This window comes from Ovis aries, chromosome 24, assembly GCF_016772045.2.
Source record: "Ovis aries strain OAR_USU_Benz2616 breed Rambouillet chromosome 24, ARS-UI_Ramb_v3.0, whole genome shotgun sequence".
Taxonomy (NCBI): Eukaryota; Metazoa; Chordata; class Mammalia; order Artiodactyla; family Bovidae; genus Ovis; species Ovis aries.
The window spans coordinates 21,947,840-22,007,544 of record NC_056077.1 but is presented as its reverse complement, the minus strand read 5'-3'; the positions used below and the strand labels follow the sequence as shown (position 1 = coordinate 22,007,544).

At 45.8% G+C, this 59,705-nt stretch overlaps 1 protein-coding gene, 1 long non-coding RNA gene and 2 other non-coding genes across 5 annotated transcripts; 1 reads left to right on the top strand and 3 right to left on the bottom strand.

The window, feature by feature from the left end:
• Positions 1-10,310: 10,310 nt before the first annotated feature.
• Positions 10,311-10,383, top strand: TRNAE-CUC (transfer RNA glutamic acid (anticodon CUC)). Its single transcript has one exon. It is a non-coding gene; the product is annotated as a tRNA-Glu (tRNA).
• Positions 10,384-11,188: 805 nt separating this feature from the next.
• Positions 11,189-11,295, bottom strand: LOC114110684 (U6 spliceosomal RNA). Its single transcript, XR_003586927.1, has one exon. It is a non-coding gene; the product is annotated as a U6 spliceosomal RNA (small nuclear RNA).
• Positions 11,296-22,510: 11,215 nt separating this feature from the next.
• On the bottom strand, positions 22,511-44,780 carry LOC121817823 (uncharacterized). The gene is made up of 3 exons (XR_006057874.2): positions 44,651-44,780; positions 44,022-44,249; positions 22,511-27,059 (listed from the first exon to the last, which is right to left on the bottom strand). It is a non-coding gene; the product is annotated as an uncharacterized LOC121817823 (long non-coding RNA).
• Positions 44,781-51,974: 7,194 nt separating this feature from the next.
• CHP2 (calcineurin like EF-hand protein 2) lies at positions 51,975-56,204 on the bottom strand. 2 transcript variants are annotated; one of them, XM_015104128.4, is made up of 7 exons: positions 55,924-56,204; positions 55,440-55,512; positions 55,268-55,348; positions 55,010-55,140; positions 54,773-54,834; positions 53,681-53,803; positions 51,975-53,459 (listed from the first exon to the last, which is right to left on the bottom strand). In XM_015104128.4, exons 1-7 carry the CDS (start codon positions 56,198-56,200, stop codon positions 53,406-53,408), a joined length of 801 nt encoding a protein of 266 aa, XP_014959614.3. In that variant the 5' UTR covers positions 56,201-56,204; the 3' UTR covers positions 51,975-53,405. The 2 variants fall into 2 exon arrangements, with proteins under 2 accessions (XP_014959614.3, XP_060262293.1); XM_060406310.1 differs by lacking the exons at positions 51,975-53,459; positions 54,773-54,834.
• Between the last annotated feature and the right edge of the window lie 3,501 nt (positions 56,205-59,705).

Sequence of the window (59,705 nt, the reverse complement as noted above, 5' to 3'; positions counted from 1 at the left end):
ATGATCTCTCAAGTTGCTAGGTCTTTCCCAACATTTCCTTCTTCCCACTAGTTCCACTGGCCCGATTTAGACTTTTAAATTTTCCTTTCCAAATGTTCCAGAGTCTCTCCTGTCTTTCTTTGACCCAGAAACCCTTGCACTGAGTGAATATGAGAAAAAGAGGCTGCATGCTCAGTTTTCCACCTTGACTCCTGGCAGCTGGTCAAGCAACCTTGATGGCTGCTTCTCTAAACAGACCCAAAGCTGTCTACTTCTGTAATTCTTATCTGAGGTCTTAAATGTCCTTCTGGTTCAGTGCCGAGGGAAACCGCGTGATCTTCTCTAGTGGTTTTCCCTATCCTACAAGTTTACGCCCTGCCTGAGCCCCCTGTTTCTTTCTTCCGTCTTCGTGGCTGCTGCCTAGAGATGGTTCTGCAGAAGTAATTTTGTTCTCGGGTCACCTCAGCTTGCAGCAGCTTAAAGCATGGTTTTGGTTCCCAGCCAGAGATTAAGGCTGGGCCACAACAGTGAGAGAACCAGATCCTAGCCACTACACAAGTGCTCAGTGACAAGACCCTGGGCTCTTTGGCTTTGCAGAGAAAGAATCCCCAAAAGATGGAAAGTAGTGAAACAAGTAAAGTGTTTATTATTAATAGGAGGAAAAAAGAGTTCAGTATGTATGGATAGACACACACACATGGACTCAGAGAGTCATGCCCTGTGGAAGTTTAAATCACTTGTATGGGGTATTTCTTCCTGATTTTCTTTGGTCAATCATTTTAATTTCCCTGGTTCAAAGTGCATATTTGGTATATGTCAGGATCCTCCCATATATGCCTGTGCATCTCTTCAGTTCAGTTCAGTTCAGTTCAGTTGCTCAGTTGTGTCCGAATCTTTGCGACCCCATGAATCGCAGCACGCCAGGCCTCCCTGTCCATCACCAAGTCCCGGAGTTCACTCAGACTCACGTCCATCGAGTCCGTGATGCCATCCAGCCATCTCATTCTCGGTCGTCCCCTTCTCCTCCTGCCCCCAATCCCTCCCAGCATCAGAGTCTTTTCCAATGAGTCAACTCTTCACATCAGGTGGCCAAAGTACTGGAGCTTCAGCTTTAGCATCATTCCTTCCAAAGAAATCCCAGGGTTGATCTCCTTCAGAATGGACTGGTTGGATCTCCTTGCAGTCCAAGGGACTCTCAAGAGTCTTCTCCAACACCACACTTCAAAAGCATCAATTCTTCAGCGCTCAGCCTTCTTCACAGTCCAACTCTCACATCCATACATGACCATAGGAAAAACCATAGCCTTGACTAGATGGACCTTAGTTGGCAAAGTAATGCATCTCTTAGCCAAGATGAATTCTACCAAAGAGGCCTATAGGTAGTATCACTGAGCATCACTCGCCTTTTGACCTCCAAGGAGCATTTCTGCCCCTGTGTGGTCCAGGAGATCTCCTGATTTCATGAATGATAACTATTTGGTCTCTTATTTTCTATCTGGGCAGGGCCCAGACTCCCTTCTCAATTGTCCCATTCTTGTCTTGGAGTATCTACCCTGGGGGGAATCTCATCTACCTCTTGCCTCAGTTTCTCTTAATTCTCTCAAATGGGAGCTTTCACTAAGGATAATCCCAGTTCTGGGTCACGAGGGCCAGGGTGGGGTGGGTCATGAGGGTCATAAATGTCTTCTTTCATTCCACTTTCCCTTTCTACCCGTGTTCCTAGCTCACATTTATTATTATGAAAACATATCATTCATTAAGTGCTAATTAATACCTTATCTAATTAACTAATTAATGCTTATCTGATACCTAAGCTATCTAAGCTCCTGCTTCCTTGCTTCTCCTTCAAAAATTCTCTGCCTCTGAAAATATTTGAGTAAGATTTTAAGACTTTGATAAGAGGATGAAAAGACAGATTATAGACATGAGAAAATGTTTGCAAACACATATCCACCGAATATGAGCATCTGAAATACGTAAAGAGCTCTCAGGCTTCCCTGGTGGCTTACGGGTAAAGAATCTGCCTGCCGACGCAGGAGTCATGGGTTTGATCCCTGATCCTGGAAGACCCCACATGCCGTGGAGCAACTAAGCCCATGCACCTCAACTACTTAGCTTGTGCTCCAGAGCCCGGAAAGCCACAGCTACTGAGCCCACGAGCCACAACTACTGAAGCCCCCCGCTCTAGACCCTATGCCCCGCAACAAGAGAAGCCACTGCGTGAGAAGCCCGCACCCCACAGCTAGAGAAAAGCCCCTGCGTCAGCGAAGACCCAGGACAACCATAAGTAAGTAAATAAATATTAAAACACATAAAGAACTCTTAAAACTCAGCAACAACAAAACCCACAAACAATCCAGTTAGAAAATGGTCAAAAGATATGCAGAGACATTTTACTGAAGAGGAGATACAGATGGCAAATAAGAACATGGAAAGACGGAAATGCAAATTAAAACCATAGTAAGATATCACCTCACACTTAACAAAATAACTAAAATGAAAAATAATGACAACACCAAATGTTGGCAAAGATGAAATATACATCTCTAGTGAGAATGTAAAATGTTACAGCCACTCTGGAAAACAATTTGGCAGTTACTTTTAAAAACTAAAAATGCAACTGTCATGCGACCCCAGCAATTGTGGTCCTGGGCGTTCATCCCAGAGAAATGAAAATTTATGTTCACACAAATATCTCTACATGAACATTTACAGCAACTTTATTCATAATAGCCCCAAACTGGAAATAACTCAAATGTCTTTCACTAGATAAATGGCTAAAAAAACCATGGAATACCCACATCATGGAATACCATTCAGCTGTAAAAAGGAACAGACTCTTGATACATTCAACAACCTGTATGAATCTTCAGAGAACAATGTTAAGTGAAAAAAAGCCAAACCCCAAAGTCCACATACTGAAAGTGGTAGTTGCTCGGTTGTGTCCAACTCGTTGCAACCCCATGGACTGTAGCCTCCCAGGCTTCTCCATCCATTGTATTTTCCAGGCAAGAATACTGGAGTGGGTTGCCACTTCCTTCTCCAGGGGATCTTCCCGAACCAGAGATCGAACCAGAGAGGTCTCCTGCATTGCAGGCAAGCTGTTTACCTTCTGAGCCACCAGGGAAATTAAAGTCTACCTATTAAATGATTCCATTTATATGGCATTCTTAAAATCACAAAATCTTAGAAATGAAGAACAGGTTAGTGGTTGTTAGCACCCCACTCCAGTACTCTTGCCTGGAAAATCCCATGGACGGGGGAACCTGGTAGGCTGCAGTCCATGGGGTCACTGAGAGTTGGGCGCGACTCAGTGACTTCACTTTCACTTTTCACTTTCATGCATTGGAGAAGGAAATGGCAACCCACTCCAGTGTTCTTGCTTGGAGAATCCCAGGGCCGTCTATGGGGTCGCACAGAGTCGGACACGACTGAAGCCACTTAGCAGCAGCAGAGATTAAGAAGGGGGTGGAGGTAAGGAGAAAGTAGATGTGGTTATAAAAGGGTAACAAGAGAAATCTTTGTGGTGGTGGGAATGTCTATTTCCTCACTGTAGCTATGGCAGTATTCTGACTGTGACATTCTACAAGACTGTTGCAAAAGGTTACCATCAGGAGAAACAGGGTACATAGTGCATGGGATCTCTCTATATTTTGACTTACAATTGCATATCGATCTATAATTATCTCAAAATAAAAAGTTTATTTTTTTTACAAAGGTAAATTATAACATAAAAGGAAAAAACAAAGGTGATTGTTAAATATTCCTCACCTGATAGGTAATCCTTGTGTAGTACTTACCATGGACTAGTACTTCAGATTACCAATTTAAGCTTTTTAAATCCTATTATGTAGTACTATTATGATCCTGTTTAACAGATGAGGAAACTGAGGTTAAGCAACCTACCCAAGGTGACATAGTTCAGTGGTGGACCTGGAGTTTGAACCCAGGCACTCTGATTCCATTTTAGCCCCTACACTGTGGTATAAAGGTCACACCACTGTAGAGATACAGTCCAGATCCTAGACTTGCTGTCTTGGCCTCAGGGTCTCCTTCTCCCAGAACTTCCTTTCTCAGGCCTCCAGAGTGTACATCTCCATCTCTTTTTTATATGAAAATTTCAGCAGCAAGAAACCTACCAACAGATCTGTCTTTAAACTTTGAGGGAGTGTAATTATCTCACATAATAAAATGATGGCTGCAAAGCTGATGGACTCAGCGGTTCTGCAACATCCATAAAGTCCACCTTCTTTCTGCTGCTCCATTCTACCATCCTTTCCTAGGAGCTTCCTCATGACCTCAAAACGGCTGCCCAAGCTCCAGGCAGCATTTTCTCACAACAGTATCCACAGTCAGGACAGGGATTGTTTCTTCCCTCTTTGTCTCCTCTTGATCAACAAGGAAAACCTCTGCCAGGAGCCCCAGCACGGTCGCCATTCATGTCTCATTGGCCAGAAATGCCTCATGTCTCCACCTCTAAGCCCATCACTGAGTAGAGGGAACAGGAAAACGTGGTTTGTTTAGACCAATTATGCCACTTCCTGGGAGCAGAGGCCACCACCCCTGAAGAATGAGATCTCATGGAGTACAGATGGTAGGTGAAAGATGAAAAATTTTAAAAGCAAGTTCTATTACAAAAGAAAAACAATGCTTGCTGTCTAGGGAAAATTAAATTTTCATTACACTTTGCTTACAGGAGTGGCCCTCACCTTGGGAGTCACCCTCTTTAAGTACAAGCGCCTGGGGTTGAGCATGAACTGTCAAAAACAGTACAGGCCAGCTCAGCAGCTCTCAAACTTTAATGTGCCCAAGAAGCACCATAGGAGACTGGTGGAAAGGCTGGAACTTGAACCAAAGTTCATGTAATTCTAACATCTGGGTTTATAGCCACTGTCTCATTGAGCTCCTATGTGCTTGCTATTGCCCTAGGAGGTCCCTTAATGCCTAGAGGCTAAGAAATTTCCCTTAGTTAAGTAAGCCCCTGAGACCTGGTTAATCTCTCAAGTCTGTTACCCAATGAGGTCTGGCTGTTTGCTGCTTGAAAATCAGTGTGAAAGAAAGAGGGAGAGAGAGAGTGGTGTTGGGAGAAATTAAAGATGCTTTCAATCAGAATGCCAGCAATCCTGGGAGATGGTAGACTCAGAGTCCCCAAAAACCATCTCCAAAGATTCTGCTCAGAGATAAAAGATTTTAAGGGGGAAAAGGGAAGTAGTCTCACTTAATCACTGAGATGGGGTGGGGGGGCTTAGAGTCATCCCTACTTTGTGTGGGCTTGTGTGCAGGTTTGGCAACTTGTGATTTTTCTTTAGATGCCATCTTGTTCACAGTTTGTCCCCACGATTACTGAAGGGGGAGCTAGGGGAGAGATCTGCTTATCTGTGAAGAACTTATTCTTCATTTCTACTTCTTTGATCTACAGAAAGGACCAACAGGTTAGGCAAGGTAGTATGTGGTCAAGAGATTTGAGAGCTGTGCTAGGACCAGAGATGAGTAGAGCGTGGGGCTGCCTCGTTTCAGGTTAGTGACAAGACAAGAGGGTCTCCTGCAGAGAGCTCTTTCTTGCCAAGAACTGCTTACTTTTCTTGCAGGCCAAAGTTGTGCCTGCCCAATTCTCCAGCCCTTCAGGCAGAGAGGTCTGCTCTCTTTTGAAAGTCTCATCCAGGATCCTCCACAAAGTGGTGGCCCCACTGTATGTATCCTTTCCACCCTCAGCCCATTAAGAGTCCTTCTTTTCAATGAAGAAAGGGAGTGTGTGTGATAAACAGATTCTCTCCTGACTTCTCATCTTTTTCATAAGTAATGTCCTAACCAAGAAATGCCTGCTGCTGCTTCTAAGTCGCTTCAGTCTTGTCGACTCTGTGTGACCCTATGGACAGCAGCCCACCAGGCTCCTCTGTCCACGGGACTCTCTAGGCCTCAGTCCTTCAAAGTCTTGACATCCTATCGCCCTAGAAGCACAGGGAAGTCTGGGGCGTGTGTGAGTGAAAAGCAGGAAGAGGAGACTGCAGTTATCCCTGCTGAACATTGCCTTTCCCTGGGGAGAAACGGTGGGAAATGATTGTGGCCTCTGGATCTCATCAGACACCAAGCATCCCTTAGAATACTTACTGGAATCTACAAAACTAATGAGCGATTGCCAGAGCTACCTTCCTGCTAATGGTGCGGCATTGTATTTCCGCTAATGAGCACTGATGGGCACCACATTCAAATGCAAATCTAGGTCTTTGTTTCTTACAAATAACTTTTTTTTTTCCGTTTGATTCTTACAAATAACAAGCCCTGGGGGACTGAGAATTTCAGCTTGATTGCAAATCTAATACGGAGTTTGGAGATATTTTATTCTTCCAATCCTTACCGCAAACCTGCCTGCTCACCCCATTTTCCCGGAGTCATTAAAAAAAAAAAAAAAGTCCTTTTGGAGTAGACCTTAAATTTAAAAAGAGATGGTGGGCTCAAATATGCATAGAAGTTGGAACTGATCTGGGGTGGAAAAAAGAGTACATGTGGATGGATGCCTGGGTGGTTCAGAGAGTCACACCCTCATGGTAGTTTGAGTCACTTTTATGGGGCATTTCTTCTGGGTTTCCTTTGGCCAATCATCTCTCTTTTCCTGGATCTGATTTTGTATTAGGTTTATTTCAAGGTCCTCCCCTGTGTGTGCACACATCTCTTAGCCAAGATGGTATCCAGCGAAGAGGCTTATGGATGGTTTTGTTAGGGGAAGCACACTGATTGAAACCACCCACCCTGGCCAGGCACCATAGTAACCATTTGCATAAGCTGTTTTATGACAGGAGATTCTGATAAGGAATACGGAACTAATAAGCCACCACCAACCAAAAGAATTCAGGAAAGGTCGAAAGGAGACCCCGACTGTCCGTCCACTTCCCAGAATCCCTCTAGCTAGCATCCATCTTGGCTGAGCGATGCGTGCGCCACCAGGAAAGACTCTGAATTAGAATGATTGGCCAAAGACCACCCGGAAACTAATCCCATCACCATAAAACCCAAGACTTCGAGCCACGCGACAGAGATATTTTCCTGGTTTCCCTTACCCTACTGCTCTCCACCCGGGTGCCCTTTCCCAAAAAAATCTCTTGCTTTGTCAGCACATGTGTCTCCTGGGACAATTCATGTCCAAGTGTTAGACAAGAGCCCAATTTCGGGCCCTGGAAGGGGTCTCCCTTCCTGCAACAGTTTGACATCACTTACTATGAGGTGATGATCGCCAAAGAGCCTTTCTGGGCATGTGTAGTTGGTAAGGTCTCCTTGACTTTGAGAATAAGGTGTAAGTGGTCTTTTATCTCTTATCTGGGCAGGGCTCAGCTCCTCTCTTCTGCTACTATGGAGTATATGTCCACCAGGGAGAAACTCCAGCTGCTCAGCCTGGGACCCATCTATCTCTGGCCTGAGTATAGGTTCTGACAATCTAACAAGAGGCTGTCTGCACTGGCAGTGTTATGAAAAGATGTCCTGCTTCTCCCACCTCTCTTGAATCTTAAGATCTTACTATCTTGTAGCTTCCAGGTCTAAGGGTCTTTCATCTTAGTCTTGATATCCATTGTTAAAAAATAAAATTCAACTCAACAAATCACGAATCAAGCAGTATTCAATCTAGCAGATAGAAAGGAGTTCCAAAGACTAGACAAGTCAGGAGATTTTGTGGGCAGAAGGGAGCAGGAACAAGCAAGCTGCACTAGATAGAAACTGGATCAAGGTTATTATCCTCAGAGCGGATGTCAGGGGTCTGCAGGGCCACCTAATTAATGCTGATCAGGCAATTTCTGACTGACTGGGGTAAGATTCCATTTCTGGGAGAGTTGACTCTGTAATTAAGTCTTGGTTTGATTGATATGGGGCTTGGTATTGGAGAAGGAAATGGCAATCCACTCCAGTGTTCTTGCCTTGAGAATCCCATGGACAGAGGAACCTAGTGGGCTACGGTCCATAGGGTCGCACAAGTGACTTCATTTGGGGACTCTTGTCTTTAACACTGTCAGGTGTGTGTGCTCCTTTCCCTTGGTTCCATCTCATCACAGCAAAGCTTTGAAATGATGTACCAGTGTTACAGCTCAGTTACAGCCCAAGAGTTTATTAAGCAGACAGCAGATCCGTACACCCGAGAAGTGAGGGCACGCAGCCCCAAAGGAGTGGCCTCAACCTGTTTTGGCTTCCCTTTTTTATACTTCTTGTCTCCTCCCCATTGGAACCTGATTGGTTCTTGAATACATAAAATAAGGCTCATATATGTAAGGCGAGTGCCGAGAAAAAGAGAGTGAGCTGGGCAGTCACGCAAGAAAAGGGAAATTTATTAGAGGGAAAAGAGAGGGTGACTGGCCCATAAGAAGAACCAGCATCCTCCCTTTCCGACAGAGTCCTTCTTACACCCCACCAATGAAAAATCCTCTGGAGGCATGGTTACGTAGCCGGGGGTCTGGAATCTGGTGGTCTCACAGCTTTGAGAAGATAGGCGCCAGTGAGATAATAGGATGCCATTTGGACAATTTGGTCAGTCTCAAGGGTCACTGTGATTTATTCTTTGTTTGCGAGGTCGGCATAACAAGCCATCTTAACAATGAGACCCCATGTGGGCCCCATCAATATCCACCATTGATCAGGAAGGGGGCATTTTTTTCCCACCGGAGGTTCCCACTCCAGTCCTCGGACTTTTCCTTTGTTCTCCTTTTCATCTGCTTTCTAACCGCCATTTTGGACTCCCCTTTTTTTCCGCTCTGACTGCCTAACAGTACCATCAGGTCAACACGTTACCTTAACACACACTGTTGAAAACAGCACTCTAGAGAATAACTGTTCCCCTGTCTGCACTTCTCCTGAGCAATCAGGATCTAGCTCAGACACAGCGGGTGTTTAATGGTTGCCCATTGAGCTAATACATTCATGTGCGGCGTAATGGCCCGTTTCTTCTGCCATCTTTTATTCTTCCCGTTTATTTCCTACGTTCTATAGAATGTGATCACCCCAGCCTAATTCAAGGGAGAGAATCCAGTGCAATAGCTGGATTCATGAGGATTTCTTCTCCAGAGGTGCAAGGGTGCTAAGCCCTGCTGGCTGCAAAGGCAACTGCCAGGTTCTATGGCTGAGTGGCCCTTTGGGGAAGGCTGGTTAAGTGAGTTCATAGCTCCTCTCTGGAGCTGGTGCACTGGGACACAAGTGTTCAGGTCTGAGGAAAGAGGCAATATAAATAGAACTTGAGGTACCAACTTAACCACCGGATAGACCTGGATTTGAAGCTGAGCTCTTCCCAATAGGAGCTGTGTGAGCTGGGGTGGGTTCCTTAACTTCTCTAAGCATCAGTTTCCTCATCAGTAAAATGGGGGTGATAAGAGTCTATAGTGAATTGATTGCCATACCTTGAGGAGGTTTCTTCCATAATCTAATTTTAACTGTGTGACTTGCTTTGACCCATGGGACCGCAGCAAAGGCAATGCAAGCAGAAGCTGGAGATGTGCTTGCACTCTCTCTTGCTGTTAAGTACCTTTCCGCCATCATGTGAACAAGTGTGGGCTGATGGATGAGAGGCATGTGACTGTCACCCAAGCTGACATCAGGCCAACTGCCAGACAGACATGTGAGGGAGGCTTTCCTGGACCATCCAGCTCCAGCCAAGCCAGCCCAAGTCAGAATAAACCACCAACAAACCCATAGTAATGTGAGAAATGTTTGTTAAGACATTACCTTTGAGGGAGGAGGAATTGTTACACAGCAAAAGCTGACCAATACACATTTCCTTACCAGAGTGATGCTTGAGATGTAAATGTGCATGCATAAAAGTACCTCCACCAGTGCCTGACACATAAGCATTTAATCAGCTTGGATCACATAACTGGATCTATGAAACCAGGATACTGGGAGCTTCTGGAAGATGATCTTCATTGAAACAGAGAGAGGCAAGAGAAGAAAGTCTGCTTCATTTACACAATGCATGGGGCCAGACCTGTTTCTCTCACACAGGGCAGCTCTTCCAGACCCTGCAAGATCACCACCAGTCATTGCTGATCTGCACAGATGTGTTTCATTCCAGTGTCATCTTGATGATCTGTGTCAGCTGCAGGATTAGTCAGTGGGAAGGGGGCAGGCCCTTCTATTCCTGTGCCACCGACAAAAACCCATCGGAGACCCAGCAAGTAACACACTCACACACCGAAGTGGTCTGACAAGAGCCCCTTCCCCACTAGTCAACAGGTGTGGCAGAACTAGGCTACAGTGGATTCACTATATGGACATTTACACTTAAAACCAAATTACAATCCCTCTCAGCCTATCACCTGCACCCCATCCCTATCTCCAAAGAGAAACCTCATCTACAAAATTCCCTGGCAGTCCAGTGGTTAGGACTCTGTACTCTCACTGCAGAGGGTCCAGGTTCAATACTTGGTCAGGGAACTAAGATCCCACAAGTCACACAGCTTGGCAGGAAAAATAAAAAGCCACTTCATCTGCACTCACACATCAGTTTTTCACTGGAGTCTGAAAAACACAAAAGTTGCCAAGTTCTTTCTCTCTGCTTCAGACTGAGATGCAAGAAGCCACATCAAGGAACCACCAGCTGACAGTGTCCCTTGTGAGAATGCGCTGGCGTTGACGTGCCACTTCCCAATGCTCACAATGCAGAGAGGTCTCAGGGCCCCACAGAGAGTGGATACTGCACACGAGCGGCCCTTCCCATGGCTGCATCACTGCAACTGCTTGCTTCCCCAACAGTCACAAAGGCTCTCATAGAAAACAGTCCTACAGACAGCATCTTTGTAAAAGCCAAGCATTGGAAACAATCCTGTTGTCCTTCAACAGTAGAATGAGCTTCTTTTTAAAAAGTGTGGTTAATTTACACAGTGGACGGGAGGCTAAAGAACAGTGAGAATGCACTCCACACAATAGCATGCATGCAGTTCACAAACATGAAGTTAAGTGAAAGAAAATACTCACACAAAAAAATATTTTCAATAAATCTACATAAAGCTCAAAAACAAGCAAAATCAGATGACATGATTCAGAGATTCATTCTAAGGTGATAAAATTGCAAAGAAAAGCAAAGGGGGTGATTACCAAAAACTCAGGAACATGGTTTCCTTTTGGAGGGTGGAAAGGAAAAGGTTTCAAAAGTAAAGAAGTATGTGGGGGTTGGCTCTTAGAGGGCGGATTGTTCAAGTTCTTGATCTCTGTGGTGGTTATTTTTTTTTCTTTTTTTTTTTTTAATATGGAATGCTTCACGAATTTGCGTGTCATCCTTGCGCAGGGGCCATGCTAATCTTCTCTGTATCGTTCCAATTTTAGTATATGTGCTGCCAAAGCGAGCACTATGGTGGTTGTTTATACAAGTGTTTGCATGCATGGATGCTCAGTTGCTAGTCATGTCCGACTCTTTGCAACACTATGAACCATAGCCTTCCAGGCTCCTCTGTCCATGGGATTTTCCCGGCAAGAATACAGGAATGGGTAGACATTTCCTTCTCCAGAGGATCTTCCCAAGCCAGAGCTCAAACCCGCATCTCCTGCCATCTCCTGCGTTGCAAGCAGATTCTTTGCCATTGAGCCACCAGGGAAGCCCCATATGAGTGTTTGCTTTATAGCAATTCTTCTTGCTGTCCACTTACGTTTTATGAATTTTTCTTTTTTTCTTTTTTGCTGCATTGGGTCTTTGTTTGTTGCGGCATGCAGACTCAGTAGTTGTGGTACCTTCGTTGCTCCGCAGCACAAGGGATCTTAGTTTGTGAACCAGGGATCAAACTCATGTACCCTGAATTGGAAAGCAGATTCTTCACCACTGGACCACTAGGGAAATCATGAATTTTTCTTTATGTGTGTTATATATGCCACCCACCTCCTAAGAAAAGATTTTTGAAAAGCAATTCTATAGACATGTTCTTCACACTTCTAATGATGGGGGCAAAAACCCATTCTGTGGAGTCCAGCAGATACAGATACCATGACATCCTCTCATCACTCTTGTTGTTCCTGCCTCCCCTCATGGCCTCAGACCCGAGTCTTCACACTTCCCTCCTGAGCTGGTCGTATAATAACTCCCATGACCATTGTGGATGCAAAGGGATATTGGTAATGGTGGGGATGGGAGTGAAAGCTGTCTACTTCTACAGTAAGGTCTGAGTTCCTCTTCAGCCAACCAAAATACCAGGAGTCGCAGCAGCAGGGTAGTCAAACAAGACCCTTATAGAGCCTTTCCAGGACAGACTCCCTTCCCCACACCTTTGCTTTAAGCTCCTCTCTGAAATCCCTAGAAAACAGTATCTGATGCACACTTCCTGAGCTTTTTACAGAAGCTAAAACCCCCTCCAAATGGAAGAAATTAACTACCTGATGACCATGAGCACAACCCTGAGACCTACTGGCACCTAGAGACTGATAATGTTAGCCCCTGTGACACTGCCCTGTTACCTCTGCATCAACCAATCTGAGAATTGTCCATGAGCCGATCATATGCCCTGGGACGCCTCTCCTTCACCTGCCCTTTAAAACTGCCTTGCTGAAACCCACTGGGAACTCGGCTCAGGCTTTCTGAGCACTAGCTGTCCCAGACTCCTTGTACGGTGCCCTGAAATAAGCAATGCACTTTCCTTCACCACAACCCGGTGTCAGTAGCTTGGCTTTACTGCCAATAGGTGAGCAGATTCACGTTTCATTCAATAACAGCCGCAGTAGCAGTAACAGTAGCAATCTTCCACATGGATACGGACCCTGGTTGGAACAAGGTTAGAACTCGCTTGTACATCCCAGGTTGGACACACAGCCACACTTGGTCTCCACTCAACTTTTTTTTAAATATTTATTTTTATTTATTTCTTTGGCTGTGCTGGGTCTTAGGTGCAGCACACAGGATCTTCCATCCTTGTCAAGGCATGCAGAATCTTTAGCAGTGGCAAGCGAACTCTCAGTTGCACTATGTCAGGTCTAGCTCCCCAATCAGGGGTCAAACCCTGGCCCTCTGCATTGGGAGCATGGAGTCTTAGCCACTGGACCACAAAAAAATCCCTCCCCGCACTCAGCTTTAGCTCAGCACATGTTTCAACAGTGGGTATGTGGTTGCACGTCTGAAGAAGAGGGTTGATGTTCTGTGCCCAGTCAACTGAGAGAGAGGAGGATAGAGCCTAGAAGAACACTGACCTCTAGAGGAGGGCAGATGAGAGAAGACCTCAGAGGAAGCGAGGAGGAGCAGCCAGTGTGTGGTGGCCAGGAAGCCCAGGAGGGGCCAACTCTTAAAACGTGTTGTTGCGGTCAAATGCTGCACGTCATAGAAGATACATGGAATCAGCCCAGTTTCCAGGGCTGTGATCCCCTTTGCTCTCAGGTGGCCTCAGCCTGCAGTGGCTTTGAGCAGGATTTCAATTCTCTGGCCAGGGAGTGAAATCCAGAGATTGAGGTCAGGCCGTGGCAGTGAAAGCTTGAATCCTCGCCACTAGACCATGAGAGCAGGTGGCCAGTGACAAGACCTGTTAGTTGTGTAGAAATGCATTTCCACAAACAGATGGAAAGTAGTGAAACAAGTAAATTGTTTATTAGGAGGAAAAAGAGTATGTGAATAGACTCACAGGGCTGGCTCAGAGAGAAAGCCGTGCCCTCATGGTACTTTGAATCACTTAGTTGGGTCATTTCTTCCGTGTTTCCTCTTGGCCAGTCATCTTTCTTTGCTTGGCTCTGAGTCGTATTTGCTTTAACTCACAATCCTCCCTGTGTGTGAACATCTCTTAAGCCAAGACGGAGTCTAGTAAAGAGGCCTGTGGGTAGGTTGACATCACCCACTATAGGGTGGTGCCCCTTTTGACCTTCAAAGATCCTTTCTGTGCACGTGTAGCCAGGAAGTTCTCCTTGATCTCAAGAATGAGACATACGTAGTCTCTGTATCTCTTAACTGAATGAGAGGGCTCAGTTCCTCTCTGCCCCTGCCATTACTGTTATCATAAAGTGTCCACCAGAGATAAGGTCCTGGAGGAGGAAATGGCAACCCACTCCAGTATCTTTGCCTGGAGAGTCCTACGGACAGAGGAGCCTGGCAGGTCAGAAAGAGTCAGACACAACTGAAGTAACAGCACCAGAGACAAAAGTCCAGCTATTTACTATCCTTCTGTTGTTATTCCTATCTGGAAGTGTAGACAGGAGGCTGGCTGTAAATGTCTAACCTGGAGCCAATCTATCTCTGGCCTCAAATCCCCCTGGAAAGACCTGAGCCCCAAGAAATCTTTATTGGGAGGATGAAGGTTGAAGATCTGTCTCCTGAAGCTTCTTCAGGCTAGCATGAGGCTCATAGACCTTACCTAGCCAGGGTCACAGAGTTCTTGTTCTGTCTCCTTAAGTGGCCCAGGGTGTCTTCTGTTGTTATTCCAGCAGAATCTGTCCTAAGGAATGGCTGGAATCTTTGCAGTACCATCATCTTGTCCAGGAAAACACTGTGTCCTTAAAAAAAAACAAACTAGACACATAGATTAAGTAGACAGGATCCAAAGACCAGTAAAAGAATTATTATAACCAGGGGTCCAAGCAGGTGTAAGAACTAGGTTACATTTGGTAGCAGTTCTGATCTTGGTTCAGATAGAGTCAGCTCTTGGGTTATTCTGTCCAAAGAAATGGAACCATTTGGAGTGATATAGAGTAGATGTCTACTTCTATTATCCCACTGTGATTGGTATCAGGGTAGTAGATCCAGTTAGAAGTAGTTGGGTGAGTGACCACCTGAATGTTAATAACAAAATAGATCTCATTTCTTTTCAGGAGAATAAGCATGACACCCAGTCTGGACTTGACACTTTGAGGAGACTTGTAGCTGGTTGCCTAGTTTTATCTAAGTCAATTTTAACCTTTGATGTGGCATTAACACATAAGTAACAGGAGCTATTGGTCACTACACATGTCTTTTCTCTTTTTGTAATGTATGATCTAAAGCAATTTTATCATGTAAAAAGTGTCATAGTTACAAGAGGACACTTGAAAATGTAAGGTTACAGCCACTGGCTACCAGCTAGTGTTGTGTCAAGAATGGCTAGGGACGTCAAGTCTGACAGAGCTCATAAAACAAGTTCTCAAGAAGTACAAGAACTTGTCTGAAACACACCCATAGCGTCACCTAGTATCATCTTGGATGTCTGAACCATAGCATTTTTAATTGGAATTTTCTCCTTAATAGCTAAAGCAGATGTCATCATTAATGATTTTAGTGTTTCTCTAGGTATGAAAAGATGCAAGAATTTTGGCTCATAAAGTCTTCTCCTGAAAGCATCTAACTATCTGAAGGCCTGTTCTTCTAGTTTTTCTCAGAGCAGAGAGCACTTCATTCCTCATCTCCACCCTGAACCCCTTCCAAGATGCTGCAGGTCTGCAGTCGCAGTGGCTCATGCTTTAATCCTTGTAGAGGCAGATGGTAAGTGCTGCTGACAAGTGCTAATTTGTAGGTGACAAGGCCTCCTCGTTGTCGAAAATTTGACCATGTATTTGGAAGCATTTCATGATCATTTCCTTCCATGCTAAGGATGCTCATTTCCAGGTGCGGTAAAGATTTTGCTGATAGGCTATTCAATGTGCTCTTACAGGACTAGGCCTTATTAAAAGCAGCCAAAAGTCTCTGGGATGGGCGTCCCTGGTGGTCTAGCGATTAAGAATTCACTCGCCAATGCAGGGGAGACAGGTTTTATCCCTGGTCTGGAAAAGATCCCACATGCCACAGAGCAACTACGCCTGTATACCACAACTACAGAGCCAGTGTGCTAGGGCCTGGGTGCCACAGCTACTGAGCCAGTGTACTAGGGCCTGGGTGCCACAGCTGCTGACCCAGTGTGCTAGGGCCTGGGTGCCACAGCTACTGAGCCAGTGTGCTAGGGCCTGTATGCCGCAGCTGCTGAGCCAGTGTGCTAGGGCCTGGGTGCCACAACTACTGAGCCAGTGTGCTAGGGCCTGGGTGCCACAGCTACTGAGCCAGTGTCCTAGGGCCTGGGTGCCACAGCTACTGACCCAGTGTGCTAGGGCCCGGGTGCCACAGCTGCTGACCCAGTGTGCTAGGGCCTGGGTGCCACAGCTGCTGACCCTGTGTGCTAGGGCCTGGGTGCCACAGCTACTGAGCCAGTTTGCTAGGGCCTGGGTGCCACAGCTACTGAGCCAGTTTGCTAGGGCCTGGGTGCCACAGCTGCTGAGCCAGTGTGCTAGGGCCTGGGTGCCACAGCTGCTGACCCAGTGTGCTAGGGCCTGGGTGCCACAGCTGCTGACCCTGTGTGCTAGGGCCTGGGTGCCACAGCTACTGAGCCAGTGTGCTAGGGCCCGGGTGCCACAGCTGCTGAGCCAGTGTGCTAGGGCCCGGGTGCCACAGCTGCTGACCCAGTGTGCTAGGGCCCGGGTGCCACAGCTGCTGAGCCAGTGTGCTAGGGCCCGGGTGCCACAGCTGCTGAGCCAGTGTGCTTGGGCCTGGGTGCCACAGCTGCTGACCCAGTGTCCTAGGGCCTGGGTGCCACAGCTACTGAGCCCATGCATTGCAGCTACTGAAGCCCACGTGTCTAGAGCCCGTGCTCCACAACAGGAGAAGCCACGGCAATGACAAGCTTGAGCACTGCAAAGAAGAGTAGCCCCCATCCATCACAACTCGAGAAAGCCTGTGGGCAGCAGTGAAAACCAAGCACAGCCAATAATGAATACATAATAGATCATTTTTTAAAGAAAGTCTCTGGACTACCTTTCTTACTCGTCTCTATGGCCCAAGAAAATATTCACTCTTGTTGCTTCTTCTCATATCTAGCCTTACACTATTACAGTCATCAATCTCATACGGAGCTACATGTCATCACTTTATCAGAGGCGCAGTCACACATTTGGTAATGTAAGAAACAATAACTTTATAAAACAGGCAATATAGGTAATAATATAGTTAACAGTATTAGTAAGAATTCAAATCAAGAACTTCTGTTAGGTGCAGCAAAATCACTGCAGATGGTGACTGCAGCCATGAAATTAAAAGATGCTTACTCCCTGGAAGGAAAGTTATGACCAACCTAGATAGTATATTCAAAAGCAGAGACATTACTTTGCAGACTAAGGTCCATCTAGTCAAGGCTATGGTTTTTCCTATGGTCATGTATGGATGTGAGAGTTGGACTGTGAAGAAGGCTGAGCGCCGAAGAATTGATGCTTTTGAACTGTGGTGTTGGAGAAGACTCTTGAGAGTCCCTTGGACTGCAAGGAGATCCAACCAGTCCATTCTGAAGGAGATCAACCCTGGGATTTCTTTGGAAGGAATGATGCTAAAGCTGAAGCTCCAGTACTTTGGCCACCTGATGCGAAGAGTTGACTCACTGGAAAAGACTCTGATGCTGGGAGGGATTGGGGGCAGGAGGAGAAGGGGACGACCGAGGATGAGATGGCTGGATGGCATCATGGACTCGATGGACATGAGTCTGAGTGAACTCCGGGTGATGGTGATGAACAGCGAGGCCTGGCATGCTGCGATTCATGGGGATGCAAAGAGTCGGACACGACTGAGCAACTGAACTGAACTGAATATATCCCAGGTCATCTGACTTAGTTTATTCTGTACCAATTCTTATTTTTCAGGGAAATTATATATTGGCATGTATATATGCTGATGTTGATTCTGGGAAATATATATATTTATATATAAATAAATATATAGGCATATATATATGCTGATGCTGGGAAAGACTGAAGGCAGAAGGAGGAGGGGATGACAGAGGATGAGATGGTTGGATGGCACCACTGACTTGATGGACATGACTTTGAGCAAGCTCCAGGAGTTGGTGGTGGACTGGGAAGCCTGGTGTGCTGCAGTCCACGGGGTCACAAAGAGTCAGACACAACTTAGTGACTGAACTTAACTGATATATTGGTATTGTACATAAGGTATCTGACTTAATTTCCTAATGTTACTAAGCTGGTTATCCCTAGTACAGTTTAACTGTTCACATCATATGCTGCTTCTGTTGCTGCTAAGTCACATCAGTCCTGTCCGACTCTGTGCCACCCCCAGAGACTAGAGTGTTCACAGCATATAAGAGCCTTTAAACTTAAATTATTATAGCCTTGTGTTAACCACATTAATCCATCCCATACTTGTGGGAGGAATTATTTTTTGGCTGAAATTTTGCTTGTTGCTCTGATCAAGCTTGAGTAACAGAGGAAAATTCATATTTACGGCCAGGGTCAGAGCAGGCATTATTAACTGGCCAGGCAAGGGGATACCATCTAGTAATATCAATAGTGTTCTGAACAGCACTATACTTTTTTTCTTCTAGAATCAATTTCCTGAGCACTGCAATGGGGCCAAAAATTAGAGCCTTGGAGTGGAGAAATCCACCAAGGTAACCCAAAAGTACTAAGCATAGGTAATTAGCCACAAACCCAACAATTAGATTTATTTTTGAAACTAGCATAGGATCATGCCTATGCTGCAGAAAATTTGATTCATTTGCAAAGGTCCAAGAAGTCACTAAACATTATAAATGATCATATGAGTCAGGCCCAGAATCTGGGGCAAGCTGCCTGCTTCTGATGTTGTCTTCTTCTCATCCTGGTGTGCATGGAGTCACTCTTCTGTTTGAGAATTATTTTAAGATGATTTTGAGGTCAGTCACCCTCTCTATAGGCCAGTACAGTGCAGGGTTCCTTTGTGAGTGGAAATTAATCCAAGTCAATCCCTTCAGTTTCACTGCGTGTGAGCTAGTTAAGAGTACCTGATAAGGGTCCTTCCATCTAGGTTGGAGACAGTCCTTTAAATTATATCTTTTCCAATATGCATAATCCCCTGGTTGCAGATCATGGGGCATCTGATCTTCATCCAAAGAGATTACTGACACAAGCTCCAGAAACAAACCTAGAGTGTCCTTTTAATAATTCAATTAAACTGTACATTAACGTAACATAACAGCAAGGAAAGTGAAAGTGAAGTTGCTCAGTCGTGTCCAACTCTTTGCGACCCTATGGACTGTAGCCTACCAGGCTCCTCCCTCCATGGGATTCTCCAGGCAAGAGTACTGGAGTGGGTTGCCATTTCCTCCTCCAGGGGATCTTCCTGACCCAGGGATCAAACCCGGGTCTCCTGCATTCCAGACAGATGCTTTAACCTTTGAGGAACTACCTGGAAAATTAGTTTTAGTAAATGCAGACCTCCATTAACAAAACTGGAATTTAATATTCATTGAAACATAATTATTTTCTCTAAAAGTACCCTCATTTCTACCAAATATAGTCAAATCAAGATTAATTTGCCTGAAAGACCTGTACTCTGAAAACTATAAGTCCCTGATGAAAGAAATGAAGAAGACACAAACAGATGGAAAGATATACCATGTTTGTGGATTGGAAGAATCAATATTATCAGAATGACTATACTATCCAAGGCTATCTACAGATTTGATGCAATCTCTATCAAATTACCAAGGTCATTTTCCACAGAACTAGAACAAAAAAATCTTAAAATTTGTATGAAGACAAAAAAGACCCTGAATAGTGAAAGTAATCATGAGAAAGAAAAACGGAGCTGGAAGATTCAGGCTCCCTGATTTCAGGCTATACTATAAAGCTATAGTCATTAAAACAGTATGGTACTGGCACAAAAATAGAAATATAGATCAATGGACCAGGATAAAGAACCCAGAAATAAACCTATGTACCTATAGTCAATTGATCTGTGACAAAGGAAGCAAAACAACTGGTGCTGGGAAAACCAGACAGCTACGTAATTTTAAAAAATTGAAATAAGGTGATTCTTTTACACCGTACACAAAAATAAGCTCAAAATGGGTTAAAGACTTAAATGTGAGACCAGATACTATAAACTCAGAGAGGAAAACATAGGCAGAACACTCTCTGACATAAATCTCAGCAATATCTTTTTTTTTTTTTAACCTCAGAATAATGGAAATAAAAATAAGCAAATGGGACCTACTTAAACTCAAAAGCTTTTGCATAGCAAAGGAGACAATAAACAAAGCAAAAAGACAACCCACAGAATGGGAGAAAACAGTTGCAAATAATGTGACTGTCAAGAGTTTAGGCTCCAAAATTTAAAACAGGTCATGATGCTTAAGATACCACTCTAATGGCAGAAACTTAGATTTCAAATGCAAATACAAAAAAGATCATGTAAGAGAGTCCAACACTAAAATATCAAGTTATGAAAATCTGGAGAGACTATTTTTATATAGAGATTCCTAAAGCATAATTATTTATATGGAGTTTACCTAAAAGCTCTTGTCTTATTTACATTTAATTTACTTATAAAAATTTTATCATACCAAGTTCTTTATTTATTTACATGCTGACAATTTGCAATAGGTATAATAAAATCTTATTTGACATATATTAAACCTAGATAAAATAAAGATTTTATATTTAATGTTGATGACTCTAAAGACATGTCTATATTAATTAGATTAACAAGTCTAAACATTAATACCAGATATTAATTTAATACTGAATATTTTCCAGTTCACACAAACCTGCAATGAATTCTAGTCATTTACCTTCTGTATTTTTCAGAATTTACATAAACACTTAATATCCTTTAAGCCAATTAAGTAGAGCTCATTGACAAATTAATCCTAATAATACCATCTAAAGGTAAAGACAAGCATAACGCACACATACATGTAGACAGACATGAGCGATCGCATAGCTTCCTTTTCTAAACTTAGTCATAAATCAGATATCACAATATAAAACTCACTAGTTGTAAATAACAGTTGGAATAAGTTTAATTTTAAAAGGCTTCTTCCTCATCTTTTGGTCTCAAGGCACAGAGTGAGAAATGCAAGTTCTCCTAGAAGTACTTGTTCCCTCGGGGGGGAAAAAAAGTATTTTAACAAGTTAGCTTTCTGTAATTGCACATGCAAAAAAAAAAAAAAAGCAGGTTTTGCAATTTCAAAACAAAATTTTCTCTAAAGAGTATTGTAGCCACATAATATAAATATATATATATATATATATCTTTTTCTGTAGTCATAGATTCATAGCTAAAATTTAGACCAGATAGTGCTCAAATTGACCCTTGATAACAGGCTGATAAAATAAATAACCCTTGCCCCAGCAGGAGTTATCCCTCTGGGGAGGTGGTATCTTAGTTTGAGAAGAAGAATCTGCAGGAGTAAGCAAACTTAGAGGAGTGGGTGAAGCTTGGTTTCTCCCCTGAGAGTTGGGAGAAGTTAAAAGGGGATTATTTAGAATGTCAGAAGAGTTTTCTGATTCCTCAGGGTTTTGATTATAGGAACTAGACAGATCAGGATTATGATAAAGGGCCATAAAGTCCTGAACACAAGGGGACCGCAGTCCACTTTCCCATCTTGTTGCAATAAAGATCTAATTGTAAGATAGTATTATAAACTAGAGACACACTTTCAGGCTATTTTTCCATCCCCCCAACTTAAATTAAAACCAGGTAATATTATGGTAAAACAAAGTTTTCCCTTTCTCAGTCCAACTGAAAAAAGGGATCCTCCCATGTTGAGCAACCTACAACCAAGAATGGCAGTCCTAGAAATGAAGTCCAGAATTCTAAAAACATCATTAGGACACACTTGAAGGAGATTCAGAGCATCCTCTGAATTTCTTTAGAATCCTGTTGACTGATGGGATTTTGAGCGTCTTCTACTCTCCCACCAATCCCCGATCAGATTCTCGGCTCAACCTGACCCCTTTGAGCCAATGCCAGTGCGTTGCCAGGGCCCTTCTTGAAGGGGATCTGTTATAGCACTGCGATCTGCTTGAACATGCCCGGCCCATTAGACTGTCCATTGCAGCGTGTGGACTGCCAAGGCCTGGAGCGAACGGATCTGATGGATGCAAAGAGGAGCCCCTGGAGAAATTGGAGTTGGGTGCTGTGTGAAATGCCATGGGGGTCAGGACCTGAGGAGTGGGAGGTGGGAATATTCCCAGGGGGGATATTTGGACACAGAGCAAGGTGGGAGATTAAACAGCAGAAGATTCCCAAGTCTATCACCCTGCTTGTTCAGCCGCCAAGGTTTTTACCTTGGGGATCATCTGACGATTTTATCTGACACAGGCCACAGAGTTTGGCAGTGGCCGAAACACAGTTTAGGAATGAGGTCCAGAAAACCCTTCCCTAGAAGGGCTCAGAGACATGAAGTGAGAAAGAGAACTAGTTGTGTGCGTAAGGTGGGAAAGAAAAGCAGAGTGAAGTGTTCCATACAGGACAGAGAGAGAGAGAGAATCCTTGGGCTCCTTCATGGTTGGAAGTCACATTTCTGCCAGCTCCCAAAGAATAGCATCAGCCTTCACCCAAGCATTACTTATATCTGCACATTCTGAGGGATACGTCCTGTCACCCTCAATATGAGGGGAGCTATAATGCAGCAAGTGGAACAAGGTTGTGCCCTGCAGGTCTTGAAAAGAAAGAGAAGCAGACAGCCAGAGAAAGAACACCGAAAGAACACCCTGTGGTCAACTCTGGGGACCAGGATAAGTCATGTGAAAGAAGGACTCTCACCTTTTTACCCTCTATGCTTCCAAATTATTTTAACTTTCACAAGGAGTGTTCATGCATTTGAAATTTTAAATGAAGGGAAAAAAAGCTACATGTTAACTAATACTAGCCTAATGATGTTGGAAGAAAGGACCAGAAAAGGAGAGAAAGCCAGCTGGGGGTCGTTGATGGCAGCTGAGGTATTCGGCAGGTGAGGACCGAGGTGAGGGGTGGCCAAAGGCCACGTGGTGTGAAGTGAGCTGGTCCAGGAACTGTACAGGTGGTGTGATGTGTACGCTGCTGGAAATACAACAGCAAGGGCAACTCCTGGTTAGGAGTTTTTAGGACACTCCTCCAGTCACCAATGATCTTGTAAAAATGGGCCAGGGTTCTTCCTGGTCCTTGGGGGACCGAGACTCAGAAGGTACATCTAATGGCAGCTTATTTTGGGGGTGGCCTTCCCCAAGAGGCAATGGGAAGTGAGAAGGAAACTGCTCTCCACCACCACTCCCATCCTCAAAGCAAGACACACAGGTCCAAGAAAGAAGTGCGCAGAGAACCGGAGGGATGAAGGTAACAACAAAATTTAGCCAAACTGTTCCAATTAGCCTGACATCAGAAATCAACAAAGCACCCTTTTCAACACATCCTGACAAGTGTTAATTGTATCTTTTGTTGTGTTATTTTTTAGTCTTTGCTAACTTGATTGGCCGAAAATCAATCAACTGTGGCATAGTCGACACTTTCTAAATTACCTGCTTACTCAGTTCCTTGGGCTTCCCTGGTGGCTCAGACAGTAAGAAATCCGCCTGCAATATGGGAGACCTGGGTTCCATCCCTGGGTCAGGAAGATCCCTGGAGGAGGGCATGGAAACCCACTCCAATATTCTTGCCTGGAGAATCCCATGGACAGAGGAGCCTGGTGGGCTACAGTCCATGGGGCCGCAAAGAGTTGGACACGACTGAGCGACTAAGCACAGCACTCAAGTTTCTTGAGGATCAGGCAGTAACTTTCTTTTTTTTTAAATACTTTATTTTATTTTTTTAAACATATTTATTTATTTTTATTTTGGGTTGCTCTGGGTCTTCGTTATGGTGCACAGGCTTTCTCTAGTTGTGGAGAGCAGGGTGTACTCTCTCAGTAGCTGTGCAGGGACTTCTCATTGTGGTGGCTTTTCTTGTTGCAGAGCAGGGCACATGATGCTGCTGCTGCTGCTGCTAAGTCACTTCAGTCGAGGCCGACTCTGTGCGACCCCAGAGACGGCAGCCCCCCAGACTCTCCCGTCCCTGGGATTCCACATGGGCTTCAGTAACTGTGGCTCAAGGGCTCTAGAGTGCAGGTTTAGTAGTTGTGGGACATGGGCTTATTTGCTCCTCGACAAGTAGAATCTTCCTGGACCAGAGATTGAACTTGTGTCCTCTACACTGGCAGGCAGATTCTTATCCACTGTACCACCAGGGGAAGTCCTAAAAATCTTTTATTTTTGTTAATATTTTTATTTGGCTGCACCGGGTCTTAGTTGTGGCATGCAGAATCTTTAGTTGCAGCATTCGAGATCTTAATTGTGGCATGGGAGATCTTAGTTCCCCAAACAGGGGTCAAACCCGGGCCCTCTGCTTTGGGAGCTTGGAGTCTTAGCCACTGGGTCACCAGAGAAGTCCCCAGATGGTAGTTTTCATCTTCTCATTCCAAGCATGACCTGGGATTAAGGATGAAACGCGCCATAGCATTGTCGTTTTTTTGATATTAAAATAACACAAGGAAATTTATGTGTGTATATGTATACCTGAATTACTTTTCTGTACACCGGAAACTAACACAACATTGTAAATCAACTATACTCCAATATGAAATAAAAAGATACAGGGTTAAGCATTTTCTGCATTGGTTTAAGGACAGTGAAACTGTGACCCCGAGGCCCACAATAATGCAAATTCAGGTATAACATAGTTGGTAATCGGCTCCCATCGTCAGCAAAGTTTCATTCGGGTTATTTCATTAACACTGCAAAGTATAACCCTGCTTTTAGTATAATCGAATTGGGGGACCTACACTGGAGAGAGTAGGATTTTCAAGTCTGAGATGCTTCCACCAGGGGGCGTCGCTAGACCTCTGAGAGAGAGTCGAAGAGAAAGCACACGAGGGAGAGGATAGAGTGCCTTCCCCATCAGGATCTGCAACCTATGCTCAGTGGGCTAAAGTGTGCCGCTGTGTAAATAAAGCTTTATTGAAGCACAACCCTGCTCATACGTTTACGTTTGGCGGCCTTCACACCATAATGGCGGCGTTGAATAGCTGTTCGAGACTGTATAACCCACAATGACGAAAGTATTTACTGTCTTCCTTTACAGCTAAAGCTTGCCAAGCCCATTCTAATGCTCCCCCAGAAATGGTCTAGGACACTTACTCATCTGAGAAGGAGTAGGAGAAGGAGTCACCTCCATGGGTGTAGGGAAGCACCGCACTGTGAGGTAGGTACCATTATTATCCCCACTTTACTGAGGCACAGGGACGGCAAAAAAATTTCCCAGACAATAATTGTTGGAACTAAGATTTGAAACCAGATAGTCTGGTTTCAGACCACCACCTACAAGTTGGGGCTTCTTAAAAGTTCTCAGAAAGGGAAAACAGAAACCAAAATCAGCCACATACAAAGATTCATAATTTTCAATAGCAACATAGAAAGGCAGGCAAAAAAAGGGAAGCAATGCATTCAAATTCTTCAATGAAAAAAATATTTTCAACCTAAAATTCTAGACCCTGATATCTAACAAACAAATATAAGGGCATAAAAAGATAGTATCCATCATGCAAGCTCTCAAAATAATTTCCCTCAATGAACTCTTTCTTAGGATGCTACTGAATAGTATGCTCTACCAAAATGAGAAATTTAAATTATAAAGAGGAAAACAGAGATCTAGGGGAAAAGGAAAGAGAATTCCTAGGATGAGGATGAAAGGAAATCCAGTGTACTTCAGGCATAGGGAAAGTCTGTTCAGACTGAAACAAGAAGACACGGGAGCCTCCCAGGTGGGAGGCTGCATTAGTTAGACACTGCCGGGTAACAACCCCAAAGGTTAGCAGCTTAAAACAATGAACATTGATGATCTTATAGTTTCTAAGGGTCAACAATCTGCTCTGGTTCAGGGTCTTTCATGCAGACAAGGCTGCAGTCATTCGAAGACTTCACAAGAGCTGAAGGATCTGCCCATTCATGTGGGTGCCTGGCAAGGGTCCTGAGTTACTTACTTGTCCTGCGGTCCTCCCCAGAAACGCCACTCACCACATGGGAGCTGGCTTCCTCTAGAGTGATTCATCCAGCAGAGAAGGGGACAGAGCCCAGGATAGAAGCCACAATGTCTCTTATATTCTAACCTTGGAACTAACATACCATCACTTCTGCAGTATTCTATCAGTCACCAGAGACCAACTCTTATACAAGGTGCGAGAAGACTACACTAGATGTGAGTATCAGAAGACAGGGATCCCTGGGGCCATCTTGGAGGCTGGCAACTACAGAAGTATTCCCTTTACTGTGGCTGTATAACACAACTCAGTGGTGGAAAACATCTTCTTACTGTGCATATGAGTTTGGGGGGTCAGAAATTCAGACAGGGAACAGAGGGGTTGGCTTGTCTCTGCTACCCAATGTCTAGAGCTGAAAGACTCATCAAAGTGTTACTGAGTCCAAGCTCACTCTGCTCATTGCATAAAAGACCAATAAATCCAAGAGATGAGGTGTTGAGGCAAGGAATACAACTTGACTTTTTAAATAATAATTTTTATGTATTTATGGCTGTGCTGAGTCTTCCTTGCTGCACAGGCTTTTCTCTATTGTGGCCAGTGGGGGCTACTCCCCAGTCACAGTACACAGGCTTCTCTTGCTGCAGAGCACAGCCTCTAGGGTGTGTGAGCTCCAGTAGTTGCAGCTCCCAGGCTCTAGGGCACAGGCTCGATAGTTGGGGTACACAGGCTTTGTTGTTCTGCAGCATGTAGGATCCTCCCAAATCAGGGATTCAACCTGTATCTCCTACATTGACAGGCAGATTCTTTACCACTGAGACAGTAGGGAAGCCCAAGGCAAGGAGTGTGACTTTATTCAGAAAGCCAGCTGACCAAGAAGACGGCAGACTAATGTCTCCAAATAACCATCTTATGGGGGGTCTGGAAGGCAGGTTCTTTTATAGAACTGAGAGGGAGAGGAGGTGAGGAAGTAAAGTTCAAAGGTCATAAGTCTCGCAGATATCTCCTGGAATGGCCAGCCTTGAAGAGGGGATGTGCTCATTTCTTCTTTTCTGCAGGCTTGAACAGGTGGGCAGCTGTGAGCTGAATGAAAGAACTTTGACAGTCAGGCAGAAAATCCTGCTTCTCTGAGGTAGGGCATTATGTATGATTATAATAACAAAAGCAATGATAAGCAAAGGTGAAAGTCAAAGAAACAGATCCAACATGGAGTCACAACTGGCTCACAGTCTTAGAGAAGCCTGAGGGCTGTAATTATCTGAGGGGTCATTTACTTACCTGTCTGGTGGTTGCTGCTGGCTGTCAGCTGGGGGTCTCAGGCCTCACTATGTGCTCTGCCCATCTGGGCCGGTTTGGGCTTTCTCTCACTAGTGACCAGCTTCTAAGAGTAAGAGCCTTAAGAGAGACAGTCAGGCAGAAAACAAGCTGTCTTTTTATGTCCTGGTGTCAAAAACCACACACTGTCACTTCTACCACAATCTGTCACAGTAATCACAGGCTCCCACCCAGGGTCAAGAAAAGTCAGATAGACACTGCCTTTGATGCATAGTGAAAAGATTCTGGAAGAGCTTGTGGGAGAGGAAATATTGCTGTGGCCAGTTTTGCAAAATACAGTTGACTGCAGAGGTCTTGGGAAGGTGGAGGGTGAGTGATAAATTACCTGCTGTGCTCGAAGGTGAGGATATTACTGAGAAGCTGTTGATGTAGGCAGAACTACATGAGTGTGTTGAAAGCACAGTAAAATAAAGGGATTATTCACTCCAGGGAAAACAAAAACTTACACAAGAAGGAAAGGGAAGCATAGTATACTACATGGGTCAGCTTATATGGTATTTATATTGCCATACTAGTGTAAACACTAAACACTGATTTAACCAAACCTTGTGCTGTGATGAAGTTAAAGATGGGACTGGAAATGAATAAAGACTGTGTAAAAGAGTTGAATCCTTTATATTAGGAAGTCAGTAAATAATGTTGTGATATGGTAATAGCATCAGTTCAGTTAAGTCACTAAGTCATGTCCGACTCTTTGTGACCCCATGAACTGCAGCATGCCAGGCTCCCCTGTCCTCCACCAACTCCCAGAGCTTACTCAAACTCATGTCCATTGAGTCAGTAATGCCATCCAACCATCTCATCCTCTGTCATCCCCTTCTCCTCCTGCCTTCAATCTTTCCCAGCATCAGGGTCTTTTCCAATGAGTCTGTTCTTCACATCAGGTGGCCAAACTATTGGAGTTTCAGTCTCAGCCTCAGTCCTTCCAATGAATATTCAGGACTAATTTCCTTTAGGATTGACTGCTTTGATTTCTTGCAGTCCACGGGAATCTCAAGAGTCTTCTCCAACACCACAGTTCAAAAACATCAATTCTTTGGCTCTCAGCTTTCTTTATAGTCCAACTCGCACATCCATACATGACTACTGGAAAAACCATAGCTTTGACTATATGGGCCTTTGTCAGCAAAGTAATGTCTCTGCTTTTTATGGTATGGTAATATCATAAGAAATATATATTTGGAAACTTTCCTAGGGTCCATCCAGTGGTTAAGAATTTGCTTTGCAATGCAGGAGACAAGAGTTCAATCCTTGGTTAGGGAACTAAGATCCCACATGACACAGAGCAGCTAAGCCCAAGTGCCAGAATAATACTGAAGGCTGCCTGCTCTGGAGCCCATGCACCACGACTAGAGAGTCCATGAGCTGCAATGAAAGACCCCACATGATGCAACTAAGACCCAACACAGCCGAATAAACAACCAATAAAATTTAAAAATAATGGAAGAAATACACATTTGGTCTTTGTCCCCAGTTCCTGGCACAGAGATCCTAAAAGCCTCGAAATTCCCTGAGTGATGACATAAAGGAAGTATCTTTTGTTGTTCATAATAAGAGTCTCTGCAAATAAGGTGACTCAGTAGGCCCCTAAATGGGTTCCAGATGGGGGCTGGTTGCTGGAGAAACCAACTGTGGGGTTAAAGGGTTAGAATCACAGGATTAAAAGTTGAGATCTCCCCTGACCTCTAGGAAAGGGAAAGGAGCTGGGGATTGAGTTCATCACTAATGGCCTGTGGTTTAATCAATCGTGCCTCCATAAAACCCCTAAGCAATGGTGTTTGGAGAGCTTCCAGGCTGGTGAACACATCGGGGTGCTGGGAAGGGGGCGTGCCTGCAGCTTCACTGCCCCTTGACTTTGTTGCCCCAGGCCTTGCTCTGTACATCTCTTTCATTTGTCTGTTCCTCGGATGTATAAGATGGATTTACAGAGGAACCAGAGATCAAATTGCCAACACCCGTTGGATCATCGAAAAAGCGAGAGAGTTCCAGAAAAACATCTACTTCTGTTTTATTGACTACACCAAAGACTCTGACTGTGTGGATCACAATAAAATGTGGGAAATTCTTAAAGAGATGGGGTTATCAGACCGCCTTATCTGCCTCCTGAGAAATCTGTATGCAGGTCAAGAAGGAACAGTTAGAACCTGACATTGAACAACAGACTGGTTCAAAATCGGGAAAGGAGTACATCAAGGCTGTATATTGTCAACCTGCTTATTTAATTTATTTGCAGAGTACATCAGGCGAAATGCCAGGCTGGATGAAGCACAAACTGGAATCAAGACGGAGAAATATCAATAACCACAGATATGTGGATGACATCACCCTATGGCAGAAAGTGAAGAACTACTAAAGAGCCTCTTTCTTGATGAAAGGAAAAGAGGAAAAAGAAAAAGTTGGCTTAAAACTCAACATTCAGAAAACTAAGATCATGGCATCCGGTCCCATCACTTCATGGAAAATAGATGGGGAAATAATGGAAACAGTGACAGACTTTAGTTTCTTGGGCTCCAAAATCACTGCAGATGGTGGACTGCAGCCATGAAATTAGACGCTTGCTCCTTGGAAGAAAAGCTATGAAAGCAGATTAAAAAGCAGAGATATTACTTTGCTGACAAAGGCCCATATAGTCAAAGCTATGGTTTTTCCAGTAATCATGTATGGATGTGAGAGTTGGACTATAAAGAAAGCAGAGAGCCAAAGAATTGGTTTTTGAACTGTGGTGTTGGAGAAGACTCTTGAGATTCCCTTGGACTGCAAGAAATCAAAGCAGTCAATCCTAAAGGAAATTAGTCCTGAATATTCATTGGAAGGACTGAGGCTGAGACTGAAACTCCAATAGTTTGGCCACCTGATGTGAAGAACAGACTCATTGGAAAAGACCCTGATGCTGGGAAAGATTGAAGGCAGGAGGAGAAGGGGATGACAGAGGATGAGATGGCTGGATGGCATTACTGACTCAAAGGACATGAGTTTGAGTAAGCTCTGGGAGTTGGTGGAGGACAGGGGAGCCTGGCATGCTGCAGTCCATGGGGTCACAAAGAGTTGGACATGACTAAGTGACTGAACTGAACTGAGTTGTATCCTTCACAAGAACTGAAACTAGTAAGTAAACTTTTCCTTAGTTTTATGATCCATCCTAGCAAATTACTGAACTGAAGGAGGGGGCCGTGGGAACCCCTGATTTATAGCCAATCAGTCAAAAGTAAAAGAGGTTGACTGCTGACTGGCTTCTTAAGAGGAGACAGTCTTGTAGCACTGAGCCCTTAATTTGTGTGACCTGCTTCCCAGGTGGCTCAGTGGCCAAGGACCCGCCTGCCAATGCAGGAGACATAAGAGATGTGGGTTCAACTCTGGGTCTGGAAGACACCCCTGGAGGAGGGCCTGGCAACCCACTTCAGTTATTCTTGCCTAGAGAATCCTATGGACTCCTCCTCCCCTCCAGAGGAGCCTGGAGGGCTATGGTCCATACAGTCTCAAAGAGTCAGACATGACAGAAGCTACTTAGCACGCAGGTGCATACAGGGCTAACTCCAGGTTGAGGGTGTCAGAGTTTACTGAAGTGTGGAACAGCTAGCCAGTGTCAGAAGATTGGTTGGTGGGGGTGGGGATGGGAAAAGCCCATGTGTGTGTCAGAGCCGTTCCATGGGTAGAAACAGATCATGGCAATAGTATCTATAACTGAAAAGATAAGAAACTGCAGCAGAGACATAGATTTATAAATATGGAGGTAAATCAGAGAAGAAATGGCCAAAGAATTTAAGGAATAAGCCTCTCTAAACTGGGATTGGGTGGGCGAAGGAGGAGACCACGGGTTTCTGTCTTGAATTTGGTGCATAACTGGGCTTTCATATCCCATCTCCTATCCTGTTTACCACGTTGAGGCCTCTGCAGTCTGTGACCTTCAGGACACTGTGTCACCCTCTGATGGACCCCAACATGGCCTTTTCAGAGTCCTCAGTTCATGAGACACACCACCCAACTCAGTTTCTCTGAGGGGCACAAGCCCAAATGCAGACTCAAAAGCCACCTACCAGGAGTTGGCCTACCCCTCCCACTCGGCTAGGAACTCCTTCCCTCCCAGCTTTGGTGCACAGGATGGCTTCCCCGCTGGCTCAGTATTAAAGAATCTGCCTGTGCTAAAGTGGTAAATAATCTGTCTGCCAATGTAGGAAACACAGGTTTGATCCCTGAGCTGGGAAGACCACCTGGAGAAGGAAATGGCAACCCACTTCAGGATTCTTGCCTGGGAAATTCTGTGGACAGAGGAACCTAGTGGGGGATTCCATGGGGTCACAAAGTATCAGATGCAACTGAGCACACACACACACACACATGAAACCTGTGATGTTAAATTTTCTTATTCTTTTTTAAATATAATTGATTTACAATGTTGTGATAGTTTCTGGTATACAGCAAATTGATTCAATTATACATACTTACATATATATATATGTCTTTTCATAGTCTTTTCTATTATAGCTTATGATACAATATTGAAGATAGTTTTCTATACTATACAGTAGGACCTTCTTGTTTATCTATTTTATTTTAAAAATTTAAGGTATAATCTAGAAAGTAAAAGTCTCCCCTCCCCAGACCTCTATCCCACTGCTCAGAAGTAGCAGTATTAACAGTTTCTTGGGTGTTTTTCATATAAATATCAACATGTAGTGTTTGTAATTTTTTAAATAACCATTTTTAGAGCTTCAGAAAAATTATAAATCAATGTCCAGTCCCTACCAGATTCTCTGTTATAAGTGTAAGGAAAATACCTAGAGAACTTAATGTTTTCATCTTCATGAAGGATTTATGTTCTCAACTGTGGGACAGAAACCAGTATAATCTTTGACACCCAGAGAACTGCAGACAACCTCTTCAATATACCCCCCTTAGCTAATGTCAAAGGCATGATGCTTAAAACATCAAAATTTAGGAGATTGCACAAAAATAACACATTAAAAATACAAATGCTTGTTTTATATTGCTGGTACATGTTGGTTAGAGAAAATCAGGCCAGAAGCATGTTCAGGATATATTTTTTAATGCATTATATTGACATACTATGCATAAACTATTTCTAGGCAGCTTCTTCAGTATGCTGCTTGGAGGAGGATGGGTAATAGGATGGAAGATTTGGAAATTACACGGAACTGTATTTTTCTAGAATTGGCACAGTATCAGGCAAGAATTGTATTCAGCAGCTAGTAACAGAGATCCACTTGCTGTGAATTAAGACATTTTTAGGGTTTATTCTCTGATGTGAAAAGCTAGAACAAGCATGGCAGCTCCTCAAAGTTATTTGGAATTCAGGCTCCTCTGATTCTTTGCATATAACTTCAAACCTCAAGGTCAAGCTTTTTCATGTTCATATTTTAGCTGTGGAGCTCATGTTCTAATTGGGCAGAAGAAGAGGAAGGGGAAAAGTGGTTGTCCCTCGAAGCTTAAATTATTGCCCTTTAAAGAGCTTTAAAGACCTGTTTACAGCTCATTGGCCATCCTTAACTGCAAAGAAACTGAAGAAATGTTGACTTTTAGCTGGGCACTTTGCCACTCCAAATAAAATCAGCTTTTTATTTTTAAAGAAAGGGGAAGTAGAGAGGCTACAATAGGCATCTAGCAATCTCTGCGTTGGTGCCTTCTCCAAGAAAAGGTATAACTTTGCTCTGGTAGGCACAAAACTTTTAATTTTCCCAAATATCTTATAACTCTAGAATCTCCCTGCTACATGAAGGGCACCATTCTACACACAGATGAGCAGATCAAAAACCTGTGAGTCATCTTTGCTTCTTCGTTTGCCTTGCGTGCAAACCATGAGCATGTTTTGTTGACACTACCTCCAGGATACGTCCCCCGCCTGTCTAACTCAAACACCCTTGGTCACCACGATCCAAGCCACCCCTACTCCGGTATTCTGGTCTTCTTGCTTCTGCTCTCTCTTTTTCTTAGTGGCAAATCCCTAGGATTCCTTAGACTGACAGAATCACAATTTCTAAAAAAAGTCCCCAAGAAGCTGCATTTTAACTAAACCCTTGGGTAATTCTTTTATTATTATTACCACTATATAAAAATAGCATCAGATCAGTTCAGTTCAGTCGCTCAGTCATGTTCGACTCTTTGCGAGCCCATGAATTGCAGCCAGGCCTCCCTGTCCATCACCAACTCCCAGAGTTCACTCAAACTCACATCCATCAAGTCGGTGATGCCATCCAGCCATCTCATCCTCTGTCATCCCCTTCCCCTCCTGCCCCCAATCCCTCCCAGCATCAGGGTCTTTTTCAATGAGTCAACTCTTCCCATGAGGTGGCCAAAGTACTGGAGTTTCAGCTTCAGCATCAGTCCTTCCAAAGAACATCCAGGACTGATCTTCTTTAGAATGGACTGGTTGGATCTCCTTGCAGTCCAAGGGACTCTCAACAGTCTTCTCCAACACCACAGTTCAAAAACATCAATTCTTTAGCTCTCAGCTTTCTTCACAGTCCGACTCTCACATCCATACATGACTACTGGAAAACCATAGCCTTGACTAGATGGACCTTTATTGGCAAAGTAATGTCTCTGCTTTTGAATATGCTATCTAGGTTGGTCATAACTTTCCTTCCAAGGAGTAAGTGTCTTTTAATTTCATGGCTGCAATCACCATCTGCAGTGATTTTGGAGCCCAAAAAAATAAAGTCTGACACTGTTTCCACTATTTCCCCATCTATTTCCCATGAAGTGATGGGACCCGATGCCATGATCTTCGTTTTCTGAATGTTGAGCTTTAAGCCAATCTTTTCACTCTCCTCTTTCACTTTCATCAAGAGGCTTTTGAGTTCCTCTTCACTTTCTGCCATAAGGGTGGTATCATCTGCATATCTGAGGTTATTGATATTTCTCCCGGCAATCTTGATTCCAGCTTGTGCTTCTTCCAGCCCAGCGTTTCTCATGATGTACTCTGCATAGAAGTTAAATAAGCAGGGTGATAATATACAGCCTTGACGTACTCCTTCTCCTATTTGGAACCAGTCTGTTGTTCCATGTCCAGTTCTAACTGTTGCTTCCTGCCCTGCGTATAGGTTTCTCAAGAGGCAAGTCAGGTGGTCTGGTCTTCCCATCTCTTTCAGAATTTTCCACAGTTTATTGTGATCCACACAGTCAAAGGCTTTGGCATAGTCAATAAAGCAGAAATAGATTGTTTTTCTGGAACTCTCTTGCTTTTTCCATGATCCAGCAGATGTTGGCAATTTGATCTCTGGTTCCTCTGCTTTTTCTAAAATCAGCCTGAACATCTGGAAGTTCACGGTTCATGTATTGCTGAAGCCTGTCTTGGAGAATTTTGAGCATTACTTTACTAGCGTGTGAGTTGAGTGCAATTGTGCGGTAGTTTGAGCATTCTTTGGCATTGCCTTTCTTTGGGATTGGAATGAAAACTGACCTTTTCCAGTCCTGTGGCCACTGCTGAGTTTTCCAAATTTGCTGGCGTATTGAGTGCAGCACTTTCACAGCATCATCTTTCAGGATTTGAAATAGCTCCACTGAAATTCCATCACCTCCACTAGCTTTGTTCGTAGTGATGCTTCCTAAGGCCCTCTTGACTTCACATTCCAAGATGTCTGGCTCTAGGTGAGTGATCACACCATCGTGATTATCTGGGTCGTGAAGATCTTTTTTGTAGAGTTCTTCTGTGTATTCTTGCCATCTCTTCTTAATTTCTTCTGCTTCTGTTAGGTCCAGACCATTTCTGTCCTTTATCGAGCCCATCTTTGCATGAAATGTTCCCTTGGTATCTCTAATTTTCTTGAAGAGATGTCTAGTCTTTCCCATTCTGTTGTTTTCCTCTATTTCTTTGCATTGAGCACTGAGGAAGGCTTTCTTATCTCTCCTTGCTATTCTTTGGAACTCTGCATTCAGATGCTTGTATCTTTCCTTTTCTCCTTTACTTTTCGCTTCTCTTCTTTTCACAGCTATTTGTAAGGCCTCCCCAGTCAGCCATTTTTCTTTTTTGCATTTCTTTTCCATGGGGATGGTCTTGATCCCTGTCTCCTGTACAATGTCAGGAACCTCCGTCCATAATTCATCAGGCACTCTGTCTCTCAGATCTAGTCCCTTAAATCTATTTCTCAGTTCCACTGTATAATCATAAGGGATTTGATTTAGGTCATACCTGAATGGGCTAGTGGTTTTCCCTATTTTCTTCAATTTAAGTCTGAGTTTGGCAATAAGGAGTTCATGATCTGAGCCACAGTCAGCTCCCGGTCTTGTTTTTGCTGACTGTATAGAGCTTCTCCATTTTGGCTGCAAAGACTATAATCAATCTGATTTCGGTGTTGACTATCTGGTGATGTCCATGTGTAGAGTCTTCTCTTGTGTTGTTGGAAGAGGGTGTTTGCTATGACCAGTGCATTCTTTTGGGAAAACTCTACTAGTCTTTGCCCTGCTTCATTCCATATTCCAAGGCCAAATTTGCCTGTTACTCCAGGTGTTTCTTGACTTCCTACTTTTGCATTCCAGTCCCCTATAACGAAAAGGACATCTTTTTTGGGTGTTAGTTCTAAAAGGTCTTGTAGGTCTTCATAAAACCATTCAACTTCAGCCTCTTCAGCATTACTGGTTGGGGCATAGACTTGGATTACTATGATATTGAATGATTTGCCTTGAAAACGAACAGAGATCATTCTGTCATTTTTGAGATTGCATCCAAGTACTGCATTTCGGCTTCTTTTGTTGACCATGATGGCTACTCCATTTCTTCTGAGGGATTCCTGTCTGCAGTAGTAGATATAATGGTCATCTGAGTTAAATTCACCCATTCCAGTCCATTTTAGTTCACTGATTCCTAGAATGTCGACGTTCACTCCTGCCATCTCCTGTTTGACCACTTCCAATTTGACTTGATTCATAGACCTGACATTCCAGGTTCCTATGCAATATTGCTCTTTACAGCATGGGACCTTGCTTCTCTCACCAGTCATATCCACAACTGGGTGTTGTTTTTGCTTTGGCTCCCTCCTTTCATTCTTTCTGGAGTTATTTCTCCACTGATCTCCAGTAGCATATTGGGCACCTAATGACCTGGGGAGTTCCTCTTTCAGTATCCTATCATTTTGCCTTTCCATACTGTTCATGGGGTTCTAAAATGTACCGTTTTAAGGCTTATAATTTAATGACGTTAAATGCATTCACAGTGTAGTACAACCCTCACCACCATCTATTTTCAGAATTTTTTTCATCACCACAAGTGGAAACCTCATACCCATTAAGCAGTCAAAATCCATTCTTCCTGTCCTCGGGCATAAATCCGCTTTCTGTCCCTATGGATTCACCTCCTGTGGACCTTTCATATTCATGGAATTATACAATATGTGGCCTTTTCCATATGGTTTCTTCCATTTAGCATAATGTTTTCAAGGTTCACCCATGTGGTAGCATATGTCAGTACTTCACTCCCTTTTATGGCTAAGTAACATTCCATCGTATGGAAATATCACACTTTGTATATTCTTCTTTTGGGGGTTGCTTCTACCTTTTGGCTATTGTGAGTAGCACTACTAGGAACATTTAAGTACAAGTATTTGTTTTCAGTTCTTTGGGGTATATACCTAGGAGTGGAATTTTGGGGTCATATCAGTTTCTCATTTCAAGTTATTAAGGAACTGCCAAACCCTGCTTCCATTCTGCCCCCTTATTTATTCTCCACACAGCAACCAAAGCAACTTCTTTAAATTTAACATAGACCATCCTACAGTCCCACATAAAACTCTCCAACAATTTGCCACTTCTCTTGGAATAAAATCCAACCTCATTATATTGAGGGCTTCCCTGGTAGTTCAGCTGGTAAAGAAGCTGCCTGCAATGTGGGAGACCTGGGTTTGATCCCTGGATTGGGAAGTTCCCCTGGAGGAGGGACAAGCTATCCATTCCATTATTCTTGGGCTTCCCTGCTGGTTCAGATGGTAAAGAATTTGCCTGCAATGTGGGAGACCTGGATTTGATCCCTGGATTGGGAAGTTCCCCTGGAGGAGAGCATTGCCACCCACTCCAGTACATAATATGGCCTCTGCCCCTCTTTCCAATGTGTCTCTTAACTCTCTCTCCTCACTTCTAAACACTCTCTGTTTCTGCCTCAGGACCTTTGCACTTGCTCTACCCACTGGCTAGAGTACTCTTTCTCCTAATCTTGCTCTCAGCCTTGAGGCCCTACCTTAAGCAACACCTCCTTAGAGAACACTTCACTGACCACCTTATCTAAACCAGCCCCACCCCACCCTCAATCGCTGCCTATAAAATCACCATTTTACTTTCTTTACAGCACTTACCTTTATCTGAACTTAACTTTTTAAGACATGTTTGGTTGCATTGTCTCCCTCCTTCTAGAACACCAGCTCCATGACAGTGAAATTGTTTGTTTTGCTAATCCCTGTAACACCTGCTTTCAGTTCAGTGCCTGGCAAGCCAGAGGGTTAATGACTATTAATAACTAATCAAGGACTTCCCCGCCGGTACAGGCGATAGGAGTCCACCTGCCAATCCCTCATCCAGGAAGATTCCACGTACCCCAGAGCAACTGGAGTCCAGGCCCCATAACTGCTGAGCCCGCACTGTAGACCCTGCGAACTTCAAACACTGAGCCCGAATACCACAACTGCCGAAGCCCATGCCCATAGAGCTGGTGCTCGGCAACAGGAGAAGCCACTGCAATGAGAAGCTTGTGCTCTGCCACGAAGGGGAAGCCAGCCCCCGCTCAAGGCAACTACAGAAAGCCCGCGTGCAGCAAGGAAGACTCAGTGCAGCCAAAAATAAATAAATAAGAAATTAAAATAATAATAAAAATCAACTAACTAATCATTTGCTCAAAACCAAATCTGAAAATTTTGCTCGGATTTAGGATGGAGATTGGTAGAGGTTTCAATAAGAAGTCAGTGATCTGAGTATTAAATAGTTTTGTGAATTACTTCTGTGCTGGGAAGTGACAAGGAGATCTCTTGAATATCAAGAACCTATGGAAGTACAGTTACAAAAACTCATATATGAAATTGAAGGAAAATCGGGGAGAATGTTTAATTAAAAGAAACACTTAATGATTAGAAACTAGCAGTGTCTCAGTAGATATAATAGCTTGATGATTAAGAGCTACCACCATGGATTTCACTTAGTAGCTCCATGACCTTGAGAACACGTTACATTCATAATGTGGACTTAATAAAAAATACCTACTCACAGGCTTATTGTAAGAATTACATAAGATAATGCTTGTGAAAGACTTAGCTCAATAAGAAGGAACCGTTATTACTGATATGCCTTAATAGCTACAAATTAGTAAAAATATAACATTTCAAATGATATAGTTTAGAGTGATGTGGTTATTAGAAAACTTTGGTAATCAGTGAAAAAGGAATCTTAACATCTGTGTTTTACCCATAGGATATGTGAACTCCCCATTCAATTCCTTTGACAAAAGTCTATTGAGCATTTACAGACAACTGTTGGGTTCAGAAATACAGACACTGTTTCTTCTCTTAAGAAAACAACATTCTTAGGTGAAGGCCATCAGAAAGATAATTCTGGTTTGGATCGCTTTAAGAAACTTCCAGTATTTCCAAACCCTGATGTCCATCAGGAATGATATTCTGGGAAGTTGAGTTTTTAAACATAGTCTGGTAGACACTACAGTTCTCTCCCAGATTCATTCTCCTCTCCTAAAAATCAGAACTTGTAGCTATGCCTTTGACCATCTCAAATAAAGACTACATTTCCCAGCTTCTCTTGCATCTAAGTAGACTAGGTTCTGACCGATGGATCTGAGAGAAAGTAACACACACAGCCTCCAGGAAATGCACTGCAGTGGGAAGGTCTCTCCCTCTTCACCTTTCCTCTCTTCCCATTGGCTGGAAAGCAGAAGACACAGTGTGGGCCATTTGGCCCATGTAGTGGAGAACAGCTTGCTAGGAATGGCAAAACAGCAATGTGGAAGGAATCTGGCCTCCTAACAGACATCCAGAGCAGAGCTGTCATGACATCTTTGACTTTTATGTGAGAGAGAAATAAATGTCTATTTTGTTTGAGCCATTATTATTCAGAGTCTCTGTCTCCTGAAAACAAATCTATTTCCAAAATACATATATACCAAATTCCTGGCCCTACCTCTGCACACTTTTATTGTAGGAGGTCTATGATGAAGCCCAAGTATCTTTATTTTTTTAAGTTTCCCAGGGAATTTATTCTGATGTTTCAACAGTTTGGGGAGCCACTGAGTTGCAAATGGCTCAAAAAAGCAATACTAGAAAAGGTATTGAATAATAAGTAGGAATTAACCAGGCAAAGTCTGGGGGGAAAAGTCAGTCCAAGGAAAGAGGAAAGCCAGTATCAGAAAACACATCGTGCCAGTGAGTATAAACCTCGAATGTTTAATCGCTTCAGTCATGTCTGATTCTTTGCTACCCCATGAACTATAGCCCACCAGGCTCTTCTGTCCATGGGATTTTCCAGGCAAGAGTACTGGAGTGGGTAGCCATTCCCTTTTCCAGGGAATCTTCCTGACTCAAGAGATGAAACCCAGCTCTCCTGCATTGCAGATGGATTCTTTACCAGCTGAGCCAGCAGGGAAGCCCAAGAATACTGGAGTGGGTAGCCTATCACTTTTCCAGAGAATCTTCCCGACTCAGGAATTGAACCAGGTCTCCTGAATTGCAGGCAGATTTTTTTACCAGCTAAGCCACCAGGAAAGCCCTAAGAAGACTGCACAGGTAATGCTATCACAGAGGACCTGGGCAGCTACCAAAATACTAGATCTTATAAGTTGTGGAAAACTGTGTAAGAGCTTAAAGGAGAAGAGTGATCCAATCAGACTTTTGCTTTTGTTTTAAACTGTTTTAACACCTTAGGACATTTGCCTTTATATGTTTATATAATTTTTACAGGACTTTCTGGGTGGCTCAGTCAGTAAAGAATCTGCCTGCAATGCAGGAGACACAGGAGACGCAGGTTGATCCCTGGGTCAGGAAGATCTCCTGGAGAAGGAAATGTCAAACCACTCCAGGATTCTTGCCTGAAAATCCCATGGACAAAGGAGCCTGATGGGCTACAGCCCATGGGGGTCAAAAAGAGTCAGACACAACTTAGTGACTAAAGCACCATAAGTTTTACAAATGGGGTTAGGATGTCTATATTGTTTCCTTTTAATGACAATAAATATTCGTCTGCAGCTTCATTCTAAATAGATAAATACCACCTCATTTTATGAATATGTATTAATTTTAACCAGTCCCATTATGATGGCTTCATTCTGCTTCAGTTTTAGCTAAGCTGGAGCTATATTTCCAAGAATTCCTTTCCCTATAGCCTGGGTTATAGTTGGCCATGAGAAAAATGTACGTAGGATTGGGCAGGCAGAAGTGAGAGAGCAGACTAAAAACGTGCTCCTAAGGGCTCTGCGGCCACTCACACGTATTGCAGGGCCTCTGCTGCTTCACCTCGCTGGTGTGGGGCGGCGGCCAGGCCTGCAGCAGTTCTGGCAATTCTGGGTCTCTTTTGGCTTCCCCAAATCCTAAAAGAAGCAGGTGAAGGATGCCAGCTTCTCCTGCCAATTACTCACATCATCAAGACAGCAGGTGGTAACAGAGGCATGTTCCACTCTGTCCTCACCGGCTCCTGCTCATCTCTGCATTCCCTGACTTCAGGTGTGTTTTTTCTTCCCAGGTGTTGACATCAGGCCCAACACCAGATTCAGAAAATCCTCCCCCTTACATCCTGCCTCGCTGACCACTGATGACCTCAGATGAGCAACGTCTGAGCTCTATAGTAAGTCCTTTAGTCCCTTTCATCCTTAATGGTTGTACTTCTCTGGTGAAACTCCAACTGAACCCTAACCCTCTATGTTCATCGGGTTCTCTGGGAATCAGACACTGAGGCAGACAGAGGAATGCCGTTGGGAGAAACATCTGGGAAGATAAGACAGTGAGGAAGCAGGACTGGTCCAATGGCGCCTCAGATAGCAACGCAAACTTGGCAAAGAAAGGTTCAGCCATGTCAGCAGGGAATCTGGAGCCATTTCTGCTAAAGGAGCCCGGCTGATTAGCAAAACTCTCAGGCCCTTGCACCTTGCTCGGTCCTCAGCAGCCAGGACTGCCTCAGAAGAGCGTGGCCTCTGCGTGAGAGTAAGGTGGATCCCAAGCAGGTCAAAGCTGGAATCTGCCAGCCCCAGCACTCTCTGAAGTGAAGGGCAAGTTCATTCTTGAAGGGACCCCGCCGCGGCGCACCCCACAGCTGCCCCACCCACAGGCACACGGTTAATTGATTCTGGTTTTTCATGCTGTTATAAATAAGACTTAGGTGAATAATCTGGTAGTTCAATCTTTTTGCACATCCATAATTATTTACTTAGGATTAATTCCTAGGAATGAGAGTTCTGAGTCAAAGAGGAGGGCCAGTTTTGAGGCTTTTGATTTATGAAAGCAGAGTGATCCTTAGGAGAGTCATGGTTTTAATCAGAATTTAATGAACATTGAGGCTGAATATTTTTATATGATTTTGGACATTTGTATTTCTTTTTAAAATTGTCCTGTTCATTTCCTTGCCCATATGATATTCATCTTTTTAAAAGGATTTGAAGGAGCTATTTATATGTAAAAGATTTTAACCCCATGTTTAATATATATTAATATAATGCAAAGGATCCTTCAGTTTGCCCTTTAACTTCTTTCATGTTTCTTTGGATACACAGAATTTTTATATATTTAGTACTATTAATAGTTTCCTTGGTGATTATTCTTAGAAAAGGCTTGGCCACTCAAGATTACATTAATATTCCATTATATCCTTTTTATTTTAAATCATTTATTTAATTTTGTGATGTGATTGGGGGATCTAATATATAAGTATATAATGTTTTATCATACTCTATAAACTCTCTGTGTGTGTGGCTGTACTTTCTTTTTTGTCCCATTGGTCTTTCTGTAGCAATATCCCCATTGTCTTAAATATTTTGGTTTCAGGACTTCCTTGGTGGTCCAGTGGCTAAGACTCCATGCTTCCACTGCAAAGGACATGGGTTTGATCCCTCACTGGGGAACTAAGATCCCACATGCCAAAAAAAATGTTCGGTTTCATAACAAATATTAACTTTTAAAACATATGTTAAGTATATACAAATATATTAAGCATAACATGTGCTATTTAACATAACTTTTAATTATGTAGATTTCATGATGGCTATTAACTATTTCACATAACTATGTTTTAATATTTATTTCATGATCATGTTCATTGGTAAGATAAGGTCCATCTTAAAATTCATTTTTAAAAAATATTCACCTCCCAGGCTTCCCTGGTGGCTCAGTGGTAAAGAATCCACCTACAGGAGACACAGGTTTGACCCCTGATAGAAAAAGGTCCCACATGCCTTGGGACAACTAAGCCTGTGGGCCACAACTATTGGGCCTGTGCTGTAGAGCCCAGGAGCCACAGCTACTGAGCCCACGTGCCACAATTACTGAGGCCCACATGCTCTAGAAACCAGACTCTGCAACAAGAGAATCCACCAAAATGAGGAGCCCACTCACCACAACTAGACAAAAGCCTGCACAACAGTGAAGACCCAGCACAGCCAAAAATAAATCATTTGCTTAAAAATCCACTTCCCTTCCCTGTAAGATTATGTATCTGTTCCTAAATCCACATGTGACAAGTAAAAGATGGCCTTAAATCCTTTAAAACTCCTCTGCTCCAGAGAGGGAGTCCACCTCCTCTCCGCTTGTGGGCTCTGTGACTGGTTTGTCTGGTACATTATGGTGGAAGTGATGTTTCCAGTTCCCGGCTTTTCCACTTCCTGTCTCCAGGGACCCCATCTCTGGGAGCCCTGAGCTGCCTTGGGGGAAGCCCACAACCTTCATACTGCCATGCCAGGGAGCCCAGCCTTCAAGCCATCCCCACCAAGGTGCCAGACCTGTGAGTAAAGCCAAGTCAGACCCTTCAGACCAGCCTGTGACCAACCAAGTACAACAGAGTGGCCTCAGTCAAAGTCAGTACCACGTGCTGCAGAAGAATTGCCCCGCTGAGCCCTGCCCTGACGCACAAAATTGTCAGGTATAATAAAATGCTGGTTGTTTTAAGCTAAGTTTTTGGGTGACTTGCTATACAGATACTGTTCTATCATGTGATAGAACATCATGACTGCCTGGTGGGGGAGTACACTTTCCTGCCCTGTGGACCTCAGGTTGGAGTGTGGCTTACTTTGGCCAATGGTATCCAAGTAGACAAGTCCTAAGGCAGGTCCACAGAGAAACTTAGCCGTGTTTCCTGCAGATCTTTTGCTTTCCTTCTGCCATGAGGAAAGCCCCTGAGGGAAGCTGCTCCATCAGCCTGGGTCCTGCAACATGAAGCCATATGGAGCCAAGGAGGGTTGACCCACAGCTAACAACATACAAGATAAACAAGGAATAAGCTCTTGCTGTCTTAAGCCATCAACATTAGGAGTTTTCCATTATCACAGTCACGTTTAGAATAATACGCGACACAACTGTTATTTCTCTCTTTTCGTCACTATCGGGAAAGCCCATGTCTCATGATAAAGTCTGAAAATGCCAGATAGTCACTTCTCTAGCCTCTCTTACAGCTAGAGGTGTTCTTATTTTGACCAATGACAACTAAAAGACAATCTATGAGGGGGATATACATTTGGAAAAAATTTTCCTCGATGATCAAAATAGATAGACATGAAAGGAGTTACCTTTAGCTGCCCTAGCCATTCACCTGTTCTAGACATTATTCCTTTGATGATGTGATGGTTAGAGCCACAGCAGCCATTATGTAAGTGGAGTCAACAAAGCTGAGAATTAAAAGTCAATGTACTGAGGAATGGAAGGTTAAAAAAATTTGGAGCTTTAATAAAATTGTTGAGCCACTCAACAACTCTAGAACTGTCTACCACCAAAACCAGTTTATAATGTGAGGCAATTGTCTCAATCGTTAAAGCCACAGTTAGTTGGTAATGCTGTTTTTTGTAGCAAAAAAAAAAAAACCAAACCCTAACTAGTATATAGTTACCTGTTGATTGAATGCAGCCCTTTTCTTCCCACAACAGCATTCTGATTTTCCTTTAAGGAATCCGTACCACACACACAATGCTCCGTATTTTGGTACACGTGGGATTGCAGTCTCCAGCTCCTGGGGTGAGCACGTGACCAGTCTGGCCCATCAGAGTTTTACATCTGCCTGGCTATAGCGAGGTTTACTTCTTTAAGCTGAGGTTCACTTCTGGGTCTTTTGGCAGCACTATTGGGAAAGAGAGGTTCACTTTTCATTGAGACTGCTGCTGGGGAACAAAACCAACACAGAAGGAAGCAGAGTGGAGGGTGAAAAGACAAATTTCTGATGATATCACTGAGCCTTTGGGACCCTTTGCCAGGTCTCCCTTTGGACTGCTGTTTCAGTTATATGAAACAATAAACTTCTATTCTTTCATAAGCTGGTTACAATGGAAAGACTCCTGACTGATACAGACCGGAGTCCTGGTTTACAGGTGGGGCCAAGGGGCCTCCGCTGAAGTAAAGCAGGGGTGGGGGTAGGGGTGAACTAGGGAAAGGATAAAGCATAATCACTCTACAAAGTACTGCTTTTATCTACCTCTTTCATAGATATAAGAGGCTGAGGCATGGAAGGGTAAAGTTCCTTACCCAAGGTTGTTCAGTGAGTAATCAAATGGATCCAGATTCAATCTCAGGCTTAGCAGAACTCCAAAACTCGTTATTTTTACTGAACCACACTGATTCTCAGGTTAGCTGTATAACCAGGAATCAAGTCTATATTTTGCCTTGTAAACATCAGAAGAGTTTTATTGGTGTTGGCTGGGTGGGGCAGAGGATAACCCAGAGTTTCCTGCTATTGTATTTGAGAGTCAAGTTCAGAATTCTTAATTACTTTCCTGATTAGCCATAATTAGCTTTACACAACATTACTACTTAAGTGCCGCTCCCCAAGGCTCTTACACGTCACCTTGGCAAGGAAAGGGGATTTTGGAATTTTCATCTTGTTTTCAGGATATGTAGATAAGTTTTTCCAGAAAATTCCAGGTCAGCAAAAGCCCTTCCCAGCATCTCTGGTGGAACAGGCGAGGGTCAGCTTCAGAGCCTGTCCCACACCTCTCTGGGGAACCCCTCTCCAGGGAGAATCCCAAGCACCAAGCCCCCAGCCCCTCCCTGCAGGACTGTGTTGTCTGAGTCCAGCAGGCGGCCAGGGTCACAAGCCCTGTTGCCAAGCTCATAGTCTTAACCAGATCTGGACACAGATGTCAGCAAGGGGCTGCTGCTCTTAGCGTTTCCAGATCTATAACAATTCATCTGTCGTCACTCACTGCTTCTTGTCCTGGACCCTACCTGGTGAGCGGACTCACCACGTGGCCACCCTCTACCAAACCCAAGCTGACCGACCAGTAGCCCATCTGAGGAGCTGGATGCCCAACCCACCAATGGCTACCTCCAAAGTGGTCCCTGGACCCAGGATTGCTGTCTCCCAGTTCCCCCAAGCCAGTGGATCCCAATGTGTTAGGAAAGGCATTGCTCATGTACCCAAGATGATTTTCCGAGATGACTCCACAGCTTTAAATAAACCCAATCACTCAGTGACAAGATGGTTCTCTCTCTCCATCCTTCAGATCGTCACAGAGGAGTTGTGTTTCAGGCAGGTTTGTCTTTTACAACTCTTTAAGAAGGCAATGGCACCCCACTCCAGTACTCTTGCCTGGAAAATCCCATGGATGGAGGCGCCTGGTAGGCTGCAGTCCATGGGGTTGTGAAGAGTTAGACGTGACCAAGCGACTTCCCTTTCACTTTTCACTTTCATGCATTAGAGAAGGAAATGGCAACCCGCTTCAGTGTTCTTGCCTGGAGAGTCCCTGGGACGGGGGAGCCTGGTAGGCTGCCGTCTATGGGGTCGCACAGAGTCGGACACGACTGAAGTGACTTAGCAGCTTAGCAACGCTTGCTAATCTCCCTTCTTGACTTTTTTTTTTTTTTTTTGGTTCCTTTGTATGTATTGTGTTTGTATGGTTATTTTGTTTATGGCAGTTTGTAATTTACAAGAGTAATATTCAGTTTCCTTTATAAGCTCAAACACATAAATTTTTAAACAAGTCGATTCATTGGCAAATAATAAGTGAATAATGGCACTGTGCGCAGAGACTGTATGGCAACAGTGCCGAGGGTGGCAAGAAAATCACTGACATTTGGCAGCTGCTGCTCAGAGCACAGGGCTCCCCGCCCATGTCATCAGGCACCCCCTCCCCATGGAACAAATCCACTGGCTACTCTGTCAGAGTCGATATCAAGAGGGTGAGGTTCAACCAGTTTATACCACAGCAGCCAGATGGACACCCCACCCTCCTGCCTGACAAAGGTCTCCAACCTCCTGAGCTCAGCAAGATACAGGGGATTTCAGGCTAAGAAAAGGTGGGGGCGGTTTGCTCCCCCACCCACCACAACAGCAAGTAGAGACTAGGGGAATCTCCCAGGCCTTCCGGGACCCTTATTGGTCAGGAGCACTAGTCACTGGTGGGCTTCCCAGGTGGTTCAGTGGTAAAGAATCCACCTGCAATGCTGGAGACACAGGTTTGATCCTTGAGTCAGGAAGATCCCCTGGAGGAGGAAATGGCAACCCACTCCAGTACTCTTGCCTGGAAAATCCCATTGACAGAGGAGCCTGGTGGGCTACAGTCCATGGGGTCACAAAGAATCAGACACAACTTAGCGATTAAACAACTAGTCACTGACACAGAGCAGGTGTGGAACCAGAGCCTACGGGCCAGCGTTTCTAAAAGTTCAATCTTTGAACCTCCAATATCAGAATCATGTATTAAAAATATACATTTCTCTGGAAACTCACGAGCTCTCAAGTGGGGTCAAGGGTCTGAACTTTTAAATCAGATGATAGTTACTTCCAGGAAAATTTGAGAAACATTGTAATGGGGAAAAGACCAACTATAAAGAATGATTTCCACCCACCCACGCCCTCCCTCTCCTCTCCTTCTCTCCATGCCCAAATCTTCCCCCAGAGTGCCTGGAAAAATAACTACTCAGTGAGATTTATACCCTCCCCCTACCTTCCATTGGAGCCAAAAACCAAGGAAAACATCTCTCAGTCAAAAAGTCTTTGTTCAAGCAGAAGTCCTCGGACAAACACCCAAAATTTCATCAGAAATCAAACATCCTCTTTGCCCCCTCCCCTCAGCTGTGAAACTTATCTGTCAGAATCACATAATCAAAATGCGAAAGTCCAGGTGGGGTCAATGTACCACCTCAGATAATTCCACGTTCCTAGAGCCCCAAAGGTGCATAGTCTTTGCACAACCTCAAATTCCCTGGACTCAGAAAACACCAGGAGCTGCACAGACACCTAACCAGGGGCTCCTTCTAAGTGTCCCGTGGAGCACCAGCAACACCAGAGGACCATGAGCTTGTGTTCTGGAAGGTCCGGCACATGTCAAGCTGAGTTTCTCCAGAGTGTCCTGAGACGAGGTTTGGAGAGCAAGGTGTCTGCTTGTGAGGTGACCCAGGAAACACTGGTAGGGGAAAGAGGGACAGGACAAAAGGAGCCAAATGGTACCATAGGAATAGGCTAATACCGTGAGCAACTGGGCTCAAACCTGCTGGAGAGTCTGAGAGTGAAGAGAACATGCCCCTGTTGTTCCACCTGAGAGGTGAGGAAGCAGGTATTTAGCTTTCCATTTCCAGGTGGCACAGTGGTAAAAAATTCGCCTGCCAATGCAGGAGGCACAAGAGACGGGGGTTCAATCCCTGGGTCAGGAAGATCCCCTGGAGAAGGAAATGGCAACCCACTCCAGTATTCCTGCTGGGAAATCCCATCAAGAGAGGAGCCTGGAGGGCTACAGTCCTTGGGGTCACAAACCATCGGACACGATTGATCCCACTTCAGACAGTCAGTCCATCTCTCATTGGTTGAGAGCTGCCTCCACGGTCACTGACTCCCTGGCACTTAAGCCAGCCCCTCTCACAGAAGCTGAGCACATGCTTACAGCAGGCAAAGCCCCCAGGACAGACTGTCACCCATGCTTGTAGGAAGCAGTCATTGGGGTTGGTTGCTCAAAAAATTAAAAATAGAACTAACATATGATCCAGCAATCCCACTTCTGAGCACATATCCAAAGGAAATGAAACGGCTGTCTTGAAAAGATATCTGCACTCCATGTGTTTTTGCAGCATTATTCACAATAATCAATCCAAATGTCCATCAACAGATGAAGAGATAAAAATGCGGTATGGGAGGCTGAGGTTGAGCACCACCACTTTGCACCAGGAATCCTGTTGGGAAGGTCTGGCGCTAGGCCACGTGCTGTCCTGGAAGCCAGTGAACTAGACTCAGCACAGAGGAAACAAGGTCGGACTTTACTTTTTATCACCCAAGTTCTGTTTTTATTCCCTGGGGATTCTGTATGGGCTTCGCTGGTGACAAACCCCTCCTCTGCCCTGGGTCCTCCTCCTTTGCCCTGTGTCCTGCTCCTCCCTGTGTGGATTTGAAGGGACGCCGAGGGCCTGGGTCTTTTTCAGAAACTGCTTCCTGCTGAGCATGGATGGCCTGAGTGGAGGAGAGGAACCTCTCTAGGTCTGTGTGGTTGCCCCCAGGCCTCGGTCCTGACCAGTCTCATCCTCAGATGGGCGATCCCTGTTTGTCTAACCTTTGGGAGACAAAGGACCCCAGACAGTTTAAGATCCATGGCCCAAATATTAGCAAAAGAATAAGACTCACCTGTCAAATTTTTCCTGAAAATGCAGATCTCTAGGCCTTTGGTCCTGACCCAAGGCTTATGGTCAGTTCTGAGTCTCCCTTGCCATACTTGTTTCTCAGAAGAGAAGCTTCAGGTCAGACAGAGGGTCACGCAAGTGGTCCAGGGGGTCTGGTCCATTTCCCCAGGTCATTTCTCCAGAGATTGGGGCAGAATATTAGGTCCTATTCGATAGTGGAGTGGCCAGCACAGTGTACCAGTTAAGGGACAATTGGATGTACACCTTCAGTGGCTTCACTGATTGCCCTGAGGTCCTGCACCAGCCAATATTCTCCACTGGGTTTCTCTAGGGGGAGGATGGGGTATTACAGGCCAATTGGCCTGGTCTAATAAGGCCCTGGTCATTTAGGATCTGTGTCACAGGGGAAGGCTGGCAGAGAGGGTACTGTTTTCTATTGGCCGTGTATGTCTGGGTTTTAGGTGGACTATCATAGGACTGGCTCTGGTAGCTGGTCCTACCTGTCCCTGGGCCCAGATCTCAGGATTTACTCCAGGGATATGGACTTGCTCTGTGTGGGGAGGTTTGTCCTCTGTTACTAACATTATCATCTTCTGCCCCTTTGTCTAAGGGGACACCAGTCTCCAATTTGTCTCCCATTAGGTGGAGAGTAACCCTCAATTTGGGGATTACTTCTCAGGTGGCACTAATGGTAAAGAACCCACCTTCCAGTTCTCAGTAGGAGACATAAGAGACCATGGGTTTGATCCCTTGGTCAGGAAGATCCCCTGGAGGAGGGCATAGTAACCCACTCCAGTATTCTTGCCTGGAGAATGCTATGGACAGAGGAGCCTGGCAGGCTACAGTCCATAGGGTCACGAAGAGTCAGACACAACTGAAGCAACTTAGTACAGACACTACCCCCAGTTTCTGTAAGATATCTCTTCCTAGCAGGAGTAGAGGGCATTCAGGGATGAACCAGAAGGAATGGGTTTACCTGTGTTCATACAGTTCACACTCTAGTAGCTCTATGAATGTCTTTTCTCAGGCCTTCCCTGACAGCCCCATAATTTTACAATTTTTTATGACCAAGTTTGCCTGATCTGGTTTTTGTTGTTGTTTAGTCACTAAGTCCTGACCCCACGGACTGTAGCCTGCCACGGAATTTTCCAGGCAAGAATACTGGAGTGGGTCACCATTTCCTTCTCCAGAGAATCTTCCTGACCCAGGGATCAAACCCGCGTCTCCTGCATTGCAGGCGGATCCGCTACCACTGACCCACCTGGGAAGCAATCCAGCATTCAGAACCAAGTAAGCAGCACTGGTGTCCACTAAGAATTCAGCAGTCTTTGCCCTTATATCCGGAGTCAGCCAGGGCTCCTTGAGGGTCAGTTGGAGTGCCAGCTTAGAAGCCTCCTGACCCCATCATTCTCCATCTTTTTGAACCATTTGCTGTCAAGGAGAGTAGCTGAGATTTGCATTTCCATCCCTTTTGGGGGGTGTCAAGGACATTCTCTTTTCCAGGTCCCTCTTATGTACATGTGGCACACTGATTAGGTCCTAGCTTCCTTGGCTTGCTGTCCCTCAGTGGGAGCCAGAGGTCACTCGCCAGAGTCAAGGGTCTCTGTGGGTGGTTAGTCCAGGTTCCTGTGCTGACTGGTTGATGTTGGAGGGCAAGAGCCAATAGCCAATAGCCAATAGCCCACTTCGGGAGGAAGTCAGGTCACTGGTCTCATGCCTCCCTTGGGACCCTTTCATGCTCAGGTGTCTTTAGTGCCTTTTCCTGAACTTGGACTGAGAGTACTCATTCTGTTTTTTCATAAGTACCCATGATCTGGGTTTTTTCTTGGTCTCACCTCTTGGCTCACAGGGCTGCCCATGCTCCTTCACTAAACTGGAAGTGATGATGGAGAATCCTACTGTTGACCCCTGGAGGTCAGCAAGGACAGCAAGAAGCTCTGGTGCAGCTATGACATCGTGTACAGAGATCAAGAGACAGATCGCTGGCAAGACAGCAGGCAGGACTGCTGGGCTCCCTCTGGTCCAAGGATCCCCACTGTCCCTGGCGTCCAGCAGCATGGGAGACTGGCCAGAGACAGCAGACAGACACGCGTGAGTTTCAGTCTCTGATCCCCAGAAATGCCACAGTGGGAGGGACCCGCTCAAGGGGGCACAGTCCAGATGACTGTGGGGGCTACGCTGGGTGCACACCACACCTGGGTACCAGGTTGCTGGGCAGAGTGGTTCTGAGTTTGCCACCATTCTACCCCAGAAGAGTGTACTCAGAGATTAGAGTCAGTCATCCTAACATGACCCTCCCAGAGCCACGCAGTCCTCCCACTAGAGCAAACTGGAGCCTAGGGGATTGGTGCAGGCCAAAAGGCCATGATCTGTCCTATCTAGGTCACCAAAACTTGTTACCAATGTCTTTGAGTCAGTCCTCACAGTCTTCCTGCCCTGTGTTGTTCGAGCCAATAAAATGAGACCAAGTTTGGTTCAGAAGCAAAAAAAAAAAAAAAAAAAAAAATGTGGTATACACGTTGTTGTTATTGTTTAGTCGCTAAGTCATGTCCAACTCTTTGAAACCCTATAGATTGTAGCCCGCCAGGAAAGCTGTGGCAAACCTAGACACAGTATTAAAGTAGAGACATCACTTTGCCAACAAAGGTCCATATAGTCAAAGCTATGGTTTTTCCAGTAGTCATGTATGGATGTGAGAGCTGGACCATAAAGAAGGATTAGTGTCAAAGAATTGATGCTTTCAAACTGCAGTGATGAAGGAGACTCTTGAGATTCCCTTGAATCTCAACCAACCTTTGAATCCTAAAGGCAATCAACCTTGAATACTCATTGGAAGGACTGAGGCTGAAGCTCCAATACTTTGGCCACCTGATGTGAATAGCTGACTCATTGGGAAAGACCCTGATGCTGGGAAAGGTTGAAGGTAAGAGGAGAAGGGGGCACCTAAAGATGAGATGGTTAGAGAGCATCGCCAACTCCATGGACATGCATTTGAGGAAACTCCGGGAGATAGTGACAGATAGGAACTCTCTGCAGTCAGAGTTGCACCCAGAGAGTCGGACAACTTTACGACTGAACAACAATCCAAGCTGAGTAATTTCCAGAGATCTGCCGTACGATGTAGTGCCTACAGTAAACAATAATATTGTGCACTAAAACATGTGTTAAGCAGGTAGGTCTCACGGTACATGTTCTTAGTACACATTACACTCATTTAAAAAAAAGAAACAAAGGGCCACAAGGAGACTTTTGGAGATGATGGATATGTTTATTACCTTGACCGTGGTAATGGTAACACAAGAGTATACATATGTCCAAACTCACCAAATTGCATACCTTAATTATATGTAGTCTTTTGTACACCAATTATACCTCAATAAAGCTGGGGAAAAGTCATTGGCATACACAGTAATGGTGAATGCCAGGCAGCTGATATGCTAATAAATGTTTAACAACAGGCTCTTCTAAGCAGAAAAGCCCCAGACTATTGCATCTGCCAGTGTCTATGATGTAAAGAAAGACTCCCAACACAGCAGTTTGAAGCCACCAAGTCTGACATCACTGAAGGCAGAGTCAGGAAGACAGAAGCACAGTTGGCTCCCATGTGCTGATACAAGACAACTCCAGCACAGGCCTGGGAAGGGATATAGGCAGGGTTCCCACAGCATCTCCTACATGTACAGCCAGACTTCTTCGTGATGGACATAGAATCTCCAGATTTTATGTGACTTTTATACTCTATTCTGTGAAATGCCAATGTTTGAACATCTTACCATGAGAAAAAAGGAAGTACTCCCCAAACCTTTTAATTATCTCATACTCTAGGAAGATGTCTTCTTTATTATTTTTACATCACCTCTTCCCCAGCTACCCATCCTCATCACACTGGCAAGTACCTATGAGATCAGAGAAAACCCATTTAAGAAACCAGACTTTAAGAATCCCTCCACTTGGTCAACCCAACAGTAATGGAAACCTCTTGTTTCACTTGATCAATATCTTTTCCCCTTCTGATAAGAGCCTTTCATTTTCTTGAAGCAACTACCCCTTACCCTATCTTGAGTCCTCAGGCCTTACTTCCTGGCTTTAGTGGTTGGGACACGACATAATCCTGGCCAAATAGAGAGTCCCATCCCCTGGAGAAGGGACAAGGCTCCAGTGGGGCTAAGGACACTCTTTGCTTGGAACTGTTGAAAAAAGAAAATCTCTTCCCACGCTAGGAGGATGGAATCCTGGAGCTGCACGTGACCATCCTCCACCACAAGGAAAGAGCCCTCCTGAGAATGAATCCAACACAAAAGAAAGTTGAGATGAGAGACAGAGAAAAACTGAGTCCCAATAGCATCCTTTGAGCCCTTGGATCCAGCTGGGCCTGAGACACTTCCAGACTTTCCCAGTTTTCTGAAGATACTTTCATACTTTTTCAATGTATGGGTCCATAAAACTCTTCTTTAACTTTGATTTGGGTTTTCGGTCACTTAAAACCGCCAAGATTTCTGGCCCATTCACAGATCTGAGATCAGGTGAATTATACGCATCCTTCCGGTTTTCTCTCCTTGGCCCTAAATAGAGCTCAGTGTAGATGTAAGAATACAGTTCACTGGGGCTGTGCCTCCCCAAGGATGAATCCCAAGCAGAACTGGTCCATGTAAGCTACCCAAAGGCACAACGGGGGTCACTTCAGAATCCGGATGCTCATTTTCTGTTCGATGTTCATCTTTTCTAAGGACTGGGGAGGGCGAGATGGGTGGTAGTCAAGAGGCTTGAATTCCAAACCTCTATGCTTCCAACCTCCTTTCCCATTCCCGAGGCCCCATGTTTCCCTGGAGCCCCCTCTCTTTATGCCCTCCTCCTTCCAACATAATCCCCCATGTCCACCTGATCTCAGGTGGACTCAGGAGTCCCCAGGGACTCCTGATCTCAGCTCCCCAGGCCTGAGGGCACCCTAACCTTGGCAAACTCCAGGAAGGACACAGCTCCATCCCCATCTTCATCCGCTTCCTGCACCGTGCGGTCGGCGATGCTCTCCAGCTGCTCTTCTGTCACCTGTACCCCAACCATCAGTCGGAGTGCCTGGGAGTTGGAGGAGGAGACAGAGATAGCCATAAAGAGGAGGCACAAGGACCATGAGCACCAACCCCCAAACCTTGTCCACATCACCCCAACTGTCAGTACCCATTTTACAATCCATCCCTCCTTCACTTTTCACCCCGTTCCACTCACTTCCCACCACAACCCCCAATAATTCTCGTCACTTCTCCATCCAACCCCCCATGTGGCCTTCACTATCCTAGGTTCACCTCAGCAACATACAGCAAGTTCATTGCGTGCATGCTAAGTTGCTTCACTCGTGTCTGACTTTGTGCGACCCTACTGACCCTATTGAATGTAGCCCACGGGGCTCCTCTGTCCAGGGGATTCTCTAGGCAAGAATAACTGGAGTGGGTTGTCATGCCCTCACCGGGGATCTTCCCAACCTAGGGCTTGAACCGACATCTCTTGTGTCTCTTGTATTAGCAGGCGGGTTCTTTACCCAGCCTTCATGTATCTTCCACCCCCTTCCCCACCTCATCCTTCAATTAGTCCCAAATCCATCCTCCACTTCATCAGTGTTTCTCAGTCTCAGCACTGTTGACATTTGGGGCCAGATAACCCCTTGTCATGGGGGCAGAGGGCCACCCTGTGTATTGTAAAATGTTCAGCAGAGTTCCTGACCTCTGCCTACTAAGTGTCAGGAGCACTGCCCCTTCCCCTTCTTCATTCGCAACAGCCAAAAATGTTTCTTAGATACTGCCAATATCATTCAGGGGGCAAAACCTACCCCCCCTCACCGCCCCCGCCAACCCCCACATTGAGAGCCACTGATCTATGTCCAACCTCATACCGAAATGTTCCCCATTCCATCTCCCAACTAACCCACATTCCAACACCACTCATTCCCATTACCCACCCAAGACCCCAGTCATCTGCATCTCCCACCCACAAACCATCTCCCCATCCTCCACAACTGGGTCACATCTCTTGCCCCTGCGTTCTTCCAACCTGCAGCATCTCATGCCTGGAGATCTTCCCATCTCGATCCAAGTCGTAGAGCTGAAAGGCAACTGGGAAGAAAGTGGGGGAGGGAAAGGATGGGTCTTCCCTGGTTCTCTTCCCTCAAAAGTTCATCTTGGGGGAGTGGGGGGGCGGGGCTCCCAAAGGGAGTACGGGGGGCCTGGGGCCTCTCATGGGGCATGGTAAATCTGGGGTCTCACTGTGGGGAGGGGGGCACAAACTCACAGCGAAGTTTGTTCATTCTGCTGTTGAGGGGCTCGGGTTCCTTGGGGTCCCGGTTTCCTTCCTCCTCTTCATCCACAGGTCGAAAATGAGCCAGGACTCTGACAAAGCCTGGAAAGTCCAGTCGCAGACTCCTGGGAGGGGAGAGGGCAGGTGGGCAATGGGGCAGAAGCGGTGCTCACCGTGACCATCCCTCTGCCTCTGGTCTTGACCTCCCCTGACAAACTCTCACCTCCGTCTTCCCACCCCTGGGAGGCTTACCCGTCTGGGAAGAAGCTGTCTATAATGCGGTCGCCCAGGGGGTTCACGGCCAGCGCCCCGATCTGCTGCAGATCCAGGCGGCTGGAAAGACAAAGTTCAAAGAGGAGATGGTCAGGGAGGGGACAGGATCAGAAAGCAGAGGTGAGAGGTCAGAAGGCCAGCTCCTGCTTACCTCAGGTAGCCCTTGCCGGTCCTATCCAGCGCTTGGAATCGGTCATACAGGCGGCGCAGACTGGCCTGCGAGACTGCTGGGCGGGGACGAGGGGCGGTAAGAAGGGGGTCGGGGGAGTAAGGTGGACGCTGGGGACGCGCCGGGATCCCAGGGCACGCTCCGTCCACCTGGCGGCCGCAGGGGGTGGGCTGGGGGCGGAAGGCTGGCTGAAGGGAGGGCTCCCCGGGGCCGAGAGGGCAGGGAGGGGGCGGGCGTGACGAGACCTGGGAGATCAGGGAGACCAAAACCACCCCTTCCATCCGGTGCAATGCCGGCCCGGGGCTATCCAGGCGCCCGCAAACCGGGAGCCGGGACCCCTGGGTGAACGCGCCCCCATCCCCCAGCGAGCCGGGCTGCCGGGATCTCCTAGGTTCCAAGCCCCGGGACCCCCACCGGAGCCGCCCGGGACCCCGCCGGGCCCCCGGACGCGGCGCGCCGCACTCACAGCCGGTCTCCCGCCGGAGGCTGTCCACGTCGGGGATCCTGGCAGCGTGGGAGCTGCGGGAGCCCATGGCTGAGCTGCCGCCGGGCCGCCGTCCTCCCCGCCCGCCGCCCAGGCGCGGCCGCCTTGTGGCCCCGGGGCCGAAGGCCGCAGCCTTGGCGGGGAGCCAGGCTCCTGAACCCCGGCGTTCCTTGCCTCCCACCCGCGACCCGGGCGAATGGAAAGCCGGGCCCAGGGCGGCGGGGTCAGCAGGGCGGGCGCGAACAACAGGCGGTTTCATCCCTAGACTCTGAGGTCGGGCGGGGCGGGGCTGGGCGGGGCTGGGCCCGCCCCCGCCGCGGGCCTGGCCCCCTCCCGAGGGTCCGCCTCTCCCCCGCCCGCGGGTCTGTCCCCCAGCCAAGGACCCGTCCCCACCTCCCCCGCCGCGGGCCCGGCCCCCTCCCGAGGGTCCGCCTCTCCCCCCGCCCGCGGGTCTGTCCCCACCCCCTGCGTGTCCTCCTCCCCCAGAGAGGGTCCGCCCCCCCGCGGGTCCGCACCCTACCCCGGATCCGCTCCCCACCTCCCCCAGAGAGGGTCCGCCCCACTACCCAGGATCCGTCCCCACCTCCCCCGCCGCGGGTTCATTTCCCCCCCGAGGGTCCTCCCCCCCGCCCGCCCGCGGGTCCGCGCTCCCCGAGGGTCCTCCCCCCCGCCCACCGCGGGTCCTCCTCCCCACTTTGGGTCCACCTCTCCCACCCCCGCGGGTCCGCCCTCCTCTCCGGTCCACCCCTCCTCGACGATCCGTCGTACCCCCTCACGAGGATCCGCCCCCAGCCCGAGGATTCGCCCCCCATCCCCCGAGTCCGCCTCCCCGCCACCTCGCGCCCCGCGAATCCGCGTTCCCACGCTCGCTGGGGCACCGACCTGCCATCTCCCGCCCGGCCCGGCCCTCCCAGCCCGGGGCCTCCCCGGTCCTAAAGAGCAAGGCTCGAGGTCCCGACCTTCTTCATCTGGAGAGAGAATCCAAGCCCTTCTGGGAAGTGGGTGGCGGCTGAGGAGGGGAGCGAGACACCCTGGTCCCAGTCTGGGAAGGCCCCAGCTTGGGCTCCTTCCCCAGGCAGTGGGAGTGGCCTTGAAGGAACTCCAAAGAGGGCTGGAGTGTGGAGGGTCGTGGGGCATAGATGAAGGGCTCTTTTAAGTGGAAGGAGCACTGGATTTGGAGGACTTGGATTGGAATCCCAGCTATGCTTCTAACTCTGAACAAGTCGGCATTTCTTGGTTTTATCTGTTTTGTTTGATCCATATAACATTGTTGATGTCTAACTGAGTAAATGCTTAAAAATCAGAATATAGTTCCGTGTGTTAGTTACTGTCACGTCCGACTCTTTGCCACCCCATGGACTATAGCCACCCAGGCTTCTCTGTCCATGGAATTTTCCAGGCAAGAATACTGGAGTGGGTTGCCATTCGCTTCTCCAGGGGATCTTCCTGACCCAGGAATCAAACCCAGGTCTCCTGTATCGTGGGCGGATATGGAACCAAATTTCCAAAATTCCTGTTTTCTGAGAAATCAGGAGATCTGACACCACTAGGCCCTCTCTCGTGCCTGGCACCATGAGCATATATCTGGGAACAGCAGCCATGTTTAGATGGGGCGTCCTGGGGGTCCTCTTGGTGCAGTCCCCTCCCAGCCCAGTTGCTCCCCTATGAACCCTGTCAGCTCTGGTAGAAGCTCCAGGCTGGGACTGATTTAGACCTCTGACCAGCCCTCAAGTACCAAAGAATCCACAGCAGCCTGGGGAGGGTTACAAACCCCACTGTGACCACCCTGAACATAATGACCACAGCAGCAAGGGCTCTCATTTTTCTGAACACTCACCACGGACCCTGCACTTTGCAAAGCCCTTTAAATGCATTAACTCACACAACTAGCTGGAAGGCCATCTTTCCACTTTTTTATGGTGGATGCTGCCATCACTTAAAAAGTTGTGAGTTATGACAAATCATCCATCCTCAAGGTCAGGGGTGGGGGTGGGCTTCCCTGATATCTCAGCTAGTAAAAGAATCTGCCTGCAATGTGGGGGACCTGGGTTCAATCCCTGGGTCGGGAAGATCCCCTGGAGAAGGGAAAGGCTACCCACTCCAGTATTCTGGCCTGGAGAATTCCATGGACTGTATAGTCCATGGAGTCGAAAAGAGCTGGACATGGCTCAGAGACTTTCACTTTCGTCTGTCCTCAAAGGGGGTCACAAAGAGTTAGACACGACTTAGCTACGCAAAGAGTCGGACACGACTGAGCGACTGAACTGAACTGAACTAGCTACTGAACAACAACAGCAAATCTGTAATATTAAAATACCATGGGAGAGGGGTGGTTAAGGAAAAAAAGTCTAACAGTGCTCGTTCAATGGGGATGTAAAAAAAAAAAAAGTTGAGAAAATCATGTTGAAAAGGAACAAGCACCACTTTGCAAGTCCAGCTTTGCACGTATCATTACCCTGTATTCCCCCATCATAATCACACGTATACACAGATTTCCCAAGGGGAAAAGAGGCAAGCTGTTCATTTCAAGGGTTCAAGTTCATACCCACCCTGGAGAGAGGGAAACAATCAAGCCTCTAGCCCCAGGCAGAGTCTCACATCAGATAAGCCTTGAAAATATTGATCTAAGAAGTGCATTCTGCTCTTTCAGATACCCCAAGGATTAGACAGCTGGCACAAAGAATGCTCGGTTCCCTTTCGATGCCCCCTGAGGACTAAAGCATTCAGGAAACCATGCTGCTCCCTAATGAAGCCCAGCAATCACTGCAGTGCATCCCTAGGAGAGTCGGTCAGGTTAGGTTCTGAACCCAGGAGGTGATAACAGTCCCTGGGAGTTTGCAATAATCACCTCAGGCCAGCTTGGGCTGCTGATCTTGGAAAGAGCTCCTCCAGCCTTAATCTCTGAGTCAGCTCTGCACTGATGCAAATCAGGTCAGCGAGTCATTAACAACCTGCGTCCCCACACCATCGCAAGCTTCCAGGAAAACACTCCGTTAGAACCCCTTCTTGCTTCATGAACACAAGTAGCATCCCAATCAACTTCATATATATACTTGGCCACATCTTTTCAGGGCATTTACAAGGAGGGATGCTTTGGGGAGAATTTCATCTGAAGAATCTGTTGAACAGGATTCAGGCTGAATGCTTGCTTTCTGCTTTTAAGCTGCATAAGCGTTGGGGCTGCTAAGTCACTTCAGTCATGTCCGACTCTGTGCGACCCCATAGACGGCAGCCCACCAGGCTCCCCTGTCCCTGGGATTCTCCAGGCAAGAACACTGGAGTGGGTTGCCATTTCCTTCTCCAATGCATTAAAGTGAAAAGTGAAAGGGAAGTCACTCAGTCGTGTCCGACTCTTAGAGACCCCATGGACTACAGCCTACCAAGCTCCGCCGTCCATGGGATTTTCCAGGCAAGAGTACTGGAGTGGGTTGCCATTGCCTTCTCCAATAAGAGTTGCTAGCCATTCTTGAGGAAGCAATACTTCCAACTTCAGTATAACAGAGGTCCGACTGGAAAAATGCATGTGCAAGAATCAGTTCAGTTCCGTTCAGTTGCTCAGTCGTGTCTGACTCTTTGCCACCCCATGGACTGCAGCATGCCAGGCTTTCCTGTCTTTCACCAACTCCCGGAGCCTGCTCAGACTCATGTCCATCAAGCCCATGATACCACCCAACCATCTTATCCTCTGTCATCCCCTTCTCCTCCTGCCCTCAATCTTTCCCAGCAGCAGGGTCTTTTCCAGTGAGTCTGTTTTTCGCATCAGG

Bases quoted from the DNA above. Each gene is read 5' to 3' on its own strand.
- CHP2 (XM_015104128.4), bottom strand. From the start codon at position 56,200: ATGAAACCGCCTGTTGTTCGCGCCCGCCCTGCTGACCCCGCCGCCCTG. The intron at 55,513-55,923 runs GTGAGTGCGGCG...CCCGCCCAGCAG, and splicing joins CCTCCGGCGGGAGACCGGCT to TCTCGCAGGCCAGTCTGCGC. The intron at 54,835-55,009 runs GTGAGTTTGTGC...CTTTCTTCCCAG, and splicing joins CAGAATGAACAAACTTCGCT to TTGCCTTTCAGCTCTACGAC.